Source organism: Pteronotus mesoamericanus, unplaced genomic scaffold (genome assembly GCF_021234165.1).
Source record: "Pteronotus mesoamericanus isolate MK-2021 breed Mesoamerican mustached bat unplaced genomic scaffold, CSHL_Meso_final scaffold_167, whole genome shotgun sequence".
NCBI classification, from domain to species: domain Eukaryota; kingdom Metazoa; phylum Chordata; class Mammalia; order Chiroptera; family Mormoopidae; genus Pteronotus; species Pteronotus mesoamericanus.
In genome coordinates, this window is record NW_026555308.1 from 15,005,106 (window position 1) to 15,077,194 (window position 72,089).

Sequence of the window (72,089 nt, forward strand, 5' to 3'; positions counted from 1 at the left end):
CAGAGGATAGGATTTATGTTGGTGTTCTCCACTATGAAATCTCTTTCTTATGACAAACAACATAACAGAGACAAGAAAAGGAAACACTGTTGCACAATAACACAGCTATTCACCCACTGGGGAAAAATCCTTGTGAGCCGCTCAACCCCTCAGGGCACCCTTCATGAGCGTGGAAAGTCCTCAAGAGGAAAAAAAGGCTCTCCCATGGTAGCAAACTCCATGTTGCTCACCTGCCAGGAAACCTGCCATAGATGAGGAAGATCTCCTTCTGAGGGAAAGATCCCTCACCCAGTAGCAAACTCCCACTCCATGCCAGCGAGGGGACAGTTGTCCCAGGTACAATCGCATGCCTTGAGGGGAAAACTCCTCCTGGTCTCAAATAAAGACACTTGACCTCAACAAAAAGAAGGGAGGTCTGAACCCAGGGGGATTCACAGTCGAGGTACAATGGTCCATGGAAGCAGTGAGAGCAAAAGATCCTATGTAGGTACCATACCCAGTTCCTGGGGATACCAGCCCATGAAGGTGAGTCCCCTTTAGGTCCCAATTCTGACACCAAATATGTAAACCTAAAAATAAAAGGTCAAAGTGACAGGCAACAAGCATTTATTTGAGATCTAAAAAGTAGCTATTTGGGAAGCATGGATTCAGGCAGCAACTTAAATAGGAGGCGAAGGAAAAGGGTACTTATGAGAAAAGGAAGGGAAATGATTGCATCAATGAAGGGGAACAATTACATCAATGGAAGCAAGACATTTCTAAATGCAGTTAAGCGGATATAGTGACGCTAATTCTAAAGGATGTTTTTAATTTTCAGGTCAGTAGTTGTCAGTCTGGCAGTCATAATATATGTTTTTTTGTTGTCTTTGCAAACGTTGTTTGGGGTACAATGCTGCTTAACGCCCAGTCCAAAGGTTATGGTGCCCAGCTTTAACATTCCTAAGGTTGAGGTCTAAGAGGTTGCAAGGCAGTTTCTCTGGGATGGAGCCCTGACTGCATTTAAGGTTGCTTCTTTTACATTATGTTTTAGTTCCCCAAATACCAAAGCCTGCTGAAAGCATGCCTACTGCACATGTGTGTGCTGTGTGTTTAAGGATAATCAGAGATCAGAATAAGTTTCTAGGGTTTTGAGTGGCTGTTCACTGGTATGGATTCATGGGGTGCCCAAGGTATCCCTCTAATTAAAATCCATATCCTATGTAATGTCACCTATTCTCCTAAATGGCAGAGCAGGATGAAACTCAAAGTCTTGCCAGGGCATTGTAATTATGGATTGGAGGAATGTCCTCTAATAAGAGATGCTTAGAAATTGTTCTTGGGGAGGTCCCTATTGTTATAGGTCTGGGGTGGGATCCACATTGTTCATAGAGTGCAAGGGGAAATAAGACCCAGCACAGGACCCAGTCTCAGTCTAGGACTAGTTTCAGGGGAGGCAAGGTGACTCTCTGGGGATCGCAGGACAAACCAAGCATTCACCAGTGTCCAATCCCACACCTGCATAAAGACTCATTTCCTCAGAAGCCAAATATCACATGAAATCTGAAGGCTTGACTGGTGAGCCTGGTGATCTATGAAATGGGAAATACTTAGGAGTCCTGGGTCCTGGAGAGGCTCATACCCCATCAGCACCATGATGACTGGGGACTGGCTGTCATCACATTTGCAGCCCTAGTATGAGAGTACATTGCATGGGGCCCCCTAAACCAAGACAACATCCATGTGATTCAAACAAGCCATGGCATCACAAGCCTGGAATGCCCCTTAGCCCAGGTCTGCTAAAGGGGTACATAGGAAGCATATGTGTGTCATGCATTTGAAAGCATCCAGAGATAATGAGTTCAAGGGTGACAAGGGACAGTTCACTGGAAAAGGTTTACGGGGGAATCAAAAGTGTCTCCCCAAATCCATTCCTATCCCACCTATTCCCCTCAATGCACAGCTAGAGGGAACTCAAAAGTCTTGCCAGAGTTTGGGGTGAAGAGCTGGAGTAGTATCTTCCAATAAGAGACACCTGGAAATCCTAGTGTCAGGGAAGTTGTGGCTCCTGAAGACCTAGAAAGGAGAGAGAACTGCATGTGCAGGTCCTGAGAAACTATCCAGAGCAAAGAACACAATGCCCAGCTTGTGTCCTGGTCCCAGTTTAGGATACGGTTAAAGAGCAGCCAGGCCACTCTCTCTGCACTGTTGAGGGAAACTAGCAAACAGCCAATGTTGAAACCTACACCTGCACAGAGGTTCCTAGTCACCCATAAGCTAAATATCAAGGAACCCTTAAGCCTTGATCTGTGAGACTAACAAGGTGTAGAATGGGAAACACCATGGCGTCCCAGATCCTGAAGAGGCCCATCACCGCAGCAAAATCAACTGGGGAATGACAAGTGCCATCTGTGAAGCCCCAAGTTCTGGTTATTTTGGGGGGACCTACCCCTCCAAGATGATGATATACAGGGAGTTTGAATGAATGGACCGTGGTCCCACAGTCCAAAGACTCTGGATGCCAAAAAACTGCTGAAGTAGTGCCTACTGTTCATGCAGAGTGATTCAGGGTAACATGGCGTCAGGAAGAGTTTGGAGTCACGAAGAGTCATTCACTGGAATGGGTTCAGGGGGACCCAACATATCTTCCTCATTCTAATCCTTATCCTACTTAATGTCTCCTTTTTCCCTTGTGGGAAAACTGAAAGGGACTCAAAAGTTTTCCCCAATCAGGGTGGAGATTGGCCAAGAGGGAATTCTCCCATTAGAGACATGTGGATATCCTGGTTGTTGAAGAGGTCTGGTTACTGGAGGCCTGGCCTGGAAATCAAACTGTGCATGACCATTTCATGTGACTCTCAGGACAGGAGAAACAAGGACCAATATGGAACTCAGCCGTGGCCCAGGACTTGATTCAGGAGAGGCCAGGTCACCCTCTGGGGGCTCTCAGGAAATACCAAGTATCTGTCAACATCTAATTCCACACCTGCACAGAGGCTCCTATTGTCCCAGAAGCCAAATAAGATGAGAGTTCTGAAGCCTTGATTGGTAAGAATGGGGAGATCTAGAATTGGAAACACCTGGTAGTCCTAGGTCTTAAAGAGGCCTGGAACCTCATCAGCATCACGATCCATTGGGGACCGACTGTCACTACATTTGTAGCGCCAGTACCCAGTCATTTTTCGAGGGGAAACCCCTCTACCAAGGACAATGTCCAGGTGGTTCAGAAAGGCCATGGGCCAATAGGCCTGGAAGGCCCCTTAAACCAAGCCCTGCTCAAGGCTCCTTACTGGGCGTACTGAGAAGTTGAGAATATCTGGGGATGATAAATTCAAACAACATGAGGGGCCATTTACTATTGCAAGTTAATGGGGACCAAAGGCATCTTCCTAATTCCAATCACTAACCTGCCTAATGTCACCTATTCCCATGGAAGGAGAATTAGGAAAATCTCAAAGTCTCCTCATGTCATGGTCGGGGCCAGCTAGAAGTGTATCTTCCCATGAGACACTTGGAAATTTTTATTTTTGGAGAAGTCAAGGTTGCTGGAGACCTGGGGTGGGAGTGGAACTTCTCATGCAGGTCTCAAGTTCTCCAGAGAAAAAGGAAATCAAACCCAGCTCAGGACCCTGTCCTGGTTCTGAACTCAGTCGAGAAGAGGCCAGGTCACTCTCTGGGGATCCTGGGAGGAACCAGGCATCCACCTATATCCAGTCCTGCACATACACAGAGGTTCCTTCCTTTTCACCCAGAAGCCAATATTTTGGGAAATCTTAAACCCTACGTGGTAAGACCAGATAGATTGAAATGGGAGACATAATAGATCTTGGGGAGGCCCAGGACCTTATCAGCATCACAATCAATTGGGGACTGTCGCCACCTTTGTCACCCAAGTTTCAGATCTTATTGTAGAAGGGAACCGTTCACTGAAGACAATATTCGGGAGGGTTAGATGGGTTGTGCCCCTCAAAACTGGAGGGCCTCAGCTGGCCAAAGCCTGCATGCCTGCTGCTCATGTGTGAACCATGGTGTTCAGGATCAGAACAGTTCAAGGGTCTTGAGAGCTCTTAACTGGTATGAGTTCATGGGGGACTCATGGGTCCTCCATAATTCCAGTCCCTATCTTATTCAAAGTTATCTATTCCCCTTGGGAGAGACTGAGGTGAACTCGGAAATCTTTAAATGGAGAAGCGGGGATGGACTAGAGGGGTTTTATCCAAGAAGAAACAAATGGAAATCCTTGTTGTTAGAAAGGTCTTGGTTCTTGGAGGCCAGGGTCACTGTGCGAGCTGTACATGTGGGTCCTGTGCAGCTCTCCAGAGCAAAGGTGTATAAGCATCAGTCTGGTTCCAGTGTAGAATTGATCCAGGAGGGGCCAGGTCTAGGAGTTCTGGGAGAAACCAAGCATCTGCCACAGTACGATCCTGCACCTGCAGAAAGGCTCCTATTCACCCAATATCCAAGTATCAAGGGAACTCTACAGCCCTGGTGGTGAGACTTGCAATGTTTGGAATGTGAGATACCCGAGTGCTCACCGTCCTGTAGAGACCTGGGGCCCCAATACCAGCACAATCAATTGTGGGCTACCACCACTTTCATAGTCCCAGTTTAAACTTTTATTATGATTAGGACCCCTCTGTCAAGCACAATATCCAAGGAGCTTGGGAGGTTATGGCCCCAGACACCTGGAGGGCTTCGGGTGTCCAAAACCTGCCATAAACATCCTTACTGTGCATATACGTGCTGAGCGGCTCAGGGTGACCAGGGATAGGGAAGAGTTCAAGGGTCCTGAGGTGCCTTTTACTGGTGTGGATTCATGAAAGATCCAAGGTGTCTCCCTAATTCTAATCTATATTATACTTAATGTTGCCTCTTCCCCCTGAGGAAGATCTTGGGAGTACTCAAAAGTATCCCCATGTTGTGGTGGGGACAGGCTGACAGGGTATCCTCCAATGAGAGACACCTGGAAATCCTTTTTGTTGAAAAGCTCAAGGTTGAAGGAGGCCAGGGGTGGGAATTAAACTGCACATGCCCTTTTCGTTCAGCTCTCCATAAGGAAGTGAACTAAGATGCAGCCTTGGTTTTGTTCCAGGTCCAAGACTAAATACAGGAGTGGCCAGGTCACTCTCTGGGCATACTAGGAGAAACCATATGCCAGTGTCCAATCCTGCACCTGCAAGAGGTTCCTGTTCACGCAGAAGCCAAATATCCCTAAACTCTGAAGCCTTGATTAGTGGGAGAGGGGAGATCTGAAATGGAAAACTCCTGGAGTCCTGGTCCCGGAGAGGCCCAGGGCGCCACCAGCAGCTTGATCAATTGGGGACTGACTGTTTCCACCTCTGTAGCCCCAAGTATGTGATTATATTGAGAGGGGAAACCCCCTAATAAGGACAGATTGTTCAAAATGCCAAGGTTTCCACAGGCCTAAAGGGACCTATAGCCCAAGTCCTTCTGCATGACATTAGTTGAGAGTATCCAAGGATGATGATGTTCATAATGATGATGATGATAATAATAAGAATAATTTCAAGGGGCATGATTGGTTGTTCACTGGTACAGGATCATGGGAACCCAAGGTGTGTTACTAATTCCAATCCCTGTCCTAACTACTGTCACCTGTCTCCTGTGAGTGAGACCTGGGAAGAACTCAAAGCCTTGCCAGACCTGGTTAGGAGGAACTGGAGGTTTATCCTCCAACTAAGAGAGTCCTGGGAATTCTTGTCAGAAAGGTTGCAGTTGGTAGAAGCCTGGATCGGGAGCAGAACTGCGTGTTTTGGCCCTGCACCATTCTTCAGAGCACGCGGAAATAAGTCCCAGCTCAGACCCAAAACCAGTCTAGGACTCGGTTTAGGAGAGGCCAAGTCACTGTTCGAGGTCCTGAGAAAACCAGACCTCTGCCAACGTCCAATTCCACACCTTCACGGTGGCTCTTCTGCAAACAGAAGCCAAATATCTGAAAAGCCAAAGGGAAATATTAACCCTTGACTGGTGAGCCCGAGGAGATTTGGAATTGGAGACTCCTGAGAGGCCTTCGTCCTGGAAAGATGCAGGACCCCAACAACAGCACGATCAATCAGGGGATGTCTGTCACCACCTTTGCAACACCAGTTTCAATCCTATTGCGGGACGGTTCCTTCCTCCAGAACAATAACCAGTCGGTTTGGAAGGGACATGGAGACCCCAGTAGTCCAAGACTTGTTGACCTGATGTGTACTGTCCATTAATGTGTCCTGTGTTCAAACCCCTATTTCTATGTTCTGACACAATTGTTGCCTCTTTCCTGCACTGACATAATGCTGTTCTGAATGCAGCTGAAAAGAGAGTTCTCAGAGACATCTTTTAAAAACATGTTTTAATTCACTTCACTATGTGCATTAATGTGTGGAGACACTTCTATTCAACGATATAACACTGGCCTGAATGCAGGTGGCAAGTTACATTTTAGGCAGAGATTTTATTTTATCTTTTATTGATTATGCCATTATAGTTGTCCCAATTTTTCCCTTGTTGTCCCCCTCTACCCAGCACCCACCACTCTCTCCGGTGATCCCCTCTCCTTTGTTCATGTCCATGGGTTTGACTGAAGCTTGAAAGCAGCGTTTTACAAGTATGTCTTTTAGAATTTTTTGTAATAATATCATTATCTTCATTACACAACAGGGACCACTTTTATAAACTGATGAACTGGTTTGAATGCAGCTTACAATGGGCTTTCTTAGAAATGTCTTCATTAGAAGTATTCTTTATCACCACAACATTCATTACAAAGTGTATTTCCATTACCGTGATAAAATGCATCACAGCACAGTGATCTAATTGTAGCTGGCAAGTGGCATTTTTAGAACCATTTTATTAAAAGTGCACTTAAACACTTCAATTCTTGCATACAGAATGCGGCAGGGGGTCACCTACATTAACTGATATAACACTGGTCTGAATGCAGTTTGCAACTAGCATTCTCTATAAACATCTTCATTACGAGTGTTCGAAACACTTCATTACATATATGAGAGCATGGGGATTACTTCCCTTCACTGATAAAATATGGGAACAGTGGAGCCTACAAGTTGTGCTTGTAGAAATATCTTTATTACAAATGTTCTGAGTCACTACCCTATTTGCAGTACAGAATGGGGATTATTTACATTCATTGTTATAACACTGATCTGAATATAACATGTAAATATCAAAATTAGAACATCTTTATCACAAGTGTTCTTAAACAAGTCACTGTATTATAACACAAGAAAACCTGTATTATAGAATGAGGATGAATTCCTTTTATTGATAGGACCCTGATATGAATGCAGCATGCAAGTAACATGTTTAGAAACATCTTTATTACAAATGTTATCAAACTGCCTAGATACATTAGAGACTTGGATTACTTCTATTTACTTACATAACACTGGTCTGAAATCAGCTTCCCAATAACATTTTTAAGAAACCTAGTTATAAAATGTGGACTGAATTACATTACCACGCTTATTATAGTGACTTCTGGTCACTGATATAGCACAGTTCTCAATGCAGCTTGCAAGTGGCAGTCCCAAACATCATTACTACAAATATCCTTAATTATTTCATACATTACATAACAGAACCCATTTCCATTTACTGATTTAAAACTATTCTGAATGTACTTTGCATTAAAGTTGTTAGAAACAACTTTATTACAAGCATTCTTAAACACTTTATTACATTCATTACAAAATAGGAATGACTTTTATTCAGTGATATAACTGGTCTGAACACAATCTGCAAGTAGTACTAATACAAATACACATATCTTCATTACAAATGTTTTTAAATACTTTACTGCATGCATTACAAATTAAGGATCACTTTCATTCAGTGTTATTAACAATCTACTGAAAGTAGATAGCAAGTGGCATTCTTAGAAACAACTTTATTGCAATTGTTCTTAAACACCTAACTAAATGATTATTCATAATGGGTCTCACTTCCATTCATGGATATAAAACTATATAGTATGAGTGCAGCATAGAAGAAGCATACTTAGAAACATCTTTATTATATGAGAACATAGTATCGCTCTCACTCACTGAAACAACATTGTGCTCAATGCAGCTTGCAAGTGTGTTTTTAGTAACATGTTATTTACAAGTGTTCGTTACACTATATGTATTATAGAATTGGTATGACTTTGATGCTGGAAGGACATTTTTGAAATTACAAAAAAAAACTACCTTATTTTACAATACTTTGATAACTTTTAACACATATTCAAAATCTATAAGGCATAATGTTGTCATCCAAATATTACTTATGATTTCTCATTGTTCTCTGGCTCTCCCTAACTTCTGAATATTGTAGTTTAATAAGGGCTAACATCAAAGTATAATTTGAATCAAAAATTTATCTTTCATTATAATAAAAGCTATCAAGAAATAATTATCAGTAGATCCTGATAAGGAGAATGATCCCTAAGAAGTAGCTTTTCATAACATTATTTTATGCCTATGATTCCCCAACAAACCTTCTACTAGATTAAAAAAAAACACACACACATTGTATGTTTGAGTCACAGGCAATGCTATGCTAAAATGATTTTTTTACAGCTAACCAACACTTTTTACACTGCGTCATATATTTCTTTGATGCAATTTTCATTTAGCATACTGAGCATCATTGAGTGCCAGCCCTGTGGTCATCTTTGTTCTAAATGCTGAGGACACAGCAGCTAACAAGAGGGTCAAGGTGCCTGCCCTTGAGAGTTGGAGAAAATATACAGTAAGTAGACAAATTTTAAAAATTAGTAGAACTTTCATCAGAGTTAAGTGTTATGAAGATAATCTCAGGAAGATAGGATAGTGACAGAGCTCTACAACAGAGAATGGTTGAGAGACAACTATTTCTTACGATCTTTGTCCTTTTTTACATTGGTGCAACCATGAGTCTGCAATGTTTCAGAGCCAGCCTTCATTTTATAAAAGTTCATTATTTCTTCTTCCAACTGTCGTTTCTCCTCCTCAAGTCTTATTGTCTCCTCATGCTGGATTCTTTTAAGGTGCTCAAACCTGTCCTGTAGCTGTGAAACAAAGATGTAGTTGTGACTCAAAGCACAATGCATGGCACATCCCCAGGAACATGCTCATCTTTTTCCTTGTTTTCAAACATATCAATCATCAAAGTAGAGGTTGATCTTAATAAATAACTCAAACAATTATGTTTGAAATAAACATTCAGATATACAATTTTTTTCAACAATTAAATTTTAAAAAGTGTCCCCAAATGTAAAAAAAAACAAAAACAAAACAACCCCTACAGCTATAAACAACACTTATTTTTTAAAATATTGTTTTTCCAACTGAGGTATATTTTCTCACCCTACATGTCCCCACAAATCTCTTCAAATAAAACTTGATAAACCAATGCTCACTAAAAATACATATTAAATTATAGCATGCACTATAAAACAATTGTTGAGACTTTAATTTATAAAGACCTTTTGAAAGAAAGTCATAATTTCCTTAAGTGAAATCAGCATAGTGATAGAAAGAAACAAAAATCTTCAAGGACCTCATTCAGTTTTTGTTTACTTGTAAGGTCTTATCTAATTTGTCGGATTTAAAATAAATGAAATTAGCCATCTGCAAAAGGTGATATTAGCTTGGATTCCATTGGAGATGGACCTAGGTCTTTAACATGACTTTATTCAACAACATAAGACTTGCTTGTGTACATCAGAGGAGGGATGTGTTTTAATGCTATGGTTTGTATGGTTTAAAACTATAAAGGACAAGTTTATTTGCAGTTTAACTTTTTGAAAAACAAACAGGCCAAGGGATTCTACTGCTACAGTATTAATCATTTGGTGTATATGGCTGTGAAGAACGCAAACACAGGGTTAACACCAATGGTTTTCAACCCTAAGTGTCCATTAGAATTATTCAGTGAGCTCAATAACCTTTCAGTGTTTGGGCTGCACACAGATCAATTACATCAGACTATGTGGAATGGAAGCCCAGGCATTAGTGCTTTAAAAAATTTCCTAGGTGATCTTACTATGCAGCTAAAGTTGACATCCATGGTTCTAAATAAAGATTATATGTTCCTTTCCTGGACTCAGATGTCTCTTGGAATTACATCTTCAGCCGTGAGAAGCAAATGAGCATCTAGGTACCATGGCAAGAAGAATAATGACTGGAAAGGCTGGGCATGTGAAAGTGCAGTATCTGTAAGTGATGGCAAAATCACTGAGAAAATGTTTCTCTTAAAGATGGGAGGGTGAGAGTAGAAATCAGAGAAAGCTAAGCTTCATCCTAATATATAAATATTTCAAATATTAACTCCTCTGGTGAAAAGCCTTAAGTTTTCCCGCAAAACAGGTACAAGGCAAGGATGTCCCCTCTGACCACTCCCTTTCAACACTGTCCTGGGAGTCCTTGCTAATGCAGTAAGACAACAGAAGGAGATAAAATATATACAGATTGGGAAGGAGGATATAAAACTGTCATTTTCACAGGTAATATGATCATCAATGTAGAAAATCCAAAAGAGTTGCCCCCCCCCAAAAAAAACCCTCTTGGAACTAATGAGATTATAGTAAAGTTGCAGGATACAAGGTTAATACTCAAAGTTTAATTGCTTTTTAATATATCAGTATTGAACAAGTAGAATTTAAAATTAAAACACAATACTAATTGCATTAGCACCTCCCCAAAATGAAATACTTTAGTATAAATCTAACAAAATATATACAAGATCCATATGAGGAAAACTACAAAATTCTGATTTTAAAAATCAAAGAAGACATAAATGGAGAGATACTCCATGTTCATGAATAGAAAGACTACATATTGTCAAGATGTCAATTCTTCCAACATAATCTAGAGATTCAATGCAATACCAATCTAAATCCCAGTAAGTTATTTTATGGATATTGATAAACTGGTTCCAAAGTTTATATGGCAAAAGAAAAGGCCCAGAATAGCCAACACAGTATCAAAGGAGAACAGAGCTGAGGGACTGATGCTACTCGACTTCAAGGCTGGCTATAGCAACCTGACTAAAGCTACAATAATCACAAAATGTAATATTGATGAAAGAATAAAAACAGATCAATGCAACACAATAGCTTAGAAATAGATGTACATATACATAGTCAATTGGTCTCTGACAAAAAGGCAAAAGTGACCACTGGAGAAAAAATAATCTCTTCAACAAATGGCACTGGAACAATGGAACATCCACATGCAAAACTAAGAATCCCTTTCTATCTGAGCTAATGGGATTTTATTACTTATAGTTCAGTTGTCCTTGACTGGGACATCTGGCATACAGCAACTAATCACTGCCTTGTCTCTACCAAAAAAGAAGTTCATATTCTAATAAACTTACTAAAACTAAATGTTCTTTTTAATATTTTATTATGTTATTACAGTTGCCCCATTTTTTTCTCCTTTTATTCTCTTCTGCCCTGCGCCTCCCTCCGCCAGCAGTAGCTCCCTCATTTAGTTCATGCCCATGGGTTGTGCCTATAAGTTCTTTGGCTTCTCCATTTCCTGTACTATTCTTAACCTCCCCCTGTCTATTTTGTACCTATTATTTATGTTTCTCTTTCTCTGTACATTTTCTCCCATTCTCCACCACCCTCTGATGTCCATTTCTGTGATTCTGTTCCTGTTCCAGTTGTTAGCTTAGTTTGTTTTTGTTTTTGTTTTTTTTAGGGTCAGTTGTTGATAGTTGTGAGTTTGTTGCCATTTTACTGTTCATAGTTTTTTATCTTCTTCTTTTTCTTAGATAAGTCCCTTTAACATTTCATATAATAAGGGCTTGGTGATGATGGACTCCTTTAACTTTATCTTATCTGGGAAGTACTTTATCTGCCCAAAAAAACTATTTTAAGACTTATTAAAAAGAAAATTCTCAACTGTGGGCCAAGATGAAGGTGTAGGTAGATATGCTTTGCTTTCTCACACAACCAAAAGAAGGATAACAACCAATTTAAAAACAAAAAATAACCAGAACTGCCAGAAAATCAAACTGCATGGAAATTTGACAACCAAGGAGTTAAGGAAGAAACATTTATCCAGACTGTGCACTGAGACAAAGAAGTATGGCCCCAATGAAAGAACAGACCAAAACTCCAGAAAGAGAACTAAGTGATGAGGAGATAGCCAACCTATCAGATGCAGAGTTCAAACCACTGGTAATCAGGATGCTTACAGAAATGATTGAGTATGTGTAGGGTAAGTGGAGGCAGTCTGTCTTCCTCACCCAGGTGTCTGAATAACTAAGGGAAGCATTTTCTCATAACCCTGAAGGGGTTTGATAAAGGTGTGTTCTCATAGCCTTGAGACTTGATCTCACAGCCTTGAGTCTGTGTCTGATAAATGGTTCCCATAACATGAAGTTGGCTTGAATGTACAGCTCATGCTACATTACCTAACCATTTGGCCTGTAGCTGGCTTTGTTCCTTCTAGTATTTAAGAAAGTAGGGACTTATTAGTGGGTGCGCAGGCACGGGCTAGTGGCCTGCATGCTTCCCTTGAATAAATACATGTCAAGCATCCCCATGGCTCCACACATTTTCTTCCGTCTGTCTGAGTCTCAAGTGGACCTGCCCAGGCTAGATGTGCTGCGACACAGTATGGTCGAAAAATAAAGGAAGAAACGAAGGCTATACAAAGTGAAATAAAGGAAAATATATGGGGAACCAGAAGTGAAGGGAAGGAAACCAGGACTCAAATCAATGATTTGGAACAAAAGGAAGAAGTAAACATCCAAACAGAACAGAATGAAGAAACAAGAATTCAAAAAAATGAGGAGAGGCTGAGGAACCTTTGGGACAACCTTAAACATTCCAACATCCGAATCATAGGGTGCCAGAAGAAGAAGAACAAGAACAAAAAATTGAAAACTTATTTGAATAAATAATAAAGGAAAACTTCCCCAACCTGGCAAAGGAACTAGACATGCAAGTCTAGGGCACTCAGAGAGTCCGAAAGAAGTTGGATCCAAGAAGAAACACACCAAGACACATTATCATTAAGTTACCCAAGATTAAAGATAAGGAGAAAATCTTTAAAATAAAGGTAAGGAGAAAGCAGAAGAAAAGGAGACAGTTACCTACAAAGGAGTTCCCATAAGACTCTCAGCTGATTTCTCAAAGAAATCTTATAGGCAAGAAGGGGCTGGAAAAAAGTATTTGAAGTTATGAAAGGCAAGGACCTATACCCAAGATTACTCTATCCAGCAAAGCTATCATTTAGAATAGAAGAGCAGATAAAGTGCTTCCCAGATAAGGTCAAATTAAAGGAGTTCATCATCACCAAACCTTTATTATATGAAATGTTAAAGGGACTTATCTAAGAAAAAGAAGATCAAAAACTATGAAAAGTAAAATGACAACAAACACAACTATCAACAACTGAACCTAAAAAACAAAAACAAAAACAAACTAAGCAAACAACTAGAACAGGAACAGAATCACAGAAATGGTGGTCACATTTATCAGTGGGGAGGGGGAAAGGGAGAATGGGGGGTAAAGGTACAGGGAATAAGAAGCATAATTGGTAGGCACAAAATAGAGAGGGGAGGTTAACAATACTACAGGAAGTGGAGAAGCCGAAGAACTTATATGTACAATCTATTGACATGAACTAAGGGGTAGAGGAATGCTGGAGGGAGCGGGGGTGCAGGGTGGAGGTGGATAAAGAGGAGAAAAAATTGGGACAGCTGTAATAGCATAATCAATAAAATATGCTTAAAAAAGAAAATTCTCCAAATGATCTAAAAAAATTAGGCTATAATTTTTAAAGGCTGTATTCAAAACCTATATGGTTAATAGCTATTTTTTTAAAAAATAGCAAGTAGTCTTCAAAAACATCAAATAATTTATTGAGATTAAATATCCCAACTTAATAGGACACCTAAAAATGAATATAAATTATATCAAATTAGAAATACTTGCTTCTTTTTCAGTTTCTTTAAATGTTGCTTCTTTCTCCTTTACTCGCTGCATAAACTTCTTTTTCAACTCTTCTTCTTCCCTCTGGCATTGATCATAGAACTCCTGTCTTTTAGCTTCATAGATCTCTTGAAAACTAAAAAGGAATTTTTATTACTTTCATATTGAAATACAAATATAAATAAACATGAAAAAATATATATTATACATTAAGTACCATGTAAGGACATTTATTAATATTCTCCCATGTATAGAAATGGAAATTTCTATGTCATGAGATGTAAAAATGAAATAGGTGCAATACTGAATATGAGAGTGTATGTAAAGGGTACTAGAATTTTGAAAACAGTTATATCAGTGATTTCTTGCTCCCACCACTTATTATATCACTCCTACACATCTTCCCACAATAAAATTTGGAGGAAGCTCTGACTTATGAGGTTCTCAAAATAGTTAAAATAAAACCTGGTATCTTTCAAACTATGATTCATTTAAGATAGCCAGTTCAATTTTGGTTGTCCTCAAAATACCAAAACTAATACAGCTGTCATACTTTCGCAGCACAAATCCTATTCCTCTTCAACACAGCTAAATACACTTGCCCACCAACTGTTTTCACTTGATTTCCATGACATCACACTGCTGCTTTTCCTCCATCCAGTCCTCAGTATTCTTTGCATCCTTTTCAATATCCTTTGAAAACCTTTGTCAGTCTTTGCTAATATTTGCCAATTTACTTTCTGAACTTCTCCTTTTGGGTATACATTTTAATATATACACATGTTGGATACATATATTTTAGCATTTAAATGAGCCCTTACATTGCTCTTACAAATGTTTTCTAAGTTTGAAGATGATTTGAAAACATGTGTTCAGAATAATGCAGGATATGAGACACACAGTTATTCTCATTCCCAAATAATTATATATCATGACTGTAGGGGCTTTGTAAATCACCTGTTAGCAAGATCTCTACTCACCTAACTGGCTGGTTGTCTGGACCCACATCAGTAAAGCCGATTTTCTGCAGTTTGAAGCACCTATAACGTTCATAGTGCTGGGTATGGGTTTGTTCTTTTAGGTCTTCCGTATTCGTGCAAAGAAGCATATCCCGGAGCTTAACAAAGTCACAGTGATTTTCATTATCCACTAGGCAGAGAAATAATAAAGCCAAAACACATTATCAATCACTGGCTCTCAGTAAGTTTTATTGAATAAATGTATGCATGAAAAACATTTAAAATAGCAGCTAAGAGATCATCCTGATTAATAGCTAAAATTGTTTTAACCATGTAACTATGATTATATGGTACATATCAATTATAGACAGACTCTATTAACAGGCCAGAAAATTTGCTTTGAATTTATTAACCAAAGAATAAGTATTAAACAGGAAAATAACACATTATATTAATATATGGCATAAGATTTCATCGATAACTATGTTAGTATTTTACAAACTACCCTCAAGGTATTTTACAAAGTGCTAACAAAGAATTAATATAATTTCACTAAAGTAAGTAATTTCATTAAATTAAATCCTCCTAACATTAAGATCATTATAATTGTACATGCATAAGTTATCATATTCTATTTATACAAGATATTTATGAGACTGGATTAGTCAATATTCAAAATAAAGCAATACATTCACATGACTCTCTCCTCTGTTTGTCACATCCAGAAACTGAGCAAAGCATGTTGTGTATTGTGTTTGATATTGTAACCAAATTTAATATTCATTAAAATGTTCTTTTTAACTATATTTCATAAACTTAAAAATTTCTAATATGTCAATTTAAAAACAACATTTGAAAAATAGTACAGGTAAAGATAATCCAACCCCCAATAACTATTATTACAAACATATTAACTAGGCAAGAAATAACTGGCTATTATAATATTCAAACTCATCATGACGCTAGATAACTAATATGAATGTCTAGGTATAATCCAAATGTAAATTATATTTCTTTCTTTTTAAAATAGTTTACCATTCTTTTTTCTTGTGACCACTTCTAAATGTTTTATAAATTAGGTAGTAATTAATTCATGTAACATTTTTAAACACCAATATTTAGACTTCAATATGTTCAAAGTTCTTTTGTTCAAAGCACTTTCCAGCATAGGGAGTTAATATGCAGCTGGAAAACTGGGATAAATGAGGAGGTTCTATCCAGACTCTGGATTTTTGCCTAAAGCGCCATCTGACAAACTCCTGTGAGAATAAATCATAATCAAAGTAAGCATTAGCCTAAATGAAACAGAATCTGTGCTCCTTATTAGTAACTGTTAATTTACTGTTTAGCAACAGTTACCAATATTGGCTCAAGTTAAAATGATATATATAAAATGATTATTATATGTAATATAGGATATTTATAGCATATATTACATATACTATAACACACACACACACACACACACAACCAGTCCGGAGCACGCCTGCTAGCTATCATAATATTTACCTTGTAAAACTCCCCAAGGGTACTGACGGCCTCTGACCATCCTTTTTCCAACTTTCACCTCATCCATACACCCAACTACAGCAAAAGGTAGCTGTTTCTGTAAAGGAAAGACAATTTTAATCATGTTCCCTTATACCTACATGACATACACTGCTACTCTTATTTCTGTTATGGAAATAACACAGACAAGAATAATAAATTAAGCTCATTCAAACAAGGGGTATACCCTGCCTCAGATTTTATGACTTGGCAATAAATATGTACAAATTCATTTCTACAAGCATTAGTGTCAAGTCTTGAAAACTATCTACTGAGTAGAATGACTCTAAACCAAGGCATTATGCTGTGGGAATGATGTACAAAGAGAAAAGATTTTTAGTAGACACATCGTTTTTTCTCACATTATCTTTACCTTGAAACACAAAGACAATATCAAGAAAATAATGTACAAATCACTTTTAACCGTTAAATATGTAGTACGTTTAAAATATGAAGTACTAAGAATAACTATAACTATAATAATTTCTTAATATATATACAATATAAAGTATATAAATAAATAGTGCTTCATATATATTCATAGATGTACATATATATGAATTCTAAATACAACTAAAGGGTCACTTTAATCATGTGATGGTGAGAGTCAGGGGAAGTATGAAAAATGAAGTCAGCGGTGGGTGGTGGGTGGAGGTGGAAGAGGGTATGGGGGGATAAAAGGTAACGCAAAAATACAATAAAAGTGAACTATTAATAAAAAATGATGTCAACCGAGAGAGGTTAGGGGAGAAGATAAGCAAAGTAAAAGGACAATCATAGGTAAGGATAAAGTTTTGAACAGGATACAGAGGCAGAATATGCAAAATTGTAATGATCTCTCAGAAGTTATACAGATGGTCTGTCTGAATAGAAAAGTTGATACATAATGTACAAGGTAAAAATTATTAAGCATTATGTTAAATGTTTAATAATTAACAGTAGTCTATTAATTAGTTTTGATGAAAAATTACTCCCTATGAGTTCCTTGGTGTACTATTAGGTAAGAGAGGCCAATATCTTTAAGATAAGATATGAAAATATATATAATACAGAAGAATAAATTAAAAATGTATATTACTTACATTACTTTAATTCATAAATATGTTTATATTTTAACACCTTAAAATAAATGGGGCATGGGTTACCTACCAAGATGGTAGAGTAGGTAAATTCTGTGCTTGTCTCCTCTCATGAACACTTCAAAATTACAACTAAATTGTTCCGGTCAAGATGGAGGCGTAGGTAAACATGCTTTGCCTCCACATACAACCACAGAAATAATTACAACTAGTTCTTAAAACAAATAACACCCAGAACCATCAGAAAATCAAGCTGTATGGAAGTCTGACAACCAAGGATTTAAAGAAGACACATTTATCCAGATGGGTAGGAGGGGCAGAGATGTGGAGACAGGCGGAGATACACAGAGACACAGTGTGGAACAGAGAGGTGGCAGAACAGGCAGTCCCTCATTCATATGTGGTGGATAAAAATCAGGAGGAATACCTTGGGAGGGAGGAATCCCAGCCCCAGGCCAGACCACAGATGCCAGGGTTCCAGCATGGGAAAAATAAAGCCCCATAACTTCTGGCTGTAAAAATCAGTAGGGGTTGGGACAGCAGAAGAAAGGGCTGAGTTTTCAGGAGACTGCTTAAAGGGCCCACAAGGACTTAGAACTTATGCAGACTCACTCTCTCTAGGATTCAACATCAGGGTAACAGCTGAAAGGGCACCAGTCACATATGGGGAGTAAATGAAATGACTGGAAATATGGCGAGTCCTGGACAAACCTCCAGAAGCCAGGCAGCGGCATTGTCCCCTCTCTGAGCCCTCCCCCAACAAAAAGCCACAAAGCAGTAAAGCAAGTTGCCTTGCCATGATGATTACCTAAGGCTCTGCCCCACACAATTTACAGGTGCCTTTTTTCACAATAGGCCACACTACTCAGACAGGGAGTCAAAGCAGCTTTACCTAACACACAGAAACAAACATACAGAGGCTGCCAAATTGAGGAGACAAAGAAATTTGGCCTAAATGAAAGAACAGAACAAAACCCCAGAAAAAGAACTAAACAAAATGAAGATAACCAACCTATCAGATGCAGAGTTCAAAACACTGGTTATCAGGATGCTCAAAGAAATCATTGAGTAAGGCAACAGCATAAAAAAAGACCCAGGAAGAAATGAAGGTTACATTAAGTGAAATAAAAATCTACAGGGAACCAACAATGGAGGTGATGAAGTGAGATTCAAATCAATGATTTGGAACATAAGCAAGAAATAAGCATTTAACCAGAACAGCAAGAAGAAAAAAGAATTAAAAAAAAGAGATAAGGATAATATAAGAAACATCTGGGACATCTCCAAATGTACAACAACCAAATCATAGGGATGCCAGAATGAGAACATGAACAGCAAGATGTTGAAAACTTATTTGAAAAAAATGATGAAACAAAACTTCCCCAGTTTGGCAAAGGAAATAGACATGTAAGTCCAGGAAGCATAGAGAGTCCCAAACAAATTAGGTCCAAAGAGGACCACACCAAGACACATCCTAATAAAAATGCCAAGAGTTAAAGATAAAGAGAGAATCTTAAAAGCAGCAAGAGAGAAGCAGAGAGTTACCTACAAAGGAGTTCCCATAAGACTGCCAGCTGATTTATCAAAAGAAACTTTGCAGGCTAGAAAGGTCTGGCAAGAAGTATTTAAAATGATGAAAATCGAGAACCTACAACCTAGATTACTCTATCCAGCAAAATCATCATTTAGAATCTAAGGGCAGATAAAGTTCTTCCCAGACAAGGTAAAGCTAAAGCAGTTCATCATCACCAAGTCATTATTATATGCAATGTTAAAGGGACTTATTTAAGATAAAGAAGATCAAAACTATGAACATTAAAATGGAAACAAAATCACAACTATCAACTGCATCTGAAAAACAGACTAAGCAAACAAGCAGAACAGGAACGGAAGCATAGATATGAAGGTAATTTGGAGGATTATCAGCTGGGAGGGGAAAGAGGCAGAATGAGGGAAAAGGTGCAGGGGTTAAGAAACATAATTTATAAGTACAAAATAGACAAGTAGATGTTAAGAATAGTATAAGAAATGGAGAAGCCAAAGAACTTACATGCATGACCATGGACATGAACTAAGGGGCAGCGATTGCTGGAGGGAATGGTGGTACTGGGCAGAGGGGAGCAAAGGAGGGAAAAATTGGGACAACTGTAATAGCATAAACAATAAACTATATTTTAAAAAGATATAAACTTTGAAAAAAATTACAACTAAATTATAGAACAATCAACCTGGAGAAACATCTGAAGACCAGCTGAACAGAAGTCCTATAACTACAGATATAAATAAGAAGCCATGTGAGGCTGGAAAGAAGGGTGAAGACACAAAATGGACTGGCCCCATGCCCATATATGGTGGTTGAGAATTGGGAGGAACATCTCAGCTGCAGAGGTTCCCCTTAAGGAGCACAGGGTTCCAGGCCCACAGAGGGGTCTCAGAGAACCAGTGCTAGGAAAAGAGGCCCCCATCGTATCAGGCTGTGAAAATCAGTGGGGATTCCATCCCTCTGGGTAAGACAAAAGGCTGCTGGAAACCCACACATCCTCTTACTGGGTCCGTGCACAGGCTCACTTGCTGCTTTGTGAAAAGACACTGCTAAAGAACATAAAAAGATAATCCAAAAATATTAGCAAAACAGATGTCTGATAAAGGACTGATATTCAAAATATATAAAAGCCTCTTAAAACAAATAACCCATTTATAAATTAGCACAATATCTGATCACATACCTTATCAAAAATAGATACAGATGGCAAATATGTATATGAAAAGAGTCTCAACATCATATACATCAAGGAATTATAAATGAAAACAAAAATTAGATACCACTACACATCTATGAGAGCTGTCAAAATCCAAAATACTGACAAAGATGTGATGCAATAAGAACTGTAATTTGTTTCTGGTTGGAATGTAAAATGACAAAGCCATGTTGGAAGACATTTTGTCAGTTTCCAATGCACCAGGCCCCCAGCCCAGGGTTCCAGTGCCAGGAAGGGAAGTCCCCATAACTTCTGGCTTCAAAAGCAGTGGGGATTGTGGCTAAATAAAACAGAGAACTTCTGCAGTCACGGGCATTCCTCTTAAAAAGCCCATGCATCTACTTACTCACACTCACTCTCTCTGAGCTCCAGTGATGGAGCAGCAGCTCAAGTCACAAGGGACATTCGAGGAGAAACTAAATTGTCTGGCATTAGGGTGAGAGCTAGAGGGCCAGCTTTCTGCCAGACAAAACTCCTGATGACATTGATGACATTGTTCCTTTTCTAAGGCCCCTCCCCCAAAGATCCAGGAGATGGTGCCATATTGGAGATGCCATCAACATGTCTCACACTATTTACCCAACCCTGGAGACCCCTGACGCCCTGACCCACCCAACTTTCAGGCCAATCCAAGCTGTTTCCAGTGGCTTTTCCATACAAATGGCCTGTCTTGGCTCATGCTTCAGACTTTCCTAAAATCTCTCAGACAAGCAGCATCTGGCCTCAGCATGCCCTATATCTCTTGCTCAGTGGCCCCAGGCCTGGCACTAGCAGCAGCCAGCCTTGGTTCACAATTTAGGTTTTCCTGGGCACCTCCAAGCCCAGCACAAGTAGCAGCCATCTTTATAACTCATGCCAGATGGCCCAGGCAGAACACAGGTGGTGGCTGACTTTGGCCTGAATTTCTTGGGGAGCTCTAGAGCCAACACACCCAGTAGATAGCTTCAGACCTTATTGAAGCACCACCACCCAACCACCTCCACAAATGACACACTCAATAGGTGGACTCAGCAGGCACCAGAGCCTCACTGAAGTAAGTCCTGCTCCGTGGGGTGGGCCTCTGCACCACTGATTCTCCACAGTTATTGGTGGTTGCCCCCAGTCCTTGCAGTCAATTGGCCTAGGGGTAAATCCCTCCCACTGATGTGCCAAATGCAATCAAGTCTCACTTACAACAGGAGGACGTACACAGCCTATACATGGTTGGAGGGGCACACCTTCAATGCCCAGCTTGGTTGATTAGGGAGGCTGTGCTATTGGACCCTACAGAATACCTACTACATAGGGCCACTTTACCTAGCCTGAAGACAGTGAAGCACTACCTAACACATAGAAACAAACACAGAGAGGCTACCAAAATAAGAAGACAAAGAAATATGGCCCAAATGAAAGAACAGAACAAAACTCCACAAGAAGAACTCACCAAAATGGAGACAAGCAATCTACTTGATGAAGAGTTCAAAACACGTGTTATAAGGATGTCAATGACCTTAGTGAAAACTTCAACAGCATGAAAAAGGACACAGGAACCATAAAAAAGAACCAGTCAGAAATGAAGGATACACTAACAGAAGGAATAATTTATAGAAAATCAACAATGAAGTAGATGAAGCCAAGAATCAAATCAGAAATTTGGAATTCAAAGCAGAAGACACCAAGTAAGAACAGCAAAAACAAAACAAAAGAGAACAAAAAAACAGAATCCAAAAAAATGAAAATAGTATAAGAAGCCTCTCAGACAATGTCAAGCATACACACATTCGCATTATAGGGATGCTGGACAAAGAAGAGAAAGAGCAAGGAATTGATGACCTATTTGAAAAAATGATGACAGAAAACTTCCCTAACTTGGTGAAGGAAATTGACATACAAGCCCCAGAAGCCCAGAAACTCCCAAAAGAGATTAACCCAAAGACACCCACACCAAGATACATCATAATTAAAATGCAAAAGGTTAAAGACAAAGAGAGAATCTTAAGAGCAGAAAAAGAAAACCAGTTAGTTATCAACATGGGAGCTCTCAAAAGCTGTCACTGATATCTCAACCGAAGTTTTGCAAGCCAGAAGGGACTGGCAAGAAATATTCGAAGTGATGAAAAGCAAGGATCTACAACCAAGATCACTATACCCAGCAAAGCAATCATTTAGAATCAAACAACATATAAACAGACATGAAAATGCTAAAGGAATTCATCACCTTTACATGAAATGTAAACATTTCAGTAAAGTTAATGTAAAGTTAACATTACATGAAATGTTAAAGGGTCTTCTTTAAGAAGAAAAAAGAGAAAAAAGAGAAAGAAAGAAGGAGCTCCTACCCTTCATGACAGCACAGATGGATTTGGAGAGCATTATGCTAAGTGAAATAATCCAGACAATGAAAGACAAATACCATGTGATTTCACCTATAAATGGAACCTAATCAACGGAACAAATAAGCAAGCAAAATATAACCAGAGACATTTAAATAAAGAACAAACTGACAATAACCAGAGGAGTGGAGGAGGGGATAACAGGGGAAAAAGGAGAGGGTCATCAGAGAACATGTATAAAGGACACATGGACAAAGCCAAAAAGGGGTAAGATCGAGGGTGGGAGGAGGGGTAGGTGGGGCAAGGGGAGTAGTGGGGGGAAATAGAGAAAATTGTACTTGAACAACAATTTAAAAGTTTTTTAAAAAGAAAAAATATTAAAATATGGACAATAAAATGGTAATAAACACATATCTATCAACAATTGAATCTAAAAAACAAAATAAATGAACAAGCAGAACGGAAATATGCTAATAGACTCAGAGGACATTTTGATAGTTGCTAGATGGAAGAGGGGTTGGGGGTATGGGTGAAAAAGGAGAAGGGATGAAGTATAATTGGTTGTTACAGAATATTCATGGGGATGTCAAGTACAGCATAGGGAATGTAATCAATAATATTCTAATAAATAGTTACTAGACATGGGTACTAGACTTATCTGGATGATCACTTTGTAAGTTAAATAAATGTGTGATCACTATGTTGTACACCTAGAACTAATACAACATTGTATGTCAATTTTAATTGAAAAATTTAAAAATTATTTAAAAAATAATGAAAGAGAGATAGAAACATTTCCAGACAAAAACTGAGGGAGCTTGTTATCATTATATCTATCTTACTAGAAATACTATTGGAGTTTATCAAGTTAAAACAAAAAGATGTTAAACAACAACTTGAAAGCACATTAAAGTAGAAATCTCACCACTACAAGTAAATATAAAGAAAACAAGAATATTGTAATGCTGCAATGGTGGCACATAAATCACTTTAAACACTAATGTATAATTTAAAAAACAAAATTGGTAATAACAATTGTAACCACAAAAAATTTATTAACTGAAACACAATATGCAAGGAAGTAAAATCTAACATCAATTTTATAAATTGGAGGGAAGTGGAGTAATTGCGTGTGACTGAACTTGTTTTTAGCATAAAACAGACTGTTATAAATATAAAATGCTTAATGTATTCCCAATGGTAATGATAATTCAAAAAAGTAATGTAGATGAATAAAGGATAAAGAGGAAATAATCAAAATACACCAGCATGAAAGAAATCATCAAGTCACAAATAAATACAAGGGGAGAGACAGGAACAAAATAACTATAAAAGAGATAGAAAAATATTAAAACTTGCAAGGGTAAGAAGAATAAGTCCTTATCCATCAATATATTAAGGGTAAAGTGACTAAATTCTGAAATCAAAAGGCATAGAGAGGGGGAAGGATAAACTAAAAGAGCAATCTATAGGCTGTCAAAAGACTGAGTATAGATTTAAAGATACGCATAGGCTGAAAGTGATGGTGAAGAAAGATATTCCATACAAATGGTAACCAAAGAAACAGGGGTGGCTATATTTATGTCAGACAATAACAATGTTAAGCCAAAACTGTCATAAGAGATAAAGTCATTATATAATGATAAAGTGTCGAAGCAACTAAAATACGTAACAATTATAAATATATTGATTACCAATATCAAAACACCTAAATATAAAAAGCAACCACTGACAGGTCTAAAGGGAGAAATAGAAGAATCTTCACTCTCCCATACTAAAATGGCTAAAACATCAAATCAATAAGGAAAAAGCAGAACCAAACAGATAATACTATAGAGCAAATAAACCTAAAAGATTTATACAGAACATTCCACTCAACAGCACCAGATTACAGATTACACATTCTTCTCAAGTGTACATTAAATATTCTTCAATGTAAATCATATGATAGGTCACAAAATAAGTCTTAACAAATTTAAAAATACTGAAATCATTTCAGGTATCTTTTCTGGTATTAATGTAATAAAGCTAGAAATCTTAATAGAAATGGGAAAATTTACAAATACATACAAATTAACATACACTATTAAACATCTATTGGGACAGAGAGAAAATTATATCTTGAGACAATGGAAAGGGGAGCTCATCACATCAAAATGTATGAAACAACAAAAAAGTACTAACAGAGAAGTTTTAGCAATAAACTCCTACATAAAAAAGAAGAAACACATTAAAATGAACAAGCTAACTTTACACAAGGAACTGGAGGTGAGGGTGGAGCCCAGACTAAAACTAAAATTAGCATAAGGAGGGAAAAAAATGATTATAGCAGAAATAAATTATAGAGAGTAGAAAAGCAATTGTAAAAACAGAGTGGTTTTTGGACAAGATTTTCAAAATCAAAGCCTTAGCCAGATTTATTAAGAAAAAGGAGAGGATATTCAAATAAATAAAAATAAGAAATTTAAGAGGAGACATTACAATAGAACCTTTAGACATTAGAAGCATCGTAAGGAACTACTGTGAACAATTATACCGCCCCCCACCCCAAAACTGGACAACCTAAAAGAAAAGAAAAATTCCTAGAAACGTACAAACTACCAAGACTAAATCAAGAAAAAATAGAAATCCTGGGCAAACCAATCATTTAAAAGGACATTAAAGGAGTAATTTTAAAAACAATCAGGAAAGAATATTCCCATGGACTTAATGCCTTCATGGATGAATTTGACCAAACATTTAAAGAAAAAATAGTATCAGTGTTTTCTAAACTCTTCCTGAAATATTGAAGAGGGAACCATTCTAAAAGCAGACAAGAACATACAAGAAAAAAATTACAAGCCAATTACCTTGAGGAACATAAATGCAAAACTCTTCAACAAAATATTAGCAAAGCAAATACAACAGTACATGATCAAGCAGTATTTATCATCGGGATACAAGGATGATTCAACATATACAAATCAATCAATGTGATAAAGCATATTAACAGAATAAAATATAAAATGACATCATCAATCATTTTAATAAATTCAGAAAAACCTTGACAAAATTTAATACCCTTTCATATAAAACTTTCAATAAATTAAACATAGAAGGAAATTACCTATATGCAATAAGTTTATTTATGAAGGGCCTATAGCTAACATTATATTCAATGATGAAAAGATGAAAGCTTTCCTTTAACTACCAGAACAAGGCAGGTGCCTGCTTTCATTTATCCTATTTAACATATTATTGGAAATCCTAGACAGAACAATTAGGCAAGAAAAAAAAACTCCTTCAAATCAGAAAGAAAAACTATCTCTGTTTAAACATGTAGAAAATCTTAAAGACTCCACAAAATAACTTTTAGAATGAGCAAATGCAGTAGAGTAGCAAGACGCCAAATTGACATACAAAAATTAGTTGCATTTGTATACACTCAAAACAACCTATCCAAAAAGGTAATTAAGAAAGCAATTCCATTTACAACAAAATCAAAGGTACAGTTAGGAATAAACTTAAGGAGATAAAAGACATACAGAGAAACTACAAAACATTGAGGAAAAAACTTTAAAAGGCAAATAAATAGAAGGGCTTCCCATGTCCATGGATTAGAAGAATTAATATTAAAATGTCCATACTTTCCAAAGTTTTCTATAGATTCAGTGCAATCTCTATAAAAATCTCAATGGACTATTTCACAGAAATAAAAAAGAGACAACTTAAAATTCATTAGGAATTTCAAAAGACAATAAATACTTAAAGAAATATTGTGAAAGAACAAAACTGGAGGTATCATATTCCCTAAATTCAAAACATGTTACAAAGCAAAAGTAATCAAAACAATATGGTATTAACATAAAAACAGAAATAGGGACCACTGTCAAGAACAGTGAACCCAAATATAAAACAACACAAATGCTGTCAACTGATTTTTGACAGAGTGCCAAGAATATAACATGGAAAAAAAAGATAGAAAAAGTATCTTATAGAAAAAGTATCTTATAGAAAAAAGAAGAAGAAAAAAGAAAAGAAAGAAAATGTCTCTTCAATAAGTGCTGATAGGAAATTTGGATATCCACATGCAAAAGAATGATTTTGGACCTTTCTATCACACCATATACAATAAACAATTTAAAATGTATTAAAATCAAATATAAAACCAATCAAACTCTTAGAAGAAAACAAGAAGAAAAGTTTTCTAGACACTGGACTGCGCAATTATCTCTTGGCTATGACACCAAAAACACAGGTAACCAAAGCAAAAATAGTGTGACTACATCAAATTAAAAATCTTTTACAAAACAAAGAAAATAATCAACAAATGTAAAGAAAACATACAGATTGGAAGTAAATATTTTCAGACAATATATATGACAAATGGTAAATACCCAAAATATGTAAGAAACTCCCTTAACTTAACAGCAAGAAAACAACTAAACAATCATAAAGATGGGCCAGAGGTCTGCATAAACACTTCTTCAAAGAAGACATACAAGTGGTCAATTGGTATATGAAAAGGTGTTGAACATTACTAACTACCTGGGAAATGCAAATCAAAACCATAATGATTTTTCACCTTACTTATACTAATGTGGTTATTATGAAAAAAACACAAAAAAACAATAACTGATGGCAAGAATGTGGAGAAAAGAGGAGTTTGTGTTCTGTTGATTGGAATGTAAATGAGTGTAGCCACCATGAAGACAGTATGGAAGTTCCTCAAAAAAATTAAAAATAAAATTACAATTTAATCCAGCAGTCCTACTCCTGGGTATCCAAAATAATTGATTTCTGGATCTCAAAGACCTATCTACACTCCCATATTCATTGCAAGATTATTCAAAGTAGTCAAGATATGCAAACAATCTAAATGTCCATCTGTAGATGAGCAAGTAAAAAATATGGTGTACGCATACAATTTAATATTATTCAACCTACTGAGAAAGAGAAAACCATCTCTGTTTTTTTTTACACCCATGTAGTATTCCATTGTGTAAATGTACCACATCTTTTTTATCCACTCATCTACTGATGGGCCCCTGGGCTGTTTCCAGATCTTGGCTATTGGAAATAACACTGCCTGAACATATGAACATTGGGGTGCTTATATTCTTTCTGACTGGTGTTTCAGAGATTATTTTGCTAAGCAAAATAAAAGTCAGAGAAGGGCCAATACAATATGATCTCACTCATATGTGGGATCTAATGAACAGTATAAACTGATGAACAAATAAGCAAGAGTCATGGATACATGGAACAGATTGACAGATCTCCGGAGGGTGGGGGTGAGGGGGTCTGGAATAGATTAGCCAAAGAACATATATGCATATATGCATAGCCCAGCAATACAGACAACAATATGGTGAAGGCTTGGGGGGTGGTGTGGGGACTGGGCAGAGGAGGGGTACAAGGGGAGAAAACAGGAAACACCTGTAATAGTGTCAACAACAAAAAAATAAAATAAAATTTTAAAAAGCAGGAATAGCCTACCATTAGTGACATTATGCTAAATGAAATAAAACAGACACAGAAATACAAATACTGCATGATCTCACTTATATCTGGAATCTGAAATTGTCAAACACATAGTTCTGGCTGCTGTGGCTCTGTGGGTTGAGTGTCGGCCTGCGAACCAAAGGGTCGCCAGTTCAATTCCCAGCCAGGGCACATGCTTGGATTGCAGGTCAGGTCCCCAGTAGGGGGTGTGTGAGAGGCAAACACACACAGACATTTCTCTCCCTCTCTTACTCCCTTCCTCTCTCTCTCAAAATAAAAAAATAAAATATTTTTAAAAATAAAATCCTCAAACACATAGAAGCAAAGAGTTGAATGTGTTCTTGCCACAAAAGTTAAAAAATAGAGGGAGCAAGAGGAGACTTTTGGAGGTGTCAGATAAGTTTATATGATTGATTGTTGTGATACATACATACGTATCTCCAAAAACATAAAGTTGTAAATACTAAATATCAATAGCTGTTCTTAGTTTAAAAAGTTGAATGACTACAATAAATACATGTATATATATACTCAGGGATAAAAATAAGTAAAGGAAAGTGTGATGACAATGTTGCATATAACAAAAAATACTAATAAAGAAATAGAAATTATTAAAAAAAACAAATTGCAAAGCAAGTAGGCAAGGAAAATATGACCAGCAACATTGAAAAAAAGAAGAAACTGATGGGGACGGGAGGGAGGGAGGGAGGCGGGTAGCAGGGAGGGGAAGGGGAAGGGTCAGATCAAGGAACAGGTGTGAAGGACACATGGACAAAGCCAATCTGGGGAAGGATTGAGGGGCTGAGGTGCAGGTGGGTGTGGCAGGGGAAGGAGGTGGCGGGTAAATGGAGACAAATGTATGTGAAAAAATTTTTTAAAAAGAAATACATAAATTTTTAAAAAACCAAATTGTAATTCTGTATTTAAAAAGTACAATGATGGAAAACAAAAAATTTAGTAGTGGGGCTCCGAAGTTTATCTGATCTGGCAGAGGAAAAATTAAACATAAAGATAGAGATCATGCAAGAAAAGAATGAAACAAGAAAAAATTGAAGAGGATCTTAGAGAAATGTGAGCACCATTAGGTGCATCAACATCCAGGTAATGGGACTACCAGAAGAGGAGGAAAGAGAGGAAGGAGAAGAAAAAATACTCAGACATGTTGGCTGAAAACTTCCAGTATTTATTGAAAAACAATAACTTGCACATCCAAAATTAAAACCAACATCAAGATAAATGCAAAGAGCTTCACCAACAGACACATCATTGTAAAAATGCAGATTGTCAACAAGAGAAAAAAACTAATTAATTACTTGGAAACCCCAATAAAATTAATAGCTGACTTTTCAACAGAAACATGGAAGCCAGAAAGCCATGAGATAACATATTCAGTGTTCAAGGAGGGAAAAACAAAAACAAACAAAAAAAAAACTTGTTAACCAGGAATCCTAGATACAGAGTTTCAGTTTTGTTAGATGAAAATGATCATTGCACAACAATGTGAATGTATAATACCACTCAACTGTACACTTTAAAATATTTAAGATGATAAATTTCCTGTTATGTGGACTTTACCACAATTTTAAAAACTCATAGAAGATGACATGTAAGTAAATCTTTTAAAAAAATTTTTTTATTGATTTGAGAAAGAGAGAGAGAGAAACATCAATTTGTCATTCTACCCATTCAAGTACTCATTGGTTGACTCTTTATGTGCCTTGACTGGGAATCAAACTTCCAATGTTGGCATATCAGGATGATGTTCTAACTGCGTTACCTGGCCAGGGTGACATATAAGTAAATCTTTATTATCATGGATTTGGCAAAATATCCTTAGCTATGACACCAAAATCACAAGCAACAAAAAATATAAATTAGACTTCATAAGAATTTTAAAATTTTGTGTTTCAATGGACACCAAAAGAAAAGATGACTAACAGATTGGGAAAAAAAATATTTGCAAATCTTTTATGTCATAAGGAACTTGCATCCATAATATATAAAGAACTCTTATAACTCAACAATAAAAAGGCAAAAGCACAATTTAAAAAAGAGAGAAGGATCTGAGTAAACATATATCCTAGGAAGATATGCTAATAGCCAACAAGCATATGAAAAGATCAAATATCATATAATTCCATTCATATTATATGCTCAGATCAGAGAAATCAACAGAGAAAGAACTCGATTAGTAGGTGCCTAGGGCTGATGGAGAGGACTCACAGGTAGCAGGGAACAGGAGCTGAAGATACAGGGTTTAATTTTGAGATGATAAACATGTTCTAAAATTGACTGTGGTGATGGTTGCACACATCTGTAAATAGACTAAAAATTATTGAATTGTATACTTTAATGGGTGAATCATAAGTATGTAACATATCTCAAAAAAGCTGTTAAAAAATAGAATGGATTCTCAGTGAACACCTTTCAAAATCAAAAAAAATAAAACATTTTCTACATTGGATCTGAGGGGAAAAACCATATTTATAGCTTTTTGATCAGATACAAGTGACAGTATATTACTAATATTGTGACTTATAAATTATATTTGATTCCCACATGTAAAATAGAATGAATACACAATAGAATCTTACATTCATTGAGGAATTCATTTGAGCAGTACTTTCGTCATCGGTTGGGAACTGATATATCTGGATGCCATTATTAATCAATTCATTCATTATCGTACACTTAAATTTCTGTAAATCATTCTTAGAAATTGCATCAGCTTTGGCAATCAGTGGTATAACATTCACCTATTAAGAAAGAAGGAAACAAAATCTTACCATTGAGGATTCATTGTTGATCCTGAGATTATAACAGTCAAAACCTCACAATATTTGACAAATATTTGTTTCTAGATAATCATTTACTATCACGCCTTCCTCACAAAACTGCTTTCCAAAATACTCAGTACTTTTGAAGATAAATTTTTATGAGAGTTCAGGTTTAGAAGTCTTAATTTTTGTTCCTTTTCAAACTTTCTTATATTTCTTTTTTTTAAAGATTTTTTTTTTTTTATTTTTGGAGAGAGGGGAAGGGAGGGAGAAAGAGATGGAGAGGAACATCAATGTGTGGTTGCATCTCGTGTGCCCGTCACCAGGGATCAGGCCTGCAACCCAGGCATGTGCCCTGACTGAGAATCGAACTGGTGACCCTTTGGTTTGTAGGCCAGCACTCAATCCACTGAGCCACACCAGCCAGGACTATTTCTTTTTTTTCAGAACACAAGAGGAATCTATTAAATGAGCTTAATGAAACTTATTTTGCTATCCTTTCTGTTTAGTGTGTAAAGTTAAACCAGTTGTATAGGTAAGATCAGTTGTTAGCTCTATGACCAACTCATAAATCTTTGTTACATTTTACTAAAATCAGTCATTTGCTCTTGTGTTTGTATTCACCATGGAAGTCACACTAGTAGAGCAATTGTATAAGCTGAAGATAAAAACACAAATTCATATTAAATTACATTTTCATGCCTACATGCTTATTCCCTGTAATTTTTAGAGGACAAGTATATAAATTCACCTACTGAAAAAATAGTAGTGGTTATCAGTAAGGAAATATATATAAGACACTGTCCTCATGTGGTTGCATTTGTGTATTAGGTTATATACACTACTTTCAATAACTTGCTTAGCTGTTAGTAAAAAGGAAAAAACTAATTAACAAACATTTGCACTGAACTTTCATAGAAAGGATAATCATTATTAATAAAGACCTATAGGAAAATTTAAAAGTGTGGGAATGTACTAATCAGATTTTCTTGTCACTTATAGGAAAAATACTCATTCTAAAAGGTTTTTGTAAGTTTGTGGCATGCAATCCAAACAATATCATCATTTCAACCTTACTTGCAAGATTGAATTAGAATAGATCTATACACACCCTTCAAAATTCACAGCTTCAAACAATCTCATTGAGCCAGCCAAAGAAGGTAGAACACAGCTTATTCCTTACCAAATGGAAATTTCGATTCTGATTTTATCTTGTAGGAACCTCTTGAGGTACCAATATATTATTTTATTGTGGTTCAATTATAGTTGTCCCCATCCCCCCCCATTACTCTCCCCTACCCTGCCCAATTCCATATCCTACATTCAATTCCCCCCATTGCCTTTGTCCTTGGGTCCTTTATACATGTTCTTTGACTTGATTCTTCCCCTTCTTTCCTCATTATTCCCCTTCCCCCACCTCTGGTACATTTATACAATGGAATACTACGCAGCAGAAAGAAAGAAGGAGCGTCTACCCTTCACAACAGCATAGATGGATCTGGAGAGTATTATGCTAAATGAAAAAAGCCAGGCAGTGGAAGACAAATATATGATCTCATCTATAAGTGGAACATAATCAACAAAATAAACAAGCAAACAAAATAGAAGCAGAAACATAGAAAGAAAGAACAAACTGACAGTAAACTTCATTATATTTTTAACACATCAGGAGTTAGTAAAATGTAAGTGGTAAGATAACGTAGTCTACTTAACTCATTAACCATTTGATTTATTTAACTGGGTGCTAAAAAGCAGAAGAGACCTTTTATCAAAACTACAAAACAATTTGTCCTCTACCTTTTATTCACTTGCATCATCTTAATAAATTCATCTTAATGCTGCAGTTGAATAGATCCTTTGCTACCTATATGTCTTTGCAGATAGATTTGTTTATGTTTCTAGACTTCTTTTGTTACTTTACTCTAACTGCAGAACATGTGTAGGCATGGATATGGCACCTTGCGAAAAAGTGTTGATTTGTAACTTGTAAAAAGGAATTATTTTCATATAGCAGAGTTGAGGTTGAAATTTATTAATAATATTTTCTTCCTAGTTCTAAAATATAATTTTTCTTGTCTCCTTGTATTTACATTTTAATAATTAAACTCTGCAGAAAATAACAATATACAAAATTCTAAAATGCTTTATTATAATTACAATAAGAAACTTTGTTAAAGCATAACTATACAATCTCAAGTTCTGTGATATAATAAGAATGTATAAAAGTCAGTTTTGAATATATTGCTTTAGTTTTAGATTCTTCAAAGTACATTTTCTAAAAAAAAACCTTGTTCAAATCTAAGGCTTCACTGTTATAACATAGATATTCAAAATTTTGTCTAATTTAATAATTTTAAACAATAGCTTCCACAGTAAAAAGCCAACAGCTGCTAAATAGCTGTATTGGGTTGTATTAGTGTCAAAGCTAAGGAAAGATACCCTCCAGTGATAGTATATCATTAAACATAAAAAAATGAAAATGTTCTAGGTTGATAATTCCTCAGGTCTTCAGGTTTAAGGAACAAAAGTCACATTGAAAAGGAGGGGATCAGCCTGGAAGAGAAGATGACAGGCGCGCATGCTCACTTGCCCGCCCCTTTATGTAACGGTCTTTGCAAAATGAGCAGTTTCCTGCATCTGGAAATAGCTTGATGATTACAGATGCCTTTAAAATGAAAAATAAAACTGTGTGTCCCCACTTATTGAATATTCTACAAACTGAGAAATTAAGGTAGCTTTTAATTTTAACTAAAATACAACTTCTTTAAACTACTTAGTGATATATGAGATTAACTACAAAATTTCTTTCTAGTGTGAACAATACATAGCAAAAGTCAGGCCTTTTTTGATTAAAAAAACTTCGAAACTGTTTCTCTCTTCAACTTGGTAAAGTTGAAAACATTATCTTTCATCAGGGTTGAATGCAGAAAAGAATCTCATAAGTTTCTTTCAAATGTAATTTGACTCTCCGTTAGAAAAAAAATACATATTGCATTCTGCATCCTGTTTGATAGGACCAGCAGCCAGGGTCATGAAATCTTTGTGTTTTAAAACATCAGTGATACCAGATAAATGTTAATGGAATTATCTTATAATATCACAGAGTAATTTCAATTTCAAAAATATGGGCAAATCTGAATCACAATCTGAATTATCATGTAATCACAAGAAAAACTGAATTTTTATTTTACCTGCACTTCATTATCCTGATGCATTTTCTAATTAAATTTCTCTAGAAAGCAAAGTTGAAATTTATCAAATGCTGTTTATGGGCTGAATATGTTTCTCCCCATCCCCATATAGATGCTGAAGCCCCAATCTTCAATATCTTCAAATGTGGCTGTGTTTGGAAATATAATCTTTAAAGAGGTGAGTAAGTTAAAATGAGGCCATTAGATGGGCCCTAATCCTGTCCTACTGGTGTCCTTATAAGAAGGGGAAACTTGGACACAAAAAGAAACATCAGATGGATGTGTCCATAAAGGAAAGGTCATGTGAGAACACAGTGAGAGGGCAGCCATCTGCCACCCAAAAGGAAAAATTTCTGAAGAAACAAAGTTTGGCAACAACTTGACCTTGAACTTCTAGCCTTGAGAACTATGAGAAATTTAATTTCTATTGTTTAAAACCCTTAAGTCTGTGCTATTTTACAGTGGTATTCTTAGGAAGCTAACAGAAATGTTTTAAAAATTAACACAAGAAATATATATACTGTACACATATTACAAAATAAGTTATTGTATGAGAATGCCTTCAAGGGGTGTATTATCTCAAAATAATGATTAAATCTTGAGGGTTTATGGGTTTACCAAACACACCTTATTGTCGATGCTCTTCAAGGTTAATAGATCAAGGGCCTTCAGAGAATGTCCTGTAGGTGAAATGAAGTAAAGGCACACGTGGATACGGGAATCATGGTAGTCAACAAAGGAACGTTGTATTTTCAATTCTTCTTGAAAATAGGCCTCAAATTGAGCATCTAAGTAGCTAACTATTGGTTGGTAGCTGAAAAACATTTAGTACAACATAGTAATAACACTGAAGTCTACATTTTTACCATTTAATGAATAGTTAATATGCATACTCATAATTTGTCATATAAAAATGTACATAACATGTTCTTACAAAGATAACAATTACAAACCAATAGAGGCCCATGGTTTACATTATTTATAGAAGTGGCAAAATGATCTTTCAACTCAATGCAATCCCAATCATAAACAAATTTTTAATATGTATATGTATATAGAAGTACAAAGGATCAAGAGTGCTCAAGACATATTGAAGAAAACCAAGGAGATATATTCTTCATATGTCAGGTCTCATTATGAAGTTAAAATAATACAGTATGGTAGCAGCACAAGAATAGATAGACTAAAGCACAAGAGAATTTTTTTAATGTGATAGAACTTTTCTATATCACAACTGAGATGGTGGATATATAACTCCATGCAACTTAAAAACCTACACTTGAAACCTCTATGGTTTTATTAACAAATGTCACCCTAATTAGTTCAATTTTTTAAAAAACCTGCAGAAATATACACCATAGAAGTAAGTTTTATAGTGTGTAAAATTTCAAAAGAGTGACATCATAATTGTGGCAATGAATACTCCCCTGGTTTTTTAACAACTATAAATCTGATCTCTCTACTAAGAAAGGTACCTCTGTGGGATCTGTGGAACCCAGCACCATCTGCCAGGGAACCAGGAGGAGTTTTGCCCAACTGCATATCTGGAAATAGGCAGACACACGTCCCTACAAGCTGTGGAACCAGCAGAATCCAGCACAAACAAGCAAACGTGCCCCAACTCCTCATTTATGCAGTAAGGGAAAAACTGGACAGTGTTTATTTGAGCATACACCAACAGATAAAAAACATTTACAGAGGTTCAGCAATCAAGATGGGAGAGTCCACTGGAGCATAGAAAAAAAAAAAAAAGAACAAATTTGGATGCATTGGAGAAGGTAAGAGGAACTTGGCCAGCATCTGCCTTCCCTCAAGGCACAGCCTGCACTAAAATAGCTGGCAGCAACCTCTCCACAGGGGAGAAAGTAAGTGCCTCGCAAACCACAAAGAAAATCCCTATGAAGATACTTAAAAGAAAAAAGACAAAGGAATAAAACATGTCACTACAAAAAGTCAACAAAATATAAAGGAATGAAAAGAGAAAGGAAAATAGGAACAAAAGAATTACAAGATAGAAAACATTTAACAAAATAACAATAGTAAGTCATTACGTATTAATGATTACTTATGTGTATTACAATATTTTATATATATTATGTGCCACATATAGTAATTAATTTAATGGTTTAAAGTGTCCAATTAAAAAACATAGAGTGGCTAAATGAATTTAAAATATGTGTGTGTGTGCGTGTATCCAACCACATGCTGTCTAGAATATAACCACTTTAGAATCAAGACCACATAGGAAAAGAGTTAAGATATGAAAAAGATAATCCACACAAATGGTAAAACCAAGAAAGCAGGGGTGGCTATACTTATACCAGTCAAAATAGGATTTAAGTCAACATTGTCAAAAGGGACTAGGATATTTTATAATGATGAAAGGATCTATTCATTATGAAGACAAATATATACATACACACACACTCAACAATGGAGCATCTAAATACAAAAAAGCAAAAATTCACAGAACTGAGGAGAATAGTACCTAGCAACATGAAAACAGTAAGAGATTTCAATACCTACTTTCAACAATAGGTAGAACATTCTGACAGAAAATCAATAAGGAAATAGCTGAACCGAGCAGCATTTTATTACAAATGAACCTAACAGATATGTACAGAATATTACACCCAACAGCAGCAGAATATGTGAGCCTACAAATAGTCTTAACAAATTTTAGAAGACTGAAATTATACCATGTATCATTTCTGATTACAATGGAATAAAACTAGAAGTCAATAACAGAAGGAAAATTAGAAAATTCACAAACTGGGAAAATTTAAAAACACACTCATAAACAATCTTGGGTCAAAGAAATAGTCAAAACATAAATTAGAAAATATCTCCACAGAAACAAAACAACAACAAAAATTCATAACATACCAAAACACTGGGAACAGCAAAAGTGGTAAATAGAAGGAATTTTACAGTGATAAATGCCTAGATTTTTTTTAAAAAAAGAAAGATCTCAATTAAACATCCTAACTTTTAACCTCAAAGAAGAAGAAAAAGAATAGCAAACTAAGCCCAAATTTAGAGAAAGAATGAAATAAAGATTAGAGCAGACATAAATGAAACAGAGAATAGCAAAACAATAGGGAGCATCAACAAAGCTAAGAGGCAGCTCAATAAACAAAGTTGACAAACGATTACCTAGACAACTAAATAAAATTATAAAAGGTGGAAACCTTAAAACTAATGCCACAAAAATAAAAAACACCATAAAATACTCTTGTGAAAAATTATACAATGGCAACAAATTAGATAATCTATAAGAAAGAAATACCTATAAACACACAATCTACCAAGACTGACTTGTGAAAACCATAGAAAGTCTAGGTAGATCAATAATGAGTAAGATTGAGTCAGTAACAAAAACAGCAACAAATGTCTACCAATAACAAAAAGCCCAGGACAGAAGAGCTATAGTATTGAATTCTAACAAACATTTAAAGAATTAATACCAATACTTCTTAAACTCTTCCAAAAAGCTCAAGAATAGGGAACATTTCCAAACTCATTTTGAGTGGTCAGAACTACACCTGATACCAAAGACAGACGAAGACTCCACAAGGGAAAAACCACAGGCCAATGTTCTGGATAAATTTAGATGCAAAAATCTTCAACAAAATACTAGCAAATTTAATTCAACATTACATGAACAGGATCATATACCATGAGCAAGTGGAATTAATCCCCAAAATGCAAGGGTGGTTCAAAATAATCAAATAAATTAATGTGGCATACCATGTTAATAGATGAAGAATAAAAATCACATGACCACCTCAATATACACAGAAAAAGCATTTAACAAAATGTAATACCATTTCATGATTTAAAAGAACTCTTGAAACTAGGTATAGAAGAAATTTATCACAACACAATAAAGACCACATATGAAAAGTCCACAGCTAGCATCTAAATTGTTACATTTATAAGCAATAAACTGTTTGTAGTACTCTTCTTATCCTTTCAATAGTTCTCAGAGCAGTGATAATATCTCTGCTTTTATTCCTGATATTGGCAGTGTTTGCCTTTTCACTTATATTGCTTGCTCAGTCTGGCAAGTAAAATAGATTTTTTTTATGTTATTGATCTTTTCAAAATAATAGGCTTTTAGTTTTATTGATTATCTGACCTTTGTCTCTTTTCATCAATTTCTGTTCTACCATAGTTTTTCTTTTTGTTTTCCTACTTTAGGTTCAATTTTTTCTTATTTGTCTCATGGCTTAACATGGAACTTTACATTATTGATTTTTAGCTTTTTCTTTTTTCTAATATAAGGATTTTGTGCTATAAATTTCCTGCTCAGCAATACTTTTGCAGGATTTTATAATTTTTTTAATTGTGGTAAGAACATTTAACATGAGATCTACCTTCATAACAAACATTTAAATTCAAAATAAAGTGCTATTAAATATAGGCACTATCTTAATAATATTGCACAACTGAAAATTTTTACTCATTGAACAGCAACTCCCCATTTTTCCTTCCTCCAACCACTGGCAACAATTTACACTCTGCTTCTATGAGTTTGACTAAGGGTTATAATGAGAAAACAGAAGTGTTTGAAGTCTGTGGGGAGCAGGTCATAACTTGAATAGAAAGGCATCATTGTAAAATTATCTATTAACTTGTCCATAAACATTTTATGCATTTTCTACTATATATGACATATTTTAAGGAAATTTGTTCTGTAGTATTACAAATGCATTTCAATTATTATAAAATGTAATAACTGTATAAAGGATGATTTTTGAGAGGGCACCTACTAAACTCATAATAAATGATGCAAAATTCTTAAGTTTGGCTAATGGGGTTTTCATTTCACCTGGATTATTTGAAATTTTCACAGAAATAAATTCATTTATGAACTGGATAATTAATAGAAAACAAGCAATCCAACAAGTAAGTAAATGGGGAACATCAATTTTAAAAATATTTAAGAAACTGCCCTGACTGGTATGGCTCAGTTGGGCATCATCTCACCAAGCAAAAGGTTGGTGGTTCAATTCCTGGTCAGGGCACATGCCTGGGTTGTGGGTTCAGTTCCACGAGTGCATACAAGAGGCAACCAATTGATGTTTCTCACTCACATCAATATTTTTCTCCTTCTCTTTCTCCCACCCTCCCTCTCTCTCTAAAAAAATAAGTAAAATTTTTTAAATGATGATTCCCCAAAAGGATATGTCTGCATTCTAATTCCTGGAATTAGTAAATGTGGTCTTATTTGAAGAAGAAAAAAAAAGGGTCTTTGTAGACTCAATATGAGATTATCCTTGATTATCTGGATTCACTTTAAATCCAACAACAAATGTCCTTAAAACAGATGCATGAAAAGCAGAGAAGGACACAGGAAGGTGAAGTGAGATATTGGGGTTGATGTAGCCATAGGAAATGCCAAAAGGTAACAGAAGTTTACAAAAGCGAGAAAATATTCTCCCCTAGTGCCTCCTGATAGAGTGTGGCCTTGCCAACACCTTGATTTTGGACTTTTGGCCTCCTCAACTGTGATAGAATAAGTTGCTGCTGATCTAAACCACCCAGTTTATGGTAATTTGGTATGGTAAACTCAAGAAATTAATACAGGAAGCATCACCTATTGTGGTCTTATTCTACAACACACAAAAATATATACCATACATTAAGCATATTGACTCTAAACTTAATTTTATATTTAAAAAAATATTTTCAGAAGTATAGACTATTAGGTCTATGGTGATACACATTTTCTACTGTATATTGTTTTTATAAATTTCACACAAATTATTTTCATGTTTAAATTAGAACATGAGTATTTGTTTAAAGTCTGTCTTTATCCAGTGGTCCTCTGGTGAATGTTTAAAGTGTGGTTCTCTGGAAGGAAAATAAAATGATTTGCAGCATTTACTGATATTTAAGGTGTGAATACTCTCGCCTGGCCTATTTCAAGCTCCCTGAATGATGTCATTGAATGTACAATTGACAAAAGATTAGTACAATGCACTCTTACAAGTTTCTCTGAGCTAGCTTCAGCACACCCCTGCATATAACTAAATTAAGTCACACAAAACAAGTCAATATATGAAAAATATATTCACTGTTATGTAACTAACTTTAACTAACTAGAACTGTAACATATAATACTGAATATGCATCTATTCCAAAAAGAAGCACAAATCTAGAGCTATTGCTTTGTTTAATTTATTTCCCTTTCACACAGTTTAAATCTGATAAAGGAACTATGAAATGTCATCATAATACCAGAGGAGAAATAAGGAAATAAGCTAGAACTAATAGAAACTGCATAAATACATTTTTGCTGTAATTTAAAAATATTGTAAGGAAATCAAGGGTCGTCAAGGAACATGTATAAAGGACCTACGGACAAAGCCGAAGGAGGGGAGGACTGAGGGCGGGGCAGGGGAAAGTGGTGGCGGGGAAACGGAGACAACGGTACTTGAACAACAATAAAAATTTAAAAAGATAAAAATATTTTAAAAATCAGACAGTTGGATACAAAATATTAATTTTATAATAAGAAGAGAACATTATTTAGTTAGCAAGAATTAAAATCTGGGAGGAAATGTTTCGATTTCCTTAGGAGAACATTATAATTCAGGGCATGGAGAAAGAAGGCAAATTCCTGGAAATAAGAAACACTTTTAATTAAAATAAGAAAACACTAACCTGCCTTCTCTGTTCATTTGATCACCATATCCCACTGTTTTCACAACAGTTAATTTCAACTGCACATTGCTTTCCTGGAGTTCATATGTCTGAATTTTAAGTTCAACATTTGAGTTAAAATGTGAAGATTTTTTTTCTTTCAAATTAGTGTTAAACAATGTGTCAATCAGTGTTGATTTTCCAAGTCCAGTTTCCCCTATAATAAACATATAAACATCATATAGAGGCATAGGATGGCTGAGAAAAAGTAACACTCTAACCCCTAGAGTGGTTTAAAGGGCCTCAAATACTTCAAAGCTAGCCATCCTTGAAAATATACACGCTACCCCTGACACCTTCAGCCATTAACATAATAGAGAAAGAAAATATACACAAAATTGTATCAGATTTTGAAGAGTAATGAAACATTTAAAGAAAAAGTGTTTAAGGAATAGGGCTAAGAAGATTGAAACTAATATATACATGAAAATATGTTCTTGAATTAACAATTTTTCACTGCTGAAAATAAGTTGAAATGAGCATTTGGAAAAATTAAGCAGTAATCCAGAGAAGTATGGCACTTACCCACACAGAGAATATTAAAAGAAAATCCTTTTTGAATAGCTCTGTTCACCAACTGATGAGGCAAACATTCAAAACCAAAATGACCAAGCATAGATAAACAACGGACATTATTTTCTCTTTGCTTAAAGAAAACACAAGTTAAAAGATTTTAATTAGAATAGGAAATATCATTTGAAAACATAATTATAATATTTCTAAGAAATTAAAATTATTATCATACCTGAGGCAAGCTGAAAATGAAGTAAGTTAGGGAACAAAGAAATCTTTGCCCAGATTTTGCTATCATTTTTATAAATAGTGAATCTATCTGTGATCACACTCAAAGAGACAGTATTTTGAAATTTAAAAATACCATAAGAAAGTCTAGTGTATTACTTGAAAATAATAAGTTATTTTATCATAGAAAAAAGGGGAAAAATTAGCATTCTTTTATTCTGTTTCAGTGTGTTAATATATTTAAGAAACTCAATATATATTAATGTGTAAGAAAACCAAAGTCAATTTGAGATTTTTAAAAAGGCAACAAAAACTCTGACTTTACATTTGTCATATGCCTTGTGATAACTTGTGTTCTATCAAATTGTTACAGGCATCTACTGTTAATAGTACCAAACTAGAAAGCTAGACATCTGTTAATATGATATATAAAGTTACCTACGGATTATTTTTAAATGGTGAAAAAATTCAAAGGCTTAATGATCTATATTAATTTAACCCTTGTAAACCTCTCCCAAACAACTAGAAAATTTCACAAATGTTTATACAGAAAAGTGTTTACTGTAGCTCTCTACTTAGCGTTCAAATCTATAACTCCTTGAAATAACAGAATATACAAATAAATGATTATTATTCTCACATTGGGGCATTCTTAAGTTATTAGAGATATTTATGGAGACTAATAGGTTGAATAATACTTACCTGAAAATATTAATTTAAAAAGATAAGATACAAAATTGTGTGTACATTCTGAGCTTATGGTACTATCAGAGTAACTTGCAGCCCCTCTTCTCACATTAACAATTAAAACAACTGTTTGAAGGCACTGAAAGGGAGAGAAAAGCAGATAGAACAGGAAGAAATAAAACCCTAGAAATAAGGTCAGCATAATAGGTAACATCACATTTTTGCAAACATTCTCTTGAATCTACTGCCTAGTAAATGAGGTGCTTGGGAAGTAAAGAACAAGTGGAGAGGGACAATCTTAGGTTGGGAAGGCTAAGAGGTTGGGGCTGTCAAAATAGCAGAATATTGAGAAAGAAATCCTGTAAGAGCAAGCCGCAGAGGGGAGAGATCCAAATCTGCAAATTTTAGAATACTTGGCTTGCATGTGCAAGCTTGACTACAAAGAGATCAGTGGCAATTGAGAGAACAGTTGTCATCCTGAAAGTTCTGAGCTGATATTTCAGAAATGGTCCTGTGAAATCCTAAGGAGAGAGAGTTTGGCGTTCAAGTTTTTACCAAGTTATATGAGTTTCATCCATATTGAGAAAGAAGTCAAGTTGTCACTTCCTGCAGATGACATGATTCTTTATATAGAAAACCCCAAAGACTCTACCAAATAACTATTAGAAACAATAAACAAATACAGTAAAGTTGCAGGATACAAAATCAATTGTACAAAAATCCATTGTTTTCCTATATACTAACAATGTAATTTTAGAAAAAGAAATGGAAATAAAACAATTCCATTTGAAATTACAATAAAAAGAATGAAAATACCTAGGAATAAATTTAACAAAGGGTATGAATGACTTATACACTGTAAAGTACATCATAATATTGAAAAAAGTTGAAGAAATGAAAAGATATTCCATGTTCATGGATTGAAAAAGTCAACATAGATGAAATGGCCATATTACCCAAAGCAATATACAATGAAATTTAATGCTATTTCAATCAAAATCCCAACAGCATTTTTTAAAGAAATAGAACAAAAAAAATATCAAATTTGTATGGAACTGCAAAAGACCTAGAATAGCCAAAGCAATTCTAAGGAAAAAATGAACAAAGCCAGAGGTATCACACTCTTTGACTTTAAACAATACTACAAAGCTACAATAATAAAAACATATGTTGTTGGGGAAAAAAACCCAAATACATCGAACAATGGAAAATAATTGAGAGCCAGAAATAAACCCACACGGATATGGGTAAATTTCCACAAAAGAGCCAAAAACATATAATGGAGAAAAGGAACCCTCTTCACTCTGGCCAGTGTGGCTCCGTTGGCTGGAGTATCATCCCGTAAACCAAAAGGTCACAGGTTTGATTCCTGGTTAGGGTACATAGGTAGGTGGTGGGTTCAGTCGACCAATTGGGGTAAGTATGAGAAGCAACTGATGTTTTTCTCTCTCATCGATGCTTCTCTCCCTCAAATTCTCCCTCCCTTCCTCTCTCTCTCTCTGCAGTCCATGAGCATGTCGTTAGGTGAGGATTTAAAAAGAAAAAAAAGGAAGAAAATAAACCCTCTTCAATAAATGGTGCTGGGAAAATTGGAAAGCCATATACAAAAAAATGAAACAAGACTGCTGTTTGACATCATATACAAGAATTAACTCAAAATGGATCAACGACCTAAATATAAGACCCGAAATAATAAAGTACATAAAACAAAATATAGGTACTAAAGTTATGGACCTTGATCTTAGACAGGACTTGATGGATTTAAACTCAAAAGCAAGGGAAGTAAAAGCAAAAATAAATGAATGGGACTATATCAAACTAAAAAGCTTCTACACAGAAAAAAAAAAAACCAAACCCAATCAAAACAAAAAGGCAACCAAGCTAATGGGAGAAGATATTTGCAAACAATACCTTTGGTTAGGGGCTAATATCCAAAATATATAAAGAACTCATACAATTCTACATCAAAAAATCCAATTAAAAATGGGCACAGGACCTGAACAGACACTTTTTCCAAGAAGACATAAGAATGGTTAACAGATGTATGAAAAGATACTCAACTTCACTAGCTCTAACGGAAATGCAAACAAAACCACCATGTGATACTACCTCAAACCTCTTAGAATGACTATTATCAACAGGACAGAAAATAACAAGTGCTGGAGAGGATGTGGGGAAAAAAACTCTCATAGACTGCTGGTGGAAATGTAAATTGCTACAGCCACCATGGAAAACAATATGGAGGTTCCACAAAAAATTTAAAAAAAAAATAGACCTACCAAATGACTTGGCACTCCCTCTTGTTGGTTTCTACCTGAGAAATTTGAAACCATTTATTTATTTTTAAAAGATTTTATTTATTTGTTTGTTTTAACAAATAAAGAAAAGAGAGGGGAGAGGAGGCAGAAAGAAAGGGAGAGAAATATCTATGTAAGAGAGAAACATTAGTCGGGTGTCTCTCATATGTGCTCTGACATGGGACCGCATCCCAGGCATTTGCCCTAACCAGGAACTGAACCCATGATCTCTTGCTTTGTGAAACGACACCCAACTAATTAAGCAACACCTGTCAGGGCAAAAACATTTATTCATAAAGATATAGGTACCCCTATGTTTACAGTAGCATCATTCACAATAGCTAAGACATGGAAATAACCTGTGTCCTTCGATAGATGATTAACTAAAGAAGATGTAGTCTGTATTACAGTGCAATACTACTCAGTCATAAGAAATGATTAAATACTGCCATATATTACAACATGGATGGATCTTGAGAGTATCCTGATAAGTGAAAAAGTCAGATGGAACAGATAAAGAACCATATTATTCACTCATATGTGGGATAAAACAGAAAGCAACAAACAAATAAAAGAAATAAACAAAACCCCAGGGACAAAGACAACAGTGTCATGGTTACCAGAGGATAAGGAGGGTGGGGGGAGCTTGAAGAGAATAAAGAGGTTCAAATATATAGTAATGGAGGAGACTTAACTTTAAGTGGTGAGCACACAATGCAATATACAGATAAGGCATTAAAGACGTGAATATTTGAAAGTTATATAATCTTATTAACCAATGTCACCCCAATAAATTTAATAAAATAACAAAATGCCAAAGGTTAAAGACAAAGACAGAATCTTAAAACCAGCAGGAAAAAAGCAGTTAGTTACATACATGGAAGTCCCCATAAGGCTATCAGCTGATTTCTGATCAGAAACATTGCAGGCTAAAAGGGATTGGCATGAAATATTCAAAGTGAAGACAAACAATGACAAACAACTAGTATTACTCTACCCATCAAGGCTGTCATTTGGTTTGAGAATAGTGTCCCAGACAAGAAAAGGCTCAAGGAGTTGATCACCACTAAACCAGTATTACAATATATGTTCAAAGGACTTCTTTAAGAAGAAAAGAATAGGTCAAAAATATGAATAAAAAAATAGGAAAGAAAAAATTCTCACTGACAAAGGCAAACACTTAGAAAAGGTTGTGGATCAACCCACAAACTATAAGCTAGTACAAAGATTAAAAGGCAAAAGTAGGAAGACCATGTGTAATTACAATAAACTAGGGGATACACACAAACACATATACACATAAGAAGTAAAAAAGAATGACAAAAACAACCATGGAGGTAGTGGGTAAAAGCTGTAGTGATTTTAGAATGTGTTCTGATTTAAGCAACTATCAAGTTAAAATAGACTGTGTAAACATAGTGTGGTATATATGATATAACTATCAGACATATACAAGAAAAATCTATCAGACATATAAAATAAATAAAGAGAAAGGAAAACAGACACAACACTATAGAAGTCATCAACATACAAGAAAAGAAGGTAAGAGAATAATGAAAAAAAGAACTACCAAACCAACCAGAAAACAATTAATGAAATGGCAGCAACAGCATACCTATCAATAATTACTTTAAATGTCAATAGACTAAATGCTTCAATCAAAAGACATAGGTTGGCTAAATGGTCTTGTAAAAAGACCCCTTCATTTGCTGCTTACAAGAAACCAACTAACATCAACAGACTCACACAGATTAAAAGTAAAGAAATAAAAAGATGTTTCATGCAAATGTAAATAAAAGAGAATCTGGAATAGCAATACTTATATTAGACAAAATAGGCATTAAAACAAAGGCTGCAGCAATAGACAAAGAAGGCAATTTCATACCAATAAAGGGATCAATCTAAGAAGAGGATATGACTCTTGTAGACATGTATACACGCAATATAGTACCATCTAAATACATGAAGCAAATATTGACATACATAATATACTATAACATAATATAATGAATACAATAGACATAAGGAGAACATTTGTATTAAATTAGTAATATCACTATGATTAGTATCAGAATGAACTATTCTTCTCATGTCAAAATAAGGGATAAAGTCCAAAGAGGTTCTCAAAAGTTGCTGGTTGAATAAACAGTGAATAATAGGGACCTGAGCCCTAAATACCAAAGATCAATTGATAGAGATTCCACTGGGATTTCATATTTAAAGAGAGTGTATTTAACAATACCAAACTGAAAATATAATCAAATAAGAAATACAAAATTTTAATTCCTCACTATTTGTTCTCTTAGAAGATAGAGTTTTGTCTAGTGGCAAATTCGGAGTTCTTCTCTGCTTATAAAGAGAACACTTTGATCCATAGCATCTGAAGATTATTTTATGTAACAATAATAGATTTGGACACTCCACTGTCCTCTCTGTCCTAGACTCCCTTATAACAGAGTTTTCTCATTTTTAAGTCTGTAGCTCAGGGAGGTATAAGATCAAAGTGCTCTCTGTGTCAATAGAACAAAATATAGCCCATTGTCTTATCAAGGACCCAAAACCTTGGCCTCATTAGCACCAAGTTATTGCCACAGAGCAAATGGAGCAAGCAGAGATTCCCATCGCACCACCACTATTACTTAGCAAATGTCTTCTGATGGGCTGGAAGTTCTTTCTTATACTATTTATTTTTATAAAATGTCAATAGCTATGTAGAAAACAAATATTTCAGATTCTACTAATCTGGAATTTGTGATTATTCAAGTCTTGTTCTCAAATTCACCTTTGTACCATCCATGAATAAAAGAAATAAGTAAATAAGGTGAGTGTATAAAAATATAAGGTTTAACTTACTATTAAAAGGATTAATTCTCCCCTGGCTGGTGTGGCTCAGTGGATTGAGTGCTGGCTTGCAAACCAAAGGGTCACTTCCCAGTTCAATTCCCAGTCAATTCCCAGTTCAATTCCCAGTCAGAGCACATGCCTGAGTTGCGGGCCAGGTCTCCCAAAGGGGCCACGTGAGGGGCAACCACACATTCATGTTTCTCTCCCTCTCTTTCTCCCTCTCTTCCCCTCTGTCTAAAAGTAAATAAAATCTTTTTTTTTTCAAGGATTACTTCCTGTGTATTCATATGAAACTGAGGTGCAAAACATAAATTATTTTAATCCCTGGTAACAAGTGTACATGCCTTGCGTCTAGCAAATGAGGTAATGTACATAAATTCATATTCTGTAAACTGTAAAAATGTATACAAGTTCTGACAAGTCCTGATGTTTAAACTGTACTCACTGAACTCTGTTTTCCAGTGGCACTGGGAAAAGTTAGCTGAGTAAGAAAATTCACTAGTCATTGTGAGGCTTTGTTCAATCACTTTTGCCTCTGTTTTCTCTGTTAATTGAGAACATTTAACTAGTTAAGTTTAAAATTCTTTCACACTCTAATATTCCATAAGTCAAGAGTCTTGTTTATGGAGAGTTTACAATTTTAATGAGAATGAAAGCCATGCAGAAAAAGTTAAAATATTTGTTAATGTTATACCAACTACCAAATTTACAGAAAAGACAATAAATAATGTAGAAACCTGGAACAAGGCTAGATGACTGTGTTATGAAGTAGTTAAAGATAATTCAATAAGACTGCAAAGAGCAGATTGCCTCTCTTGGAGGAGGTCTTATGAACAGGCAATGGGCTAATAGGCAGAATTATAGACTATGTGCCCTTGCATAGTAAGAACTTGCACACTTAATGAGAAAGACATAAATTGGGAAACTGAAGGAGAGAAAATTTAAAAGATAAAAATAACCCCAACAATAGGGAGTTTTGAGTATGAGTCTAAGAATCAGGGATTTTATCTAAACGGTAATGAGCATTATCTGGAGCTTTTGAGCCAGCGAATGGTAGAAGAAAGAAGTATTTAAAAAGATGAATAAGGCACTGGTATGCAAACTGTCCTGGAGGGAAAACCAGAGCCAGAATACGGAGTTGTGGAGACAGTTTCCCAGTAAAAGTCGTGGTAATAAAATTACTTGTGTGAATGAAAAAAGAGGACGTTGAGAGAGATGTGCTGAAATAAAGAATCAGAAGAACTTGACAGCTAACTAGGTACTATGATAAGTAATAAGAAAAGCAAAAGAGCCCTGGCTGGTGTGACTCAGTGGAATGAGTGCCGGCGTGTGAACCAAAGGGTGACTGGTTTTGATTCCCTATCAGGGCACAGGCCTGGGTTGCAGGCCAGATCCTTGGTAAGGGGCGTGTGAGAGGCAACCACACATTGATGTTTCTCTCCCTCTCCTTCTCCCTCCTTTTCCTTCTCTCTAAACATAAATAAATAAATCTTAAAAAAAAGAAGAAGAAGAAGAAAGAAGCAAAAGAGAAAGCTAGTATTTTTTGTGGGAGAGTAAAATAAGTTTTTTTTAATTTTTAATTTTAAGAAAAGTATAGAAATACCCTGAAGGCTATTGGGTACCTTTGAGAACAGCAGAGGCATGGATGCAGATAAAGAAAAAGAAAAGTTTTGAGAATGAGACATGGGAAATGTCTCAGGAGGTGAAGAGATGAGCTTAAAGAGGAGATGAAGAATGGCCAAACAGGGAGAAAGAAAAAAAATCAACATAGTGTAAATTATGAAAATATTGTGCTAGGTGAAAAAACTAGGTGAAATCCAAAAAGTAAATAAGTAAACATAATTATGTTGCACATATAGCCTAAGGCTTAATGGCAAATGAAGTTTAATAAAAGCATAAAGAGAGAAGAGAAACAAGGAATTTAGTAGATTATAAATGTAAAGATTTAATACTGTAATGTAACTGCAGAGAAAAAACTATGATGACCAGTGTATTCAGATAAAAGGTAGGCACTTATCTCTGCTGGTCAAACCTTTCTTGGACATTCATCTTTAACTCTAAGAGGAACACTAGAACACTGTACATCACATTTTGCCTAGTTCCTTGTATAGCGTTGGCACTCATTAAATAAGCTGAAAGAAAAGAGGCAAGATAGAAAGGAAAAGAGGAAGGGAGAATGAGAGGAAGAGAGGGAGAGAAAGGGGAGAAGAGAACAATAAAGGAAGGAACACAAAAGGAAGCAGCTAGGCTAATAACAGAACTTAAACATTATGTGGGAAGAGAGTAGACCTTAAAAGTTGTCATCACAACATAAATAATTGTAACCACATGTAGTGATGGATGTTAACTAAAGTTATTGTGGTAATCATTTCGCAATATATACATATATTCAATAATTAGGTTGCATACCTAAAACTAATACAATGTTATATGTCAATTATGTCTCAATTTAAAAAGCCTTATGTAGAAAACTGAATATTTTAAGTGTGAGGGAAATAAGCATAAAGACTGCCATTTGAAAAAGGGGATTGCATTTATTTTGTGGTGCTCAATGGAATGGCAAAAAGAGGAAGAGTTCCAAGGTTCAAATTTTATACAATACATGAGACAGATTTTCTCATAATTAAAGTTATCCCAAAATTAAATGGACCTATTTCAGCCTTGAATTCTAATATAGGAGAGAGTTAAAAAAAAAAAATCAAACCCAGGCATCATCACATATTAATGGTTGGAATGCAAATTAGCATATCTTTATAGAATGATTTGTTAATAACCATCAAATATAAGATTGAGTATTCTTTCTGACCCAACAATTTCATTTCTAGGAAAATATTCTAATATGAAAAACTATATAGGAGGATACTCAATGCAGCATTGTACAGAATAGCAAAAAGAAAAACAAGAAAGTATCTCATAGTCCCCAAAAGAGGATTGGTTATTAAAGAAAAGTAAATTCATAAGAGTAGAAGTACAGAGCTATTCTTAAAAAACAAGGTTTATCTGGATGTGCTGATATGAAAAGTTGTCCAAAGATTAGTTGTTGGTGGTTAAAAGAAAAGAAAGAAACATAGGTTGAGAGGAATGTTTTCTTTTTCTTATCATTTACATTTTTCTTTTAATAATGTGACAATGTCATTTCTAATATTTAAAAAAGAAAACTAAGTTGGCAATTGTACTAGGGTTCAAAAAAGGGTCAAAAGATTATTTGTTGAAGGGTTTGTAGCAAGCATTTATGTATCAGATTTAAATTTGACAAGCTGGCCTTTAGGGTTTATGTGACATGATTTTAATGTCACATTAACAGAGAAGCATTCACCATGATTTAATGCAGAAGAGAGGCCAAAAATAATATGGAATGGGCTTTAGCCAGTGGTTCCGTCACTGGGATATGAATGATAGTTTCAGAAAAGCAGTAAAAATGAAAGGCAGATCAAGTGCAATTTTAAAGGTGTGACTGATAGAAAAATAAAGGTTGAATAAGCCATGCACTCCAGAGGAATAACACTGAGAAGGAAAAGAGAAAAAATAAGATATTTTGGTGGTTAAAATTAAGATAGAGAAAAACAGGCATGTTTGAATAAAGAGAAAACACCAAGAAGAGAACCTTCAGTTATTAAGACATAACGAACACTACTTAATATAGCTCAATACTCATATATGTATTTGACATCTTGATCAAAAAGAATTCTAAAACCAAACTTTCACCCATTCAGACTTACTATTCTCTATTTTAGGGTAAATTTTTACATTAATTACTATATGTTTTCCCTAGAACAGAAGATCATCTTATATGGAACTTGGTTCCACCTCCCATTCAGCTAAGTAATAAACAAGCAGCCACCCAACTACTTCCTAAAATAAACTTCACTTAAAAGTTATTACCAGTACCTAAAATTCCATAAACATATACATTAAAATAGCACTATTCTGGTTACCTTATGGGAGGTTCTAGAGTTTCAATTTATTATTCTTTGGTGTTAAATAGGAATGATCTCTCACACTATTAAAAAAAGCCTGCGGACTCAAGAAACATGAGATAATTATTTAAACCATCATAATATTTAACTCCAATTAGCATGAAAGTTAATTCATGTCCAAGCATAAGCCTTTATCATCTAGGTCTATCTCAGTTTACTGAGTCAATATTCTGAAACTACGCAATCTTGTTGAAGATTTCTGTAGAAGAAAAGTTCAGAGAGAAGAGTTCTATCTGAAAGATGTACTCAACTATATCTTCATCATCAGGTACTTGTGTGGACATGCACATTGGCTTTTCTGCCATGCCGGACTGAAAGAGCTGAAAACAAAGAACAAACCCTTTTATTTTTTTTTAATTAACTAACTTATTTTTTTCAAATACATTTGTCTCTGCCTACCCCCGACCACTTTCCCTTGCCCCCTCCCTCCCTCCCTCAACTCTTCCCCTTTGGTTTTGTCCATGAGTCCTTGCTATATGTTCCTTGACTTTACCCTTCCCTTCCTTTTCCCCCGCCCCCCTCCCTCCTTCCTTCTTGTCTCTGAAGAACAAACCCTTTTAAAAATTGGTATAAAAGGCAATATTCCTACAATATAATTTACATCAATAAGGGAGTCTAATATAGACATTATCCCAGGTTGTGGCTTTCAGTTCACACTATTAATCTGTTTTAAACTGTGGCTGTTTTAAACTGTGGCTGTGTTAAACCATAGATACAGAGATGGTTGCCGGATGGGAGGGGGGGTCCAAGGGAGGAGTGAGATAAATAAATGGAATAAAAAGTACACATTGGCAATATATATTGGCAGTTACAGAATAGTCATGGAAATGTAAAGTACAGCATAGGGAATAGAGTAGCCAAAAAACCTACATACATGACCATGGACATGAACAATGGTGGGGGGACGCTGGGGGGAGGGGGAAAAGGGGGGGGAAATTGGGACAACTGTGCTAACATAAACAATAAAATATAATCTAAAAAATAAATATAAAAAGACTATGAGCAAAGGAAAAAATAAATAAATCGTGGCTGTTTTGCTACACAGGCTTCTATATAGCATATAATATTCAACTTACAATGCACAATACTACATTTAACCATAGACATGCAAAAAGCATCTAAAGAAAGGCTAAATCCCTTTCAAAATCCAGAGGACAGAGAACACTCTTCTTTGTAGGGCTCTCTGGGCATGAAAGGGAAATGGGGAATTTTGCTTTAAAAAGTGCTAAGGAGCCAGGAAGACACTTAATGAGTACTTACCTTTGCAGAGTAGATTACCAGGGGAGGCTGGAGGATAGAGTGTACTTACTGAAGGAGGATTGGGAAAGCAGAGATTATAATATCTAAACAACGCTGTTAAAAACCAAACTAAATTAATGATAATTGCCATTTCTGAAGTATTTATTATGCACCAAGTATTCTGCTGAATGTTTGTGTCCTTTATCTCTGTTAGTCCTCATGACTATGTTTCAACGAGTTACATATATTTTCATTGCCACATGCCAGGGCAGAAAATTTAGATTCAGAAAAATTAAATAACTTACCTGCCCAAGATTTCAGCTATTCAGCAGACACAGGTCTGTACTGACTCCAAGGCTGGTGTTCTTGGTGTTTGTGGACCAAATATTCGCTGGGTTTGAAACTGTTTGGAACAAGGGAGGAGAGATACAAGAGAACATGTTGTGCTGATTTATAAGCAGAACTCCCTTGAAGGACATGCTACCCTACTTTTGAGAACAGCACAAAGATACAGAGAAAATGAGGCATACTTTAAAAGAAAATATTATAGATGGGTATAGCAAAGAGAAAAGCAAACAGAATTAAAGAATGGTTCTGTGTACCATGGTTTCTTCACTTGATATGGCCTGATGATTGTCCCACGATATAGCTTTATCTCACTTTTTCCTAAGGGTAAATAGCGTTTTCTCATACAGATAGTATTCTGCTGTATGGTATGATTCATTCTAGTCTAGTATATATAAAGGTTCTATATTATTTAGCAGAATGCTAACAGTGAGTATTGCAGTGAATTTCAGTCTTTAACTGCAATCATCAATAAACATTTAAATCACTGAAAAAGGGCTGCTTCTTGTCTTCTTACACTTATCGTTTCCCAGAACTGAAAATAAGTTACTATAAATTCAGAGTATTGAGTTTCGGTTATACAGATTCAAAAGTTCTAGAGATCTAATGTACAACATGATGACTATAGTTAATAATAACGTATTGCATACTTAAAATTTTCTACAAGAGCAGATATTACATGTTCCTACCCCCCACACAAAATGGTAAATATATGAGATAATGGTTATGTGAATTAACCTCCTTTGCCTTAAACAAAGCTCTGTCCATTGTTTCTGTGCATCTAGGTTAGCGAGCCTTTTTTTATTATTGTTGTTCAAGTACAGTTGTCTCCATTTTTCCCCCACCACTCTCCCCCCATCACTCCCACCTCCCACTCACAATCCTATCCCCCTTTGGCTTTGTCCATGAGTCCTTTATACAGTTCCTTTATGACCCTTTCCCTTCTTACCCTCCTCCCCTCTTCCTCTGGTTACTGTCAGCTTGTTCCTTATTTCAGTGTCTCTGGTTATATTTTGCTTGCTTGTTTGTTTTGATTAGGTTCCACTTACATGTGAGATCCCATGGTATTTGTCTTTCACCGCCTGACTTATTTCACTTAGCATAATGCTCTCCAAGCCTTTGAAATAATCTGTAACCACCCTCAAGAGTGCATATAATCCCATTAACTATACTGTAGTCCAATTCCCCCATTGCTTCCTTCCATCTCCATGTTAATCTTCCTTAGTTCCCCCCTTATTTCAAATGCATAAAAGAACTTGCAATACTGTTTTAAATGACTCAACTACAGAAAGAGGGCACACACAACTCACACAAAGGACATTCCTAGAGAACTTGGCTCAAGTGACCAGAGAGTGTGCCCCTGGGCCCCACAGGACACCTATATAAGGCCACTCTAACAAGACCAGGGGAGATAGCAGATCTACCTGATACGTAGAAACAAACACGGGGAGCAACCAAAATGAGAAGACAAAGAAACAGGCCCCAAATGAGGAACCAGACAAAACTCCAGAAGAATAACTAAATAATTTGAGACAAGGAACCTCGGAGTTCAAAACACTGATTATACAAATGCTCAATGAATTTAGAGGAAGAATAGATGGACTCAGTTCGAACTTCGACAAATACATAGGAAACAGAATGGCAGGAGACTAGCTTTGGCCCCCGGGCATCCCACCTGGGGACTTTGTACCTGCACCTGCCAGACCACTGCCCACTCTTCCAATGCGACATGGTCCCGGCTGCAGCATGCCATCTGGGAGTCTGTGTGATCAATGTGCAGCAGCAAGGGCCACCATGACAGATTACAGTGAGGAGCTGCACAAAGAGCAGGAGGCTCTGGAGTCCATCTACCTTGACTCCTTTAGTATAACCAGAAAGTACCCCCAGGTTCACCATTATTGTGACATCTGGGGATGGAGAAAATGTTGAAACTGTCCAGGCTACCCTCAAGTTTATATACAGTGAGAAATACCCAGATGAAGCCCCTCTTTATAAAATATTCTCCCAGGAAAATCTGGAAGATAAGGACGTCTCAGGCATTTAAAAATTGTTAGCATTAATGCAGAAGAAAATCTTGGTATAGTGATGATCATTAGTGACAGCTGTGCAAGAAAAATTAAATGAAACAATGGATCAAATAAAAACTAGAAAAGAAGAAGAAAAGAAACAAACAAAAAAAGCAGAAGAAGCCAAAAAGCAATTATTTCATGGCACTCCTGTTACAACTGAGAATTTCTTAAATTGGAAAGCCAAGTTTGATGCAGAACTCTTGGAAACTAAAAAGAAACGAATGAAAATAAAAGAACAAGCAGGAAAAAAATAAGTGGGGAACAGCTATTTGAAACAGATTATAATCTTGGCATATTTGATAACTAGTTCTTGGAGGGTGCTGGAAATAACGTAGAGGTAAATGAGCCTTCGTCCCAGGAAATGGATGACTTGGAGCTGGAAAATGATGAGGATGATCCAGACTACAACTCTGCTGACACAGAGAGTGACTTGACCAATTGATGGACCATCATCATCTGCAGAGAGGCTTGACTGCCACAGGATCTTTGGCTTTACTGAGAGGATGTTGATTTTGCTTTTATTCCCCTAAGAAAAAATACTTTTCAGAATATTCTTTTGAAGTTTTCATCAATGAACTTAATAAATTCACCTTAAAATTAAAAAAAAAAAAGCTGGCAGGAGGAGAATACAGACAGACTCTACGAGTAAAGACTGGCTCCTGCTGACGGGCAGCAAGGAAAGGGATACCCCAGTCCTACAACCACAAAAAACTGAATTCAATCAACGATCTGAATGAGACCAGAAGTATATTTTCTCCCCAGAGTCTCCAGAATGGAGCAAAGCTCTGCTGATACTTTAACTTTAGCCTTGCAAGACTCTAAACAGAGGACCCAGCTGAACGAAACTATACCTGAATTTTTGCCTTAGAGAACTACTAGCGTGTTAACTGTAATCAACAAGGAATCTACCAAACCATCTACTCACTTTGGATCTTACAGTCAAGCTGAATAAAGGCCAGATATTACCATGATAATTGTGTCAGAAAGCAATGGTCAGAAAAATTAAAAAGTTTGAAATGAAGTATCTCATCACACTGGAATTATTTCACGAAGATAAAAAAAGGAAAATAAGGTTGCTACTTAAATAAGTTTGCTTGGCTCCTGAAGAGTCAACATATATTATGGATATTGTTCAGTGCTGGGTTGTTTTTGTTTTTTAATTCAGAAGTCAATGCCAATTTTGAAGTGACTGAAAAAATTAGCATTTGTGAATAGTCTGTGTACAACTTCAAGAGAGGATATTTTCAAAGTTCAGTGTACTACATCAAGTGGAATTTGCTAAGCTGGTACTTTGTGGAAAATATGTGAATCTACCATGGGCTAGTAATGTCAATGGTGAACTTTATTTGTTCTCATGGACTTAACCCTTGTTAGTTTTGAAAATTTTCATCAAAAATAGAAATTACGTATCCTGATGTACCATACTACATAGTCAGAAGTAAAATGGGTTCAAAGTGATAAGGTTTTGCATGTGCGTGCATGTGTGTGTTAAAGTTTTATTAAGATTTGACCTCAGCACAGAGATCTGAATTTTTCTAAATGAGAACTTTCCTCAATCACTTATCAAATACTGAATGGATGTGGAAATTAGCTTTTTCTGCAAATTCGATCATGTTTCTTAATGAAGTTAACCTAACATGACAAGGTAAAACAGCTGTAACATGACTTGTACTACAGTAATTTCGATGACAACTAATATTGTTTGAATCCCAAGTGATGCCAAGCTGCTTTATATACTTGCAGTGCTGTCAAAAGATAAAACAAGAAGTGAGAGCCCTATCCCCTAGCAAAATTAGCAGATACATTTTTCAAGGGCAAACTATTGTTCCAGTAGCATTTTCAGACCTCTGTGAAAATGCAAAGGACATTTCCATATTTCAAAATACATTTAATTGTGCAGCTGAGGAGCTGCTAGTTAACATTTATTTTCAATAGAAGTGATTAATATGACATTTAATGACATGCTATCAAGACAATATAATGGAATTCTATAAATGTCTTCCAAGCAATGAATATGTTCAACGTAAAATACATGCTTATGCTTATGAACAGTAGTGTTTGGCAGTATCTACATATTTGAAAAGTTTCAAAGATGGAAATATATAAGCTTTCATTACATACTAGCATTAACAGATGAATTTTCACAATCGATTTTGGTGCTGGAGAGCTAACTTTGAATCTGAATTAAGTAAAATCTTATTTTTACTTAAAAGAATTCCATTCTTCTCATCAGTAGACCTGTGTTGCCAAAAAATTGTATTCAATCATTACTATTATATTTACAGTTTCCTCAAAATAAAAAGGCGGGGCGGGGGAGAGGGGGCCGGTAGTATTCCAGAACTGGAGAGAACTGGGGCTTGTCCAGTTGCCACGGAGTCGAAGCAGCGACACCGCGCGGGAGCCTGGCAGTCCAACGTTTCTGATTGGCAGGGGTTATGGGAGGGTCGGCTCCACGGCTTCTTTTGCCCTCTCAGTACGCGAAATAGTGTGAGGGCCACGGGCTAAGTCCCAGGACTCCAGAGTTGAGTTCTGGTAAAGAGCAAACCCGGAGACACCGGTGAGACTTCAGAGCCCGCTGGTGGGAAGCGATCCGCCTAGGGAGCTGCTGGCGCATGCGTATTAGGGAGCTGAAGCCAGCGCGGCGGAGTCGCCATTGCAGGGTTTTCCAACAGAGCCTACCTGGCGCCGGGGGCTGGTCCAGCCCCAGGGGCCCAGTCACTGGGAGTCATTGGTTCAGGCATCAGGGCACTCATCACCTTCTCCCGCCTCGGTTTGGGCGGGAGGCGGAGGCAGCGCGGAGGCGGTGTCAGGGGGCGGAGCCGCCCGAAGGGCCTTTTGTCTGTGGAGTCTGGTGAGTGCAGCCCGCCAGGGACCGAGCGGCGGGCTCTGGGAAGGGCAGGCTGGGCCCGAGGTAGCCCGCACGCGGAAGCCGCCCCTGCGCTTCGACCCAGATTCCCCCAAGCGGCACCCTAGCCTTCTCCGAGACCCTGTGTCCCTTGTTTGATAGGAAGGCCTTTCCCAACCAGAGATTTTAAATGTTTTCCTCTAATGTCTTCTGCAATTTATTTTGTGTAGGCATGGGTGGGTATCGTTTTTTTGGAGAGTTTCCCCTCAAGTCAAGATTATTAATACATTCACCATTATTTTCTTCAAATACTTCTAAAAGATTAAAAAAACACCTCTTTTACACTTTTATTTATGTTTTATTGGGCATTGTTTAAGCGTCTTAGACTTTGCAGCTGGAAACTCAGCTAGGCAAAAATCCAGAACTGTTCCAAAGAAGAAAGAAAAGTTAAAAGTTATAGAAAAAAGTACATTAGAATTTTCAACCCTGTATTCTCGACCCTACGGTTGGTCCAAGACAGTTATCAGTCAGAAGACAGGCAGAAGGAGGATGCCAGGTGATATGGAAGATGGGGGCCATTGTGTCTGGTCATGTCACGTGGTCTGGATAATAATGTTAGGTGGATGTATATGTGAGTCCTTTGGGGGGATGGTAATTAGGTGACCTGAGTAATCGAGTCTTCCAGCGGGTAAAGGGTTATCTGGAGGTCCAGATGTACTGTATTTTGCCCTGTATAATATGCACCCAAGTTTTTGGCCCAAATTCTCAGGGAAAAAATTTTTTTAATTTAATTTTTTGTTTATATTTAGATACTTGTTTTTTGTATTGTAAAGGAATTTTAGCATTTATTTTTGAACATATTATAGTACAAGAAATTTTATGTAACAAATAATTACAAAACACAAGAACAGATACAAGGTATTTCAGGCACTACCTATGTATAGTGCATAACCTTATTTTTCCCTCAAAAATTTTGGCAAAGAAGTGCTCATTATACACAGCAAAATACAGGTATATCCACGCATTGATGGAGGACTGGAAAGTTCAAAAACTTTTAAGTTCCCAGGCTAGTTAGAACAAGAATAGCTTTTCCTCATGCCTCAACATTTATAATGTTAATAATTTCAGTAGCTTAGTTAAAGTGACGCCATTTGTATATTCCATGTATATTCACACTTTCCTTACTATCATCTATTAAATTAGTTTTCCACTGAATTTAAAGGACATTATATTCTGCAGGCAGGTATATATACTTGGACCTGTTTTTAAATATATATTTATTTAATCCTCACCTGAGAATATTTTGTTTATTATTTGAGAGAGAGAAAGAAAACATCAACCAGTTTTCTCCTGTATCTGTCCCCACTGGGCGTCAAACCCACAACCTAGGTATGTGTCCTGACAAGGAATCAAACCCCACAACCTTCTGGTGACCAGACGACACTCCAACCAACTGAGCCATCTGGCCAGGGCCAGACCTGTTTTAAGACTTTTTCTTTCACTGCTCTGACAATTTCTGTACTGATACCATTTTGTTTTAATTTAAAATACTTTTAATAGTATAGCAAACTCCCCTTAATTATACCCTTCAACATATAATCTATTTTTAACTCATAAATTGTGTGAAATGTAAAATGTACAAAAATTTATATTTTTCTAAGAGACAGATTTGATCATGGTACTTAGCAGGTGCTCAGTAGATAGTTATGTCTGTTGAAAATCTTCCTATCATTGAAAACTTACATGGTTCCCTGTTGCCTTCAGGATAATGTTCTAGTTTCTTAGCAGAGCTCTCAAAGCCCTTTATAATCTTAATATTGCACACTGCTTTGCCTTCTACCCTTGCTCTCTGCTCTAGCCATCCTAAGCTACTCAAACAGGACAAAAAACACTCTGAGAAAACTCATTAATTTGATTATATCAAAATTTTAAATTTCAGTATTTGAAAAGAACAAAGGCCTAAAAATAAGACATGAAGAAAATATATGCAACATGTGCAAGAAATAAAGGATTAATGTTTATAATATATAAAGAATATCTGTTAATAAAAAAAAGAAAGAATGAGCAAGGGATATGCACAGCATTTTATAGAAGAAATACAGCTAACAAATAAACAAAAATAAAGCTTAACCTTATAAGTAACCATAGGATGCAAATGAAAACAAAGATATTTTTCACCTACTAGACTGACAAAATTTAAGTGCATATATTAATGATACAAAGTGTTGAGAAAAATGGGGCCTGGGGGGCAGGGAAGAAGGACACCAGCTATAAAATTGAAGAAGATCAATTTGAATGGAAATTTGACTGTACCTACCAAAATGTTAAATGAATTTAGTCTGTGGTTGAAAAATTCCCCTGTAGTACCTGTTCTGCAGAAATACTTGTACAGGTACACAAGGATATATGTACAAAGATGTTTATTACAGTATTGTTTGTAATTGTGAGAAGTTGATAGAGGCCAAATGTTGACTAGGGATACAGTTAAATATATTACGGTAGATCCATACAGTAGAATACTATTCTGCTATATAATACAATAAGGTAGTTTATTATCAAGTTAACAGACAGGGAAAGAATTCTAAGACCCTTAGTGAGTAAAAGATGTTGCAGAACAATGCACATAGATAGGATGGTGTGCAGTACATTAAATATGTATGTGGTTATATGTGTTTGTGAATGCACACAAAAGTGTGTACACAAAGTGACAGACAGTGAATTACCTCCAGGGAGGGAAGTAGAAGAGTTGAAGGACACTAATATTTTACTCTATATATTCCCATGTTTTGTGTACTCATGCTTACATGTAGAATGTGTAAAAAACTTGTTAATGTATGTATATAACTGTGTAAGAAAAAAATGAAACCCCTCACACATTAAGGGGACTAAAACCTGGATTTTATAATGCAGAACTTTTTAAAATTAGCTCTTTTTAAAAAGCAGCAAAAATAAAATACAAATGATAAAATGGAGGCTATATTTGTTATTCATTTTATGATAAGGGAGTTTTTGGTTACTGTTTATGTTCATGGGTCCCAAAGACAACCCTCAGGTTCAATGATTTGCTAGAAAAACTCACAGAACTCAGGAAAACTGTAATTACAATAACATAAGTATTACAGTGAAAGGATACAGATTAAAATCAGCAACGAAAATAGGGCAGGTTCCAGCAGAGACCAGGTGCAAGATTTCAGTTGTCCTCTCTTAAATAGAGTTGTACAGGTAGGGCTTAACCCTGCAGAGGTCACGTCAAAAAATTACAATGTAGATCACGTATATCCGAGAGATACAGTCATTGTCAGTATGTGCTGAAATGTGAAAAAATAAAAAACACTGCAAATTTGCATTTATTTATATAATAAAATATTATTTTTAACATTTTCAGCTACAATCTAGAAATTGTCAAAGAAATATAAAAACATAAAGGATAAAAATTTTTCTTTTCAAATAATGGAAACATGGATATGCTGAAAAATACAACCAAAAAAAAATTTTTAACATTAATCAGAATCTTTAATAGTTGGCTTTGCAAAATGTTTGTAACAGTTATCACAAAACAATATTGTTATGCTTGAGGCATAAATGCGTTTCACAATACTTGCAAAAATATTTTGATTAGCGACTTGTTTTGGATGCATAGCACCTAACCCATCTTTTTTTGCGCTAATCATGACCTTGAACCTATGCAACTGATATATGTAACAATACTTAAGAAAAGAGTTTGTATGTCTCAGATCAGCCATGACCTCCACAGGGTTAATTCTACCAGCAATGACATGACAGTGTTGCCAACCAGGGAAGTTCATCCAAATCATGGCATCCAGAATATTTACTGGAAATTGGTCATGTGGGCATGGCTGAACACCCATGTTGCTACCTTCAGTCTACAGCCCCTTCAGAGGGCAAGCTGATACCACATGGCCCAAGGTTTCCACCATAAATCCCATTATTAGCATAAATTTCCTGACCTATCCTAAAGACTGAAGTAAACAGAGACACATAACAGGCTGGATGTTCCAAGAGCTTAATAGGTTATCTCCTAGGAGCGAGGCCAGGGTCAAAGCTTTCCTTGGAATGTGCAGAACTTCGACCTGCTCAGTTAATCCATTACTGCATAATAAACTCTGTAATAAAGAACTCTTACAAATCAATAAGAAAAAGACAGTATGGTAGAAAAGTGGACAAATTACATGGAAGGGTAATTTATAAAAGAAAAAATATAAAATCTAAAAATATAAAAAGTTCTGCCTCACATATTATCTAAGAATTGTATGTTAAAGCAGCAGTTAAAACACTATTTATTATATTAGACTTTTAAAATCCTCACTCAAGGACATGCTTATTGATTTTAGAGAGAGAGGAAGGGATGGAAAGAGGGAGAGAAACATTGATGTGAAAGAGAATCATTAATCTCATACTTGCCCTGACCAGGGACCAAACCTGTAACCCAGGCATATGCCCTGACTTGGAGTTGAACCTAAGACCTTTCAGTTCACAGACAACATTCCAACCAACTAAGCCACACTGGCCAAGGCTATGTATTAGATTTAAAAAGAATAATGCCTCACACTGGCTAACGGTCACTCTCATATGTTGTTGATGAATATGTAAAATGATACAACCTTCCTGAATAGCATTTTGCCTCCTTTCTAGCCCAGAAGTTTCACTTATAAAAATTTATCCTAAGGAAATAAGAAAACAAAATTATGCTAAAACTGTGGAAGGAAAGAAGGAAGCAAGCAAGCAAGACCTGGCCAGTGTGGCTCAGTTGGTTGAGCATCATTCTGCAAACTGAAAGATTGCCTGTTCCATTCCTGGTTGGGACTCATGCCTGGATTGCCAGTTTGATCCTGAGTCAGGGTGCATACAGAGTGCAACCAGTCGATGTGACTCTCATATCAATGTGTCTCTCCCTCTCTTCCTTTCTCTCTAAAGTCAAAAATAAAATTAAAAAATTTAAAAGAAAGAACCTAAAGGTTTATTAATAATTAATTCATTTTAAAAATTTGGGTATTTTATGCAGTGGAATATAAAGTTAATCTATAATGAATATTTAGATTTTATTTTCTGTCATGAAGTGGTAAACAAAATTTAATCAATTAAAATCAGGTTTCAAAAAGAAAATCATACATATAATAATGACATATGCCATGTAATAGTGTATGTCTGTGCATAGTAAAGCCTGAAAGAGTATACTCTCCAAATGTTACCAGTTATCTCTGGGTAATGATGTTATAGTTTATTTTCTTTGTGCTTTTCTATATTTTGTAAAAATTTTTGTTCTAATATTTGTCAGAAAATAAAATGAAGGTGTTTCTATGGTAGAAAAGATGTGTAGAGAAAGATCACTCTGACAGCTGTGAAAAAAAAAATATTGGGCTAACATCAGGACCAGTTAGTTGGGTGTGGCACTAATTTAAGTGAGAGATGATAGTGGCCTGAATCAAGGTAATGGAAGTGAAGATGGAACTTTCACTGCATATTTAAGGGAGTAAATTTATAAGGATTTGACTTTTGACTGGGGAGAGAGAATAAGGGAAAGAATGGGAAGCCAGGGATGGCCGTTAGGTTTTAGGTTTGGTGGTGCTATTTATTGAGATAGAGACTATGATAGGAGAGTAAGAATAATGTGTAACATGTAAATACAGCTAACTATGTGCTGTGTTCTAAATATTTACAGATATTCACTCCCTTAATCTTTACAGCCACAAGGTAGGTACTGTTGTTCTTAGTTTTACAGGTGAGAAAATTGAAGCATAAGATTGAGTAACCCAACCAAACACACAGCTAGCAAGTTGTGAAGTCAGGAATCAAACCAAATCAGTTTGGCATACTTTATGCTGAATATATGAAAAGAGACTTAAGAGAGAATGAGTTTTGAACATGTCTGGCTTAAGAAATCTGAGATACATCTACTTGGGGATGTCCAGTAAGGTTGTTGAGTATAAATACGGTTATGTAGCTCAGAAAAGATGATCGGTGAAGTTATAGCAATAGGTGAAGCCACCTGAGAGCAGATAGAATAAAAATAAGAGAGAACAAATGCAAACACAAATGGACTTAACTATATTACAAATGAATGACATAGCCACACTGGAGGAAGTGGCAAAAAAAAAAAAGAAAGAAAGAAAGAAAGAAAGAAAGAAAGAAAGAAAGAAAGAAAGAAAGAAAACCTAACTAACTTCAGGAAACAATATTTGACTGGATACCGTAAATCTAATTTAAATCTAAAGAGATCTCTACATAAATATAATCAAGTTAGTAAATATGTTTCTCACAGATATGAGCTAGAAATTTTGAAACTGCTTATATTATTCCAAAATTGAACAAAGAAGTAACTATATTGTAGATAATGACAGCCAACAATTTCTTTACTGTCCAAGAAGGAAGCTACCAATGAGGAAAGAAGGAAAACTAAAATGATCCTATGTAGCTTTGTACATATGTACCTTTGATAAAACCAAAAAGTAAAATACTTATTTTGAAAAAGTAAAAAACTAATAAAGTAAAATGGAAAGAAAGAGAAAGAGCTCCCCAGACAAGAAAAAGATGGTGGAGTTCATCACCATCAAACCAGTGTTACAAGAAATGTTAAGGGGACTTAAGAAGAAGGGGGAAAAAAGAAGATAAATGTAAATAATAAAATAGCAATAACTATGTACCTATCAGCAATCACTTTATTATTTTTTAAATTTTTTACTTATTCACTTTTAGAGAGAGGAAAAAGGAGAGAGAAAGAGGGAGAGAAACATCAATGTATGTGAGAAACATCAAGCAGTTGCCTCTCACACACCCCCAACTGGGGACCTGGCCCACAACCCAGGGATGTGCCCTGTCTGGAAATTGAACCAGCAACCTTTCGGTTTGCAGTCCAGCACTCAATCCACTGAGCCACACCATCCAGGGCAGTAATCACTTTAAATGTAAATGGATTAAATGCTCCAGTCAGACATAGGGTGACTGAATGAATAATAAAACAAGACCCATACGTATGCTGCCTGCCGGAGACACACTTCAGATCGAAAGACAGAGAGACTGAAAGTAAAGGGATGAGAGAAGACTTTCATGCAAATGGGAAGTAAATAAAAGCTCGGGTATTAATAATTGCATGAGACTAAATAGACTTTAAAACAAAGGTTATAGGCAGCAGAAAGTGGTGGCATGAAAATGGAGACAAATGTATTTGAACAATTAAAATATAAAAATAAAACAAAGGTTATAACAAGAGACAAAGAAGGAAATTTCATAATGATAAAGGGGTCAATCCAACAAGAGAATATAAACTTGATAAACATTTATGTGGCCAGTGTAGGAGCACCTGAATATATAAAGCAAATAATGATGAACATAAAGTGAAAGACTGACAGCAATACAGTAATTTTAGGGGACTATAACACCCCATTAACATCAATGGATCTTCCAGACAGAAAATCAACAAAGAAACAGAGGATGTAAATAACACCTTAGACCAGATGGATGTAGTTGATATTTATAGAACATTTCATTCCCAAAGAGTAAAATATAGATTTTTTTTTTCAAGTGCATATGGACATTTTCCAGGATATACCACAAAACAAGTTAGTTTTAGGCCATAAAACAAGGTTCAATAAATTTAAGAAGACCAAGGATCTTCTCTGATCACAATGATATGAAACTAGAAATTAATTACAAGGGGGAAAAAACCACAAACACAAGGAGGCTAAATGCAATTCTAAACAATGAATGGGTTGACAATGAGATAAAGGAAGAAATCAAAATATATCTTGAGAATCAATAACCCAAAATATATGGGATACAGTTAAAGCAGTCCCAAGAGGGCAATTCATAGCAATACAGGCCTACCTCAAGAAACAAGAAAAATCTCAAACAATTTAACCCTATACCTAAAGAAGCTAGACAAAGAACAACAAACAAATACCAAATTGAACAGTGGAATGAAATAAAGATTACAGCAAAAATAAATGAAATACATTCTATAAAAACAACACAAAAGATCAATGAAACCAAGAACTAGTTCTTTCAAAAGATAAACAGGACTGATAAACCTTTAACTAGATTCATCAAGGAAAAAGAGAAAGGACCCAAATAAATAGAATTAGAAATGAAAGAGAAGTGATAACTGACAGAAATACAAAGGATTATTATAAACTACTACAGAACATGTATAAGGAACCCATGGACAAAGCCAAAGTGGGGAAGGATTGAGGGTGGGAGGGGCCAGGGAAAGTGGTGGCAGAAAAATGGAGACAAATGTATTTGAACAATAAAAAATAATAATAAATTTTTAAAAAGAAAAAACCTACTATAAACATGCCATCAAATTGGACAGTCTAGAAGAATGGATAAATCCCTAGAAACATACAATCTTCCAAGACTGAATCAAGAAGAAACAGAAAATCTGAACATACCAACTACTATTAACAAAATTGAGTAAGTAATTTTTAAAAACTCATAACAAATCAAAGTCCTAGACCAGATAGTTTTATAGGTGAATTTTACCAAGCTATTCCAAAAAAATTCAACTGGAGGGATGTCTCCCAAGCTCATTTTATGAGGCCAGCTTTACTCTGATTTCAAAACCAGACAAATATATTTCAAAAAAGAAAATTATAGGCCAGTATCTCTGATGAATGTAGATGCAAAAATTCTCAACAAAATATTAGCAAACTGAATTCAGCAATATATTCAAAACATCATACAGCAGATCCAAGATGGTGACAGAGTACATAGAAGCAACACTCACCTCCTCCCAGGACCAAACTGGAATTACAACTAAAATATAGAACAATCACCCTTAATAATCAACTGAAGACTAGCTGAAGTCTTATAACCAACAAGTTACGGAAGAAGCTAGATCAAGACAGATAGGAAGGACAGAGACATGAAAAGGTCTGCCCCTGCTTCTGTGGGCAGAAGCTGAGATTCTGGAGGGATATCTAAGCTGCAGTGGTCCCCTCTGAGAAGAGCAGGGTCTCAACCCCAACCCAAACTCCCCTGACCAGACCACCAGAGCTTGGTACAGGTACCCACATAATAACACCTGGCTGTGCAAAACAGCAGGGGATCTGTTTGCCAGGAAGAGATGGGGGTCTGCACAAAATCTAGTTCACAGTCACTCATCCTGAATTCTGGCAGAGGAAAGATGGAGCAGACTAGATGATGACATGAGGGGAGACTGGGGTTTGATGCTCTTGGGAGCAATCTGAAGTGACAGCCGCCGGAATCCCTGTCACTCCCCTACACCACAGAAACTATCTTTCTTGTGTAGAGCACTCCCTTCCTGTGGCATCAGCTTGAGGGAATGCAATAGCCCCACACTCTGGACCTGCAGAGCTTGCACTCTGCTGAGGAGTCAGCTCTCTGGGCTGGGGTGTAGAGGTCTGGGCAGACTCAGGGGGTATCAGTGACTGAGTTGTGTGGTTTTGGGGTGAGACCATTCCTCCCACCTTCCTGTGAACCTGACTGGCACCTCCCCCACATAGGAGATCCACTAGCCCCACCCTCAGGGCTCCCAGTGGCTTGACCCTCACTCCTTGTGTCTGTGTACTACCAAGGTCTGGGCAGAATCTGAAAAAGACTTGAGTTGTGTGGCTCTGGGATGGGGGCTACTACCCCAAACTTTCCCCAAGCTTGACCAACACATCCCCCTCATGGGAGATCCACTAGTCCCATCCTCCTGATTCCTCACAGCCCTGCCCTGCTGAGATTGGTCTCCCAGGAAGAATCTGGGACAGACTAAGCTTTGTGGCTCTAAGACAGAGAATAATTTTTCTTTGCACACCCATCGAGTGCAGAGCCCTCCCTTCACACAGTCAAAGCTTGGTTGGTTTAGGCCTGATAAACTATGCTTGCCTCACACTAATGACTCCCTGAAACCTAGCACCAGCAAAGGTATGTGAGCAACCAGTAGGTGGCAACTAAACTTGGTATACCCTGGGACATTTGCCAAGTTACCTCAGACCCAGCACTAGCATGAGATTGAGCCTTTATTAATCTGGTGAACACCACTTACCCTTAACTGTTGACTCACTGAGAACCTACCTCATGCAAATCCGGTATCACCATTGGCTAATTCAGTGACTGAATGTAACAGGCAGGTGGAGGAAGGAGGAGGTCGATCTCAAGGTATCTTGGGACTTTTGCTAACATGTCCGTGGCCCCAGTGTAGGTAAAAGCCAGCATTGGTGTAAAGTGTAATCCTTCTCACACACACTCAAGCCCAGTAGAGGCAGCCACAATCTGTGGATTGCTTTATAGCTTCAAACAGGTACCCAGGGCCAGTCATAGTTAGTATCTGACATTGATCTGCACCAGAGTCCCTCACAAAAGGCCTGGGAACCAACACATCCAGTGGCCAGCTTAAGACAACATCAGAGCAGGATCCAATTAGATTCACAGGTGGCATATCAAAAGAGAAATCTTGGCAGGCACCAGACCCTGCTGAGGCAAAATCCTCTTCATGTGGTCAGCACCTCCACAGCACCTCATACACTGTGGTTAGGATTGACTCACAATTAGCCAGCCTGAAGGTTGACCTCATGCACAGGTAAGTGGACCAGTAGCAATCAAGACTCAGTTGTAGTAGGAGCACACACATAACCCACACAAGGGACATTCCTGGAGCATCCAGCTGAGGTGATCAAGGAGATTGTACTACTGGATTCCACAGGACAGTTACTACCAAACACCACCCTCCCAAAAGAGGGAGTCAGCAGATCTACCTAATACATAGGAACAAACACAAAGAGACAACCAAATGGGGAGACAAAGAAACATCCCCCAAATAAAAGAACAGGAGAAATCTCCAGGAAAAGGGAAAAAAGCTAAATGAAATGGAAATAAATTTATTAGATATAGAGTTCAAAAAAAATGGTTATAAGGATGCTCAGGGAATTTAGTGAGTACAAAAACATGAAAAAGGACATAGAAACTATGTTAATAAACCAGTCAGAAATGAAGAATATAATACCTGAAATGAGTACACTAGAAGGAATGAACAGTAAGTTGTATGAAGCAGAGGATCGAATCAGTGATTTGAAAGGCAAGAGAGCAGAAACATCCAGTAAGAGCAGCAAAAAGAAAAAAGAATTGCTAAAAGTGAGGATAGTTTGAGGGATCTTTGGAACAACATAAAATGTAACACATCCACATCATAGGGGTACCAGAAAGAGAAGAGAGAGCGCAAGGGATTGAGAACATATTTGAAGAAATAATGACTGGAAACTTCCCTAAACTGGTGAAGGAAAAAGACACACAAGTCCAGAAAGTGCAGAGAGTCCCAAATAAGATGAACACAAAGAGGCCCACACCAAGACATATCATAATTAAAATGATAAAGGTTAAAGACAAAAAGAGAATCTTAAAAGCAACAAGAGAAAGACAGTGACGTACAAAGGAGCTCTCATAAGACTGACAGCTGATATTAAAAACAAATATTTCAAGCCAGAAAGGATTGGCATGAAATATACAAAGTGATGAAAAGCAAGGACCTGCAATATAGACTACATTACCCAGCAAGGCTATCATTTAAAATGGAGGGAGAAATAAAGAGCTTTAAAGATAATAAAAAAACTAAAGGAATTCATTACCACCAAACAGTTATTACAAGAAACATTAAAGAGTTTTTAAAAAGAAGGAAAAATAGAAAAATAAAACACAAAGTTATAAAGAATAAAATGGCAATAAATACATACTTAAAATAATCACTTTAAAAGTAAATTACTTAAATGCACCAGTCAAAAGACATAGGATAGCTGAATGGGTAAGAAAACAAGACCCATATATATGCTGTCTACAAGTGGTCCACCTCAGGACAAAAGATACACACAAACTAAAAGTAAAGGGATTAAAAAAGATATTTCATGCCTATGGAAATGACCCCAACGTAAGAGCACCTAAATATATAAAGCAGATCTTGATGGATGTAAGGGAGAAAATGTCAGAAATACCGTCAAAGCAGGGGATTTTAACACCATATTGATATCAATGGATAGATATATCACACATATAGATATTGGCCATTTATGACACACTAAGTCATATGCATTTAATTGATATCTTCAGAGCATTTCACCCCAAAGAAGCAGAGTATATGTTTTTTTCAAGTGCAAATAGAACATGTTCTAGAATAGTCCACATGTTAGGACAAAAAACAAGTCTCAAATATAAGATTGAAATCATATCAAGCATCATCTCTGATCATAATGCTATGCAACTAGAAATCAATCACAAGAAAAAAAAACTGAAAAACACACAAACACATAGAGCTGAAATAACATGTTTCTAAACAATGAATGGGTTAACAATGAGATCAAAGAGAAATCAAAATATACCTTGAAATATATGAAAGTGAGAACACAACAACCCAAAGTGTATGGGACACAGTGTAAGCAGTCCCAAGAGGGAAATTCATAGCATCACAGGACTACTTCAAGAAACAAGAAAAATCTCAAACACACAATGTAACAATAAACTTAAAGTAACTAGAAACAGAACAACAAACAAAGCCCAACATGAGTAGAAGGAAGGACATAATAAAGAAGAGAACAAAAATAAAATTGAGTTTAAAAAAAAAAGATGAATGAAACCAACAGATGGTTCTTTCAAAAGATAAACAAGATTGAAAAACCTTTAACCAGACTCATCAAGAAAAAAGAAAGACTCAAGTAAATAAAATCAGAAATGAAAGAGAAGTAACAAATGACACCAAAGAAATACAAATGATTGTAAGAAAATATTATGAACAAGTATATGCCAACAAATTGGACAATCTGGATGAAATGGATAAATTCCTAGAAACACACAATATCAGGAAAATCATACAATCTGACTAGACAGATTAAAACTAGAAAAATTGAACTGTAATTAAAAAACTCCCAACTAACAAAAGTCCTTGACCAGATGGCCTCACAGGTGATTTTAACCAAACAAAAAAGAAGAGGTTAGGGGTAGAGATTTAGCAAAACAGAAAAAAAGAGAGAACTCATGGACACACACAACAGGGTGGAGATTTTGGGGGGTAGGTGGTGGGTGTAGGTGGAAGAGCATATGGGGGTATAAATGGTAATGGAAAAAATGCAATAAAATATATGCCATGAAATTGCGGGGGGGCGGGGGGTAAGCATTCAAAGAATGAACACCTATCCCTCTCAAACTATTCCAGAAAATCTAAGAGAAGGAAAACTGCCAAGCTCATTTTACAAAGCCATCGTTATCCTAATTGTGAAACCAGACAAAGACACTCTAAAGAAAGAAAATTGTAGGTCAGTATCCTTGATGAAAATACATGCTAACATCCCCAAAAAATATATTAAAAACTGGATCTAGCAATACATTAAAAAGATCATACAGATAAACAGGGATTTATTCTGAGGATGCAAGATTGGTACAATATCTGCAAATAAATAGATACACCACATAAACAAATGAAGTTTAAAAACCACATGATCATATCAATAGATGCAGAAACAGCATTTGATAAAATCCAGCACCCATTTATGATAAAAAACAAAACAAAACATTCAGCCTAGTGGAAATAGAGGGATATACCTCAACATAATAAAGGACAAATGTGACAAATCTATAGCCGGTGGGCAAAAACTAAAAGAATTTTCCTTAAGATCAATAATGACACATGGATGTCCACTCACCAGTCTCATTTAGTATAGTAGTGGAAATCCTAGCCACAGCAATCAGAGAAGAAGGAAAAATAAAAGGCATCCAAGTGAGAAAGGAATAAATAAAACTCTCATTATTTGCAGTTGACATGGTACTGTATATAGGGAACCCTAAAGATTACACACACACACACACACACACACACACACACACACACACACTAGAATGGATAAATGAATTCAGTAAAGTAGCAGGTTATAAAATTAGTATCCAGTGATCAGTTATATTTTTATATACCAATAATGAACTATCAGAAAGAAAAACTAAGAAAACAATACCATTCATAATTGCATCAAAAACTAATAAAACACCTGGGAATAAGTTTAACCAAGGATGTAAAAGACCTGTACTTGGAAAATTATAAGGCACTGAAGAAAGAAATTGAAGAAGATACAAATAAGTGGAAGCACATACCATGGTCATGGATAGGAAGAATTAATGTCATTAAAATGTCCATACTACCCAAAGCAACCTATAGATTCAATGCAATTCCTAGCAAGATACCAATGATGTATTTCACAGAACTAGAACAAATATTCCAAAAATGTATATGGAATCACAAAAGACCCCAAACAGCAATGGCGATCTTGAGAAAGAAGAACAAAGATGGAGGAATCACTCTACCTAATATCAAAC

The 72,089-nt window shown here is 36.1% G+C and overlaps 1 protein-coding gene and 1 pseudogene across 1 annotated transcript; one reads left to right on the plus strand and one right to left on the minus strand.

Moving 5' to 3' along the window:
• Positions 1–8,848: 8,848 nt before the first annotated feature.
• Positions 8,849–41,372, minus strand: SEPTIN14 (septin 14). The gene is made up of 8 exons (XM_054589657.1): positions 41,258–41,372; positions 40,694–40,889; positions 34,649–34,835; positions 30,648–30,809; positions 16,381–16,477; positions 14,893–15,061; positions 13,916–14,048; positions 8,849–9,028 (listed from the first exon to the last, which is right to left on the minus strand). Exons 1-8 carry the CDS (start codon positions 41,346–41,348, stop codon positions 8,849–8,851), a joined length of 1,215 nt encoding a protein of 404 aa, XP_054445632.1. The 5' UTR covers positions 41,349–41,372.
• Positions 41,373–54,656: 13,284 nt separating this feature from the next.
• LOC129083728 (RWD domain-containing protein 1-like) lies at positions 54,657–55,373 on the plus strand (annotated as a pseudogene).
• The last annotated feature ends 16,716 nt before the right edge of the window (positions 55,374–72,089 follow it).

Bases quoted from the DNA above. Each gene is read 5' to 3' on its own strand.
- SEPTIN14 (XM_054589657.1), bottom strand. From the start codon at position 41,348: ATGCTTGGTCATTTTGGTTTTGAATGTTTGCCTCATCAGTTGGTGAAC. The intron at 14,049-14,892 runs GTGAGTAGAGAT...ATTCCTTTTTAG, and splicing joins CCAGACAACCAGCCAGTTAG to TTTTCAAGAGATCTATGAAG. The intron at 9,029-13,915 runs GCAAGTATTTCT...TTTGTTTCACAG, and splicing joins TTAAAGAAACTGAAAAAGAA to CTACAGGACAGGTTTGAGCA.